Genomic DNA, 52,540 nt, shown 5'->3' on the forward strand with positions numbered 1-52,540 from the left:
ATATGGCCCTAAAGGTTCTAGCCCATATAGATTTTTTATCAATGAGAGCTTTCCAAGAAAGCTTAGCTAGCATGGCTTGATTCATATCTTTTGCTCTTCTCAATCCTAAGCCACCACTAGCTTTAGATTTGCATATGATATCCCACCCAATGGTGTGGATGCTTTTACTATCTTCTGTACCATGCCACCAGAAGTTCCTGCATGCTTTATCTATCTTCTCATAACAGCCTGAAGATAAGTAGACATAGCAAAAAGGGGGTGGCTTGAACAACAACCTGAATCAGAGTAGTTCTGCCAGCGAGAGACAAGACTTTAGCCCTCTACCCTTTAATCTTACCATGAACTTTATCCACCAGATAATCAAAATCCTCACTTTTTTTCCTAGAAACAACAATAGGAACGCCTAAATATTTATCCCGATAGTCAAAAAACCTCATTTTCCAAAACTTTTTTAAAATCTTTTTGTGTTTTTATGCACATTTTTACTACAAAAAATACTAGACTTATCATAATTTATCATTTAACCAGAGATATTGCATTACTCATCTAAGATATTTTTTAACTTACCGCTTTCTACTGAATCAACTTTAGTAAACAAAATCAAATCATCTGCATAAAGTAAATGAGTGATAGCTGGTGCATCCCTTCTAATCTTTATACCATGCACATCTTTAGAGTGTTCCGCATATGCTATCATCCTTGATAAGGCCTCAGAAACAAGAATAAAAAGATAGGGGGAGAGAGGATCTCCCTGTCTGAGGCATCGACTAGGAGTAACAGGCTCTAGAGGGGCACCATTAAGCAAAACTTTAAAAGAGACCGTAGATAAACATTCAGAGATAAGCAATCTCCATTTTTTTTTTATTAAAACCTAGTTTTTGAAAAATACTATCAATAAAGGACCATTCCACCCTATCATACGCTTTAGACATATCCATCTTCAAAGCAACAAACCCTTTTTTCTTTTTCATCTTTTTCATCGTGTTAAAAATCTCAGAAGCCAAACCGATATTATCCCATATGTTTCTCCCTTTTATAAAAGCCCCTTGAAAAGGAGAAACAATCTTATTTATTTATAGCAAGAATCTTAAGCGATAATCTTGTAAAAAAATTGCATAAACTTATAGGTCTTAAAAACATGTAATTGGAAAAATTGAAAAGTTTCATTTAATCTAGGTTCATCTAACCATTAATAAAAAATCCTTAACACAAGCTATAATACTATTTTTACCACATCCCAACATTGTTGATAAAAGATACATTTAATCTAGGGTTCGGAGATTCTTACCATTAATAAAGAAATATTAAACCACAGAGACATAGCATTTTAATGATTATGTGTTTAATAATCATGTAATAATTATATTTTTGTTGGGTTTAATTAAAATGAATATAGTGATAAAACATGCATCGAAGTCTGAGGAATACGGGAATATTTGGAATTCCCACTCAACGTGAAGCCCAACAAAGCGACTAGAGCCGAAGTTTCCAAAAACGAGAACCGGTCTGCGAAGCGGGCCCACATATAAAGAAGCGAGGAGAAACTTCCGAAGCTCAAATCGGATAAATCTAGGTGCCGGCGTTGGCTAGTGAATTTGCCATAGCGACCGAGGCGAGAACTTCTGCGCAAAGGACAAAAATCGTAAAACATGCCAACTAATCCCACTCTCGGCCCGGAAGGCATGATGATGGACATAGGCGGTGGCAAAGGATGGTTTCAAATTGAAGAGAAAAAGCGGTGCCAATTCAAAGGATGGTTTGAAATTAAGGTTGGCAAAGGATGGTTTCAAATTGATACCACGCGGCGCAGACGTACCAATTCAAAACCGTGGTTTGGTTTGAAATGAAACAAACAAAACATAAAATCGGCAAAAAGACAAAAATTTAATACGGTTAAAACAAAACTTTGATTCTCAAAATTTTGAACTTTTCAATTAGCTAAAAAACCAAACCTGATTCGATATTAAGATTTCACGTGAAGGGTCCCCAGCCTATATATATGTGAGGGGTCTTCATATATCCTCCTTCAAACATATTAATGCTTCATTTACATTTCCGCCAATTTTAATCAAGGTAAGTTATTTTACCCTTAATATAGGTCATTTCTTTTCTAGTTTAATTTATGCATTTATTTACTTAATGTATACAGTGAGTTTTATTATTCCTTCTATGATGATGAGCTAATCCCCCTCGGGGAGGGTTATCTTTGCTTCGTGTAAAATCGGATTGATTTCGTTAATATTCTAGAATCACTACTTAGGAATTAGGCATAGAATTAACATCCGGTCCCAAAATGATCGAGACTGTACAAAGTTGAATGCTGATGCTCGGGGCAGTCTCTCGTAGCGTGAAAAAACCTTGTGCCATCTCAGTGTGTCGGCGACTCTCCCAGTCGTCGGTGATGTGAAATCGAGCCAGAGCGGAAATAATATACCGGAGATGCGGTATTATTAAAACTCCTTATGCTAGTGAAAATGCGACCGAGATGTGGGCATGCATGAAATCGAGCCGATGCGGAAATAATATAGGGATCAATTATTAAAACTCCTTATGCTAGTGAAATCACGACCTAGAGATAGGGATCGAAGAGGCGAATTAGAGATGTAGTGATTTGGTAATAAAACTTTTAAGAAATGATTCTTGCATGAGCATGATTAACTCTCTCCCTGTTTCTCTACATTTTGTTTACCTACATATAATCGTAAGTAGTAATTTATTTTATTTGCATTACCGTTATTTTAATTAAAACCAACTAAAAGAAACCTAAAAAATCCTTCTCACTTAAAGTTGTAACTCCTTGTGAACCTATCCGAGCCCTAAGGTTTGGACGATCCCTTACTTCGACCTATCCTACCAATCCCCGTGAGTAAAGGTAACTTGACTAAAACGTCTACTATCACGGACGTTGGACTTTGGACTTTGGACTTGGATTTTGTGGACCTCGGACTTTGGACTGTGGACCTCGGACTTAAGAAAATAAGTAACTGAAATCCAATAAACGTGTGTAAAGATCGTTCTATCAAGACCCGAGCTTTTTAACAACATGCCAAATATCCTCATCAGATGGACAAGCAGTAAGAATCTGATTCTCCCTATCCGTAATACAAGGCTTAAATAAATCAAGAATATGCTCATTATTCTGAGGATGAACAGAATCAAAAATATTATCAAAATAAGCATTCACAGCAGCTCCTACATTATTCCTACCTTCTTGCCATACACCATTATCATCCTTAATCTTATCAATATTATTTTTCCTTCTACGATAAACAGTAGAAAGGTGAAAAAACTTAGTGTTCCTACCATCTTCTTTAATCTAGTGTTGACTAGATTTCTGTTTCCAAAAAGCCTCTTCTTTCTCATACCAATCAAAGAGCACATTTTTTAACATCTTAGCTTTTTCATGATTAACCGGATTAAAAGGCTTTTGAAGCACCCTATCTAGTTCTTTTTGAGTTTGCTTGATATTAGAGAAAATGTTCCCAAACACTTTCTTATTCCAGATCTTGAGACTTTGGGCGGTTTTATTTAACTTAAGAATCACATTCCAATCAGGCAAATCATGAGTTATAGAGTTCCAAGCTTTATCTATCTTAGGTTTACAAGAATCATCTTTCAACCACATATTATATAAACGAAAAGGTCTATCTTCATATTCCTCGGACTCTTTAAGACTAATAATCAGAGATAAATGATCAGAAGTAACATTAACAACATTTTTAACTAGCATATTAGGGAATAAATCTATCCAATCATGTGAAGCCATAGCACGATCAAGTCTTTCTAAAATATTATCTTTTATTCTCATGTTGTTATTCCAGGTGAACTTTGGGCCTTTGTAGCCTAAGTCCACTAACCCAAGATCATCAATCACCGAATTAAAATCCATCATGCATTTAGAGAATTTTGACCTTCCCCCTATTTTCTCATCCAACATTCTAATAGCATTTAAGTCACCAAAAACTAACCACGGCCTTGGTATATAGGGGGCACATTCTCTCAACTCAGTCCAAAACCTATGTCTCATACTAGCATTAGGTTCGCCATATACAAAAGTAAAGTACCATGGATTTAAACTATGAAAATTAATAAGTTTACCTGAGATTTGGTTAGCTGTGGCTCCCAGCACTTCCAGGTTAACTCTAGCCCCCCATAGAATAGCTAGCCCTCCAGGAAAACCCACAGCAGGAACACAAAACACATTATCATACTTAAGAGCTTTTCCTAACTTACTTATCTTATCCTCCTTTACTTTTGTTTCTGACAAACATATAATGTCTGGTTGGTGTTGACGGACTAGATCTTTTATGTTTTGAATTGTCGTGGAGAAACCCATTCCCCGGCAATTCTAGGCGTGTATCATTTCTGTCGAGGCAGCTGTTTGGGGACAGCCGCCGTGAACCCTGGAGGAGGACCTCACAGACCTCCACTGCTTCCTGACCCAGCACTGACACTTGTACTCTTATCACCACAATACCCACTGTTCAAACCCCTAGGGTCTTTTGAACTGTTCCCTTTGTTTTTTATATTGGACTTGAGATGTCCACTGCCTTTCACAGACGAACCATCCTTAGCCAATGGCAACGGTTGTGAGATGCTATCCTCTGATTCATATCCAGTCCCTACTAGATTACCTTGAAACAAATCCCCCGGCACAATCCCCACCGACACCTCATCATGGCAATTGTACAGCACCGCATCTTGGTCAGAATCTTCAAAGGTTCTTCATCAGTAAACGCATTTGATGGTATCTCTTCTTCTGGAATATCACCCCCTGAAACCTCAGATGGGACACTTGAATCCATAGAGTGATTTGAGAAAGAAGGCTCACTTGACTCCATAGTATCACTTGACACCGAGATGATGGGGGCATCCTTAGGGATCAGTAAGTGTCCTAACCCCCTTGCTCGCATATCATCTGCCTCTCTTTTAGCCTTCTTTGAGTTTTTTTCAGCTTTCCTGATACTCTTACTAATCCCATCATTATCCATATCTCCTTTTACTGATAGAGGACTAGAATACAGCTTCCTCTTAGAACCCACACAAACTTCTTTCCACTTCCTAGAACCTTTTTTAACTCCACTCTTTCTCAAACCCCGAGAAGCCAGGGTCTTAAAACCCCTTCCACGCGTAGGCAGTCCTAAGAATCTGAAGCTAGCATGAGATGTACATGTGGGGAGTAAAGGCGAACCATACCCCTCTACAACCAAATTCTCAAGATAAGGAGTAGAGACTTTGGAACTTGAAGAAACCAGTAGCCTGGGATTCTCTTCCATATTATTTTCACTTGTTCGCAAAAAGGAATCCCCAGGAGCTATAAAGCCTACCTCCCCAAGTTCACTGCCCCAAACCATCGCATCCTTAAACTTTCCAGATACAGCTGTGGACGCTTGGTCAAAACTATCACCTACCTTTCCATCTGCTACCTCCAAATCCAAACCCAAACCCATACAAGTCTTAGGCCCCCACATAACTAAAGCCCGATCAAGGGAACCCGACTCTAAACAAGGTCCATCATCAAACCTTTTATACCCTTGGACTTGGAAATGGATAACCGTTCTACAACCCGACCCACCTTGCCACTCCATCTCCATATCCTTTCGGCCCAGAGGGTGTACCACTTGGACTGGACTATCTTGTCGAAACTCTCCCTCAGGCCCAACAAGACCAACAACACTAATATCCCCTCTACTTGAAACCTCAATAGCTAGATCCGTCCCAGTAGGCCTCAAGCCCAAGCACCCACTATTATCCAACCTATTGCCTTCCAGACCATCCACACCAACCTTTTCAGCAGACCCTGACCCCAGCCCATCCAAACTCAAAATCTTTGGCTCAAGGAGGTCCTTAGTCACCTCTGAACCACCCGGACTGAATGTTTTGTCCTTAGATTCATACCTCTACTTAGGGGGTGTATCAAAGAACCCCCCCCCCCCCTGACCAGAACCTTCTTCTCTGCACAGATTTGTCCCTGGCCAAAATCTGGTCAAATCTAGGTTTCAGAGGTGTTCCAAAGAAAGAGACCGATGTATGTAGGGTTAGTGTTCACCACTCCATTAAAGAAAATAGTAGCCCTCATCATAAAGGAGAAAGTATGTTTGACGTCTCGTGGGGAACCCCCACACCTCAGCATACTAGCTCGATACTTCTCCTTTTGCTGACAAAAGTGCATATCGTGACCAATCCTACCACAGAAATAACAGAAAATATCTAACTTTTCATACTTGAAGGTCATCGAAAAAACTTCCCCTTCTTCTGTTCTCAATTCTATACCTTTAATCAGTCTCTCCTTTATATCCAGCTTTATCCTGACTCTAGCCACCGGTACTTTGAATTCAGTCAAGCATGTCAAGTCTGTGTACTTAACCTTGCCCAAACTTTGCCCCACCCTTTCTACATTTTCCTCATTCAATCTATCAGCTGGGATCCCATATATTTGCACCCAAAACTTTACAAAATCAAAAGCTGGATTTGTTTCAGTTCTTCTGCTCTCACCCATTTCCTCAGCACTATCACAAGCCCCTGGACTAGCCAAGGTCCATTCTTTCTGACATGGTTATATTCCTCCAGGTCTTCAAAAATGAACTTATAGAACCCCCTGGTAAGAAGAACCACTTTTGTTCCTTTTCTAGTTTGCCAGCATCGATGGAGCTCTTCAGCTATCACTTGAACATCCAACACTCTATCTCCAATAAGTTTCCCCACTAAAGAATACAACCCTTCTTCCACTTCCACTAGATTTTTTTTTTCTTTATATCCACTACCTTTTTCTCTTTAGAGCAAAATAGTTGTTGCATCTCTGCTTGAAGCTGTTCAATCTTAGATAAAGATCTTGGTTTAGAAGTTTCACCTCTGACCAGAACACTAGTACCTTTTTCCATTTCTTTCCCACCAAAGTGAACTTTCCCTTGTTACAGAGAATACAAGGGGGTGATGGGTGACAATTACAAGGGGGATGTATCCTTGAAGAGAAGGGCGGAAAAGGACTCAAGAATTGATCTCTCCTTCAGACCCTCAGAACCCGCAAGATGTTAAGAGAAGAAAACTATCCTAAGAATTCAGCACTTGCAGAGTTGTAGATCTAAAATAAAATGTACTCTCTTATAGAGACCATATACACTTAAACTCTTAGCTTCTTGATTAGAGACAAAAAGATTAAGAACGAGATTCTAAATTGAAATTCAAAAAAATCTTGGGGGGAAGAAGAAAACAAGCTGCTTTTGGCCGCAGTATAGCCGTTAAAATCATAGTACAAAATATCAGGATATGGATATTTATCGATATTCAATTTCTGGATATGTATCGTGGATATATCCCTCTCTTTGGGGATATTTGACATTGTTCCACATGCAAATATCGTAGATATATCCAAAATATCGATAAATATCATAGATATTGTGAATATTTCTTAATATATCATGATACATTATTTATATTTATTTGAAATTTAATGGTAAATATTAAATAAAATTGTTATATACATAAAATATCTCCAAAATATCTCAAAATATCCCCAAATATCACAAATATCATCGAAATATCACCGATATTTGCAGTCGTATATATCTCTATACATATCGTGATATTTATATATCTTTTTCTGAAATCTGGATAAATATCCCCAAATATCGCGATATATCTGGATATTTTGTACTATGGTTAAAATCACACTCGATAGATGCAAGTATGGATCGTTAATTCGTTATTGGAGGCTGTTCATTTGATTGTGGGGCATTGTGCACACCATGCCACAAAGCTTGGACTGAAAAATTGGACCAAACAATTGCCGTCTTGTGTCTTGGACTCTTGGAGCTTCTAGATGGGCCTAACGGTAATAAAATGGACCCAAGCAGACATGTTACCTTATTTGGGTTGTCACATATAAAGCTGGGCTACAACTAAGAATGTTTCCAGGCCCAAGTGAGGAGTTGAATACTTGAATTAAATCCATTTCGTTGACCAATTGGTGACATCCATCCTCAATACCTTAACTAGCTGTCAAATCTCACATCATTTTGTTATGGTTCAACCTCATGATTTTTTTTTCGAAGTGAGCTAACCTGTGTAAGTTTGTATTAGAAAAGAAAAAAGAAAAAAGAAAAAAGAAAGAAGAAAAAAGAAAAAGAAAAGGAATGGGAGGGGGTGTTGGGGAATAACGATACCAATCGATCCCACTACACAGATAATTTGTAATATGAACCAATTACTATTTCAGGCAAAAATTCTAAATATTCATTACAACCAACTTAACATGCCTAACTTTCTAAATAATTATTAACAATAAATAATAATGCAAAGAAGTAAAAACATACCACAACACAAAGATATATCGTGGTTCAGCCAATGATGTCTACTTCCACAAGAGCTAATCATTTTATAACGAGAGAAGGAATATTACAATCACTCATTTTAGTTTCTCACCTTACTAGATCACTCCTCTCTCTTTACAGGTTTTTCTCTCTGCAAAGGTTATCTCTCAATTTTGATAGCTCTCAAAATTGGATTTTTTTCTCTCTTGTGTTGCTTAGTTCGTTTCTTAGGTTTTGCCAAAAACCCATTTCTTATACTGCAAACTCGCGGTTCTCAAAATAGAAATTCTGATGAAAATAGACTTGAGCGCGGTCGTGCCCTCAGACAGGCCATTTCAAGTGCACACGCGCCCTCTTTGAATTTCAGAAAAAATAAATAAATAAAAATAAAAAATCCAATAGACTTGTTTCGGAAAAAGCTGAGAAAAAAACTTTCTTTTTCTCCAAGGCTCCTTGGGCAAGACTAGTTTCGAGCGTTCGCTCGCTCAAACTTTTTTACGCAAACATCATCGGATTCTCTCCTTCTTCCTCATGTGAAGGATAACTCCAACGGGGGGTTCGAAAGAAATAGATGCAACACTCATCAAATCTTAATGCAAACAAAATGAGGAATGCGTCTTACATTACCACCTTGAAAACAAGTTAATCCGCAACTAAGGGTTCAATGAAGACCACCCTTCATACACCATTAGGTTTTATTAAACGTATAGTTACTAACACTAGTTAGTTTGTAACTTAGATCTAGTATTTGGTGGAGAAACATAGGCTTGTTTCCACCCACTAGTTTATTTGCTTGGCCTGTTTAACTTTTTTTTCTTTGCTCTCACTGGGGTGAATTCTTTTTGGTCTTCTTTCCTTGTGCCCCCGGGGTGAATTCTTTTTGGTCTTCTTTCCCTGTGCCCTCCACCCATGATAGCACTTGTCGAGCTTCATCAGCAACCCACCCTCTGTTGAGATGCTGATAAAATTGTTGGGATGGGCCTAATGGGCCATGATATTTTGGCAACTATTTACCGAAATCAACCCACCGACATTTAAGCTACACTTTAAAACAAAATTAGGGTTTAGAAGAGAGAAAGAGTTAGAGTGAGACAAAATTGGTTGCTAGGGTTTGGGATTTGGTGTCTCTTGAGAGAGTTGTGGAAGAAGAAATACTTGAGTCTTCTCTTCATTTGTTTATGTCCAAACTCTTTGATAGTTGTCTATACTATTAAAAGTTGTAGAGTTGATAGAACATTGTTGTGAGGAGAGACAAAGAGAGATTTGTGAGTTTCTTCTTGAAAAACTTTGGAGATTCTTTGAAATCAAGATGAAAGTTTATTGTACTCTTTTGAATATTCTCTCTATTGTAAATTTTTCTATTTTGTTGTGGATTAGGCACAAGTTAAACCACGTAAATTTTTGTCTCTTTTCTCTTGGTTGTTTGTTTGAATTGGTGAGTAGTTTACATTGTTTATGAGTTATTTAGTTGATTTCATACATTGTAGTTGCTGGTTGTTGCTTCTACCGCGTTTGATATTGGTTGTTCACTTCCGTTGCATTGGGTTGGTGTGGTTAATAGTTTTTAGGGCCCAACAAAAACTGTTACCGATTGATCGAAGTTTCAGGCTCCACTTGAGCAAACGAGTCTTAATTCATCGATTGAGGTTCTGGTTTCACTTGTACAATCTAGTCCAGATTAATGCCTTCTTGCAGCACTACTTCTGCTTCAAGCAACAATCAAATCTGATAAAATGGCCCTCATGCTGTCCACCTCTATGTCCTGATCCACGTTATTGTGGACACCATACTGACTCCTCCATAACTAAACCTCATGATCAGTTTCAAAAAAAAAAACCTCATGATCAGTTGCATACGGATTTTCAGAAAGTTTCATAGCTAGAGGGCCCACTGGTAATCGTGATATCATTTATTCTCTTCCGAAAATTGTAAATGAGAAGTCAGAAACTTGAATAACGGATTCTACTTTCTACAAATGTTGAGCCTACCACATCCCACATCGGTGAGCGAGAAACGTTTGTTTTCCACGAATGTAAATCTTAACAAAATTTTTTTTTCTCAATAATATTTGCTGATAGAGAAACAATACAATGATAGTTGTGTTTACCCTGCTTGTTCTATACGTGCTGGAAATGGAAGTTCTTACTTAACCAGGATCCTAACACGCGCCCATTTCCATACACAATTAAATCAAAGTAATTGACAACTAGTGTTAGTTGTTGAAAGTAAAAGTGTAAAACCACTTAAATCAAAATCACGGATTGGCAAAACAGGATTATTCAACTTATTGCTTGTCATATTCAAGATATGGCTACTCCCAATTTCCCAGCAAGAATAACTCCATTGAATTGATGATGCCAGTTTAGTTATAAATTAAATAGTGATACTGGTGCCTTAATGTAGTCATGGACACAAGATAACCAAAGCAGGGCCCATCTCTGTATGCTAATGCATTGACAAGAGTCTGAAACTCATCTGAATATGGTGGGCATACTTGTAGTATTGAAAACCAACGCTCGAACCATTACTACCTATAAATACATTAGTACGATGACAACAGGAACAACCGCAACAATAAGAATGCTTTATGGGAACAACATATGCATGGATCTTCTTTGAATCCATAAAAACAACAACATCCTTAAAAACATAAACAATGGAAAAAGAACCTGGAGTCCTGGACTAATACAATATTGCTTCTAATCTAGATATGTTACACTATATAAGGCTAACTAATCCTACTCTAAAAGTACTTCCAAGTGATTTAGAAACACTTGTTGACATGATCAATTAACCGTTTGCATTCATCGTCGTGACCAGATGACTGGGAATAGGAAATTGAACCAGCACCATACACTGAGTTATAGCCAAACACCTCGTCGTAAATCCAAGAATTCAATAGAGAAGAGAATACATCCTCGCCGGTGCAATAAGCACTATGTTCATTTCCTTCATTGGCTCTTTGTAGAGCCGTTAATCCGTTAAAATTCTGCCAATTGTAATGTTGATCATTAAGGTCAGTAGTCCCTGCGGGGTACTCATGATCCTTCTTGACAACATCTTCATTGCCAACATTACAACTTTCTTCTACAGCTGGAGAACTAAGGCAAGGATTAATAGTGTTATTAGAAATGAATTGGGGTGCTAGGGGCCGAAAACAAGAGGAAGAATTAGGGTTATCGGTGTTTAAGGGTTTGTGAGTTCTTGGATCAATTCCCTGGCTTATCAATTTCTTGCTTAGGTGAGTATTCCAATAGTTCTTGATATCGTTGTCTGTACGTCCAGGGATTCTTCCTGCGATCAAAGCCCACCTACAATTGGATGGAAAAGTAAGAACATGATAAATTGGAAGTAAATTTTTAAGCAAAAACGGAAATGATGATGCATGTGTAAGGTCGGAACACGGCGCATTTAGCATTTTTAACATTCAAAAATGTTGCCATGAATTTGAATTGATTTCTTTTTAGCACCAGTTATTCAAAGGTTCACGTCGATAGCAGACATAAGAAAACTTGTCCATGGTCGTAAAAAAAATTCTTCAAGAGAACTAGAAAATAAATGTTGAAATGATTTGAACTTGTACAACCAAACCATCATCAAGGGGGTAGTGAACACTGAGTACATAAAACCAAAATACCAAATTGTAATGAATTAATGATCACTGCATGCCCAAACCTCAAGCTAGTACGTAGTATATAGTAGTGAACATAAAACTGTCCATGTAGGGGAAAATGTGAACGAACACAGGCACACTTTAGAATCTTGTATTGTGTATACGATGTCCTAGTGTATATGAACCATACCGTGAGTGTGGCAGTTGTACGTTTGATTGTAAACATTCGATTTTTTGTTAAAATTTGCGATGTTTGTATGTTTAAATCAAAGGGATCAAAATGCGCCACCCCTTTGTCCGAAGATTGTCCTGGGATTCATTAGTGGTAAATCCATAGTATGTACCTGTTACCAAGAAGGCGATGAAGGCGAAGAATGAGATCTTCTTCATCAGGTGCAATTTGTCCACGCTTGAGTGAAGGACGAAGATAATTCATCCATCTTAGACGACAGCTCTTGCCACAACGAAGTAGCCCTGCCCGCTTAGGGAGTGTCCTCCACCGCCCTTCACCTTCTCTTCGAATATAATCAGATAAAAGCTCGTCTTCTTCTGGTGTCCATGGTCCTCTCTTCAATCCTTGTTTACTACAACAAGGTGTAATCTTACTAGCACCTGAAACTGAAGAAGATGTCCCTTTTGACACCACACTTGGATTTCTCATTTCTCTCTTTTCTCTTTCTCTAACTATTTTTCTTCTTTTTTGGTTGAACCACCTTTAGTTCAGGTTTTACTCTTTTGTGGTTCAGTCTATGTTATATAATAAAAGTTTGGAGGAACCTGTAAATTGTTTCTAGTATTGAAATAGTGAAAGAAAGCAATATATCGCACCTGTACGCTGCACCTAGAGAATTTGGTGGTTAAATGAGAATTCAATAGGCAACGGTACTGCAACCTTCAAAATATCCTTGCGATATGTGTTGATGACACGATCGACTAATTCGTCCACTGTAGCAAACACGACCTATGCTACGAGTGGAATTATTTCACGCGCAAAACTTGTCGAAAACGTGCATTTACATGAAAACTGTCGACAGGACAATTTCTGTTCTCCAACAAGAATCTATAACTAGCTTATTTTTGTAGCTACACATGTAGCAAAGTTTAATTACAGGAGTTTTGCAAATATCTTCGTGAGAGAAGAAGCCTGTAATCGTGTATATTAGTATATATATACGGAGGACATATTCTTAAGTTTTAACACCCTAAAACTTTTAGGGAAAAGTTTTTGTAGGAATTTGACTAGCGATTAGAGAAGGTGTGGAAGAATATTTAGGCTGGGGTGGTAAAATTCTCCTTGTATAGGAATTTTGTACACAGAAATTAGTAATGTGGCGAGGCGCGACTATTTTAGGAATTGCTTCCATGGCATTTTCTCTAATTTGCTAGGCCTTAAAGTGCACAGTGCACAAATGTTGGTCCTACTGCTCGTCATTAGCAGTTGAGTACTTGGGTATGATTATGTGACCAGCAGATAATGAATCTTAACTTTTTCAAGTACTGTAAAATTCTAAGATATTAGACTAATATGTATGCCTAAGATGAATAATTAAGTTGCGGCTTGAGAGTTGAGACAATGAGACTTAATGTTATTTGAGAGCTGAGATCATACATTCATCGGTTATTTTATAATTTGGTACAGCCGCGTGTACAGCGTTTGGGTATAGCAGCACCGCTTTTACTTGATTAGAGTCTTCCAACAATTTATTTACTTTAATCTCAAGGACTTAAGAGAAGATCTGGACTTTTTCAGTGAGAAGTGTTTTGGTGGTTCTATCATACGTACAAAGCCAGAAAATGCTGAAAGCCAAGCCAAGGGATGCTCCTAGTAATCAGATGGAGTAGGCGTTTCAAGCACCCGCAGCTAGAAATTGAGACCGACAGCAAAAATGTCAGCAGTTTTTTGGAGAAGGAATAACAAGCAAACATCTCATGGACTTCTCAACTGTACCTAAATGATGCATTATCTATATTGTTTTTGATAGACAAAGTTTATATTAAGTGGTCAACAAAGTTGCCCACGCTGTAATTTTGGTAAATCGAACTTAAACTCTGCAGAATTAATACTAAATCCTCCTGTATGATGATGGCTATCAAAATATATGAGTATATACGAGTCAGTGACATAAAACTGTTCTTTTTTTACCGAAAAGACATTGAACTGTATCGAGTACTAAACTACTAATCATTGATCTACCAGAAGCTGAAAGCTATTGAATATAATTGGTTTTGATGCAAAATATTGTGGTGGCGTTTGAGAGGGCAGTAAGTGCAAGTAAATGAGCAAAGAGAAAAAGACTGATGGTTGGACATAACTCTTGAGAATTGCGTAATCTTAAAAGTTCATTCGTACCTCTCTTTTGCTTACCTATGATTTTTTGATACTTCATATTACTGGTGCCAGAAATTCTAACAGCGAGCATTCTATTTATTGCAACTTATCCTAGCTACCAAACCCATTTTCGACGTGGTCACCCCACATCCTTTAGTCTGATTTTAAGAGAAAAATGTAATAGAACTATAGAAGAATGCATAATTAATATGATCAAGTGAAAACCGAGTCTTAATACGATTGATTTGTATTCTGTAGGTGGGTCATTTCATTGAACAATAACATGAGCCATGCGGCCAGCTATCAAATGGATCCGCATGTTCGTTGTGCTTGTCAGTGATATCCATATTGTAGTTGGGTACGTTCACTTCATTGTTACTCTTATAAACTCTCAAGACATACAAGCATACAGGATAAATTTGTTATTATGCTACTAGAGACTACGACAGAAGTATGAACTATAATGCCTGCCTCAAACAATAGCCAGTGTATGCAAATTTTCTACAATATCTTATTTACGAAGGATTACCAATAATTATACATTACTTAAAAATAATTCAAACAATTTGTAAATGCAGCAAATACTTTACATTGTCATGACAAAAAGATCATTTAATAACTAAGGAGTGCCGCCAGATGAATGAGCTAGCTCGTAAAGTGTCTAAACTGAATGAAGGTACGACCATAAGACCAATGGTTGTTCTTTCTTGAAGAAAACAGTTAGTGAAATAGGATGTATGAACTGCTCAATCTTTTGACCATGGGTAAACCGCACATGATTAGCATGTGTATGGTCGTGGATATTCCTCTGGCACGAGGCACGGCATCATGTTCCTAATCAGTCAAGTTTCAAGTGTTTGCACTCTTATATGCTTGTACTTTTGCTCTTTGTTGAAGCATCTAGCACTTTCTGTCAAGCCTCTGGATGCAAGGAGCTTCAGTGCTCCAACCCCTTCTTGCAAACCAACGTCAATCTAGAACAAGCAAGAAAACCATTTTCATTTCAGAGGATAAATATATTTTAGCACAAAGGAAGGTGGGTTGCTCAGAGAGTAGAGGCAATAGATTTTGTACCCTAGAGAACACCAAATCGCTACTGGTAAAGAGCATTAAAAAGGATCTCCATACAGCGTACTATAAAATCCCATATTGAGTGGATTGATAAAGCATTCGGTGGATGGATAATGCAGTTTTGTGGGTGTTGTGGAAAACTAGGAATGACACAGTTTTTTGTGAGAAGATCATCCCTCCAGCGTGTGCCTACATAGGAGCCAAAGCTTTTGTTTGGTATTGGCTATGCACTTCACCAACAAGAAGGCACTATCACTTCCAGGATTTGGTCCTTCACTAGGACACTATCATTTCTGGATTCTAAATAATTCTCCCCTCTCATGTTTTCTAGGTTGTATGTTTTTATGACCTTTGTCAGGCATTGCAATCTTGTCTTTGATATAGTTGAGGATCTCCCTCACTATACTCCAATTGTAGTGGCCTTTCTGGTCATGCCCTACATTAATAAATTTTACTTACAAAAAAAAAAAAAAAAAAAGATAAAGCATTCGGTGGATAGATAATGCGTCATTTGTGTTTGTAACATTTAGCGGAAGTGGGTATCACTGATGAGAGCAAAATGAAAACATTTGATTTCACATTTACAGAATGCACTGTGCTGGTTCATAATATGATGCGTGGTCAACTCCAACCATTTTCAAGATGTTGTCGAACTTCGACACTTTCACTTTGGGTAGCAAAAATACAACAGTGTCATCTTAAGTTCAGTAGAAAATTGAACTTTGCATAACAGTTGTGTCCAACTTTGCACAAAAGGCACTCTAGTTAACCACAAGGTTTTGGACAGACACTTCAAAACATCATGTTAAACGCAATATGATCTAGTATTGAATTTGGGAGGAAGTTTCAAGGTCATAGAGATTATCATGCGTGAACATGATGTTGCATAGGACTACTCTAAATCCACCTTATCACCTCCACAATGCAAGATTTTGCATGTTGAAAAATGAAGTCAATATATCTAAATAATTCCATACCTTCTCTACATATTTTGGAATCTCTACAACATCTACGATACTGTACATGGAACATCTTAGTCAATGTATCTAGAATCAGAGTCTTCTGAGATATTGCACAATATTGACTATACTACTATCTTCTATATACTTCTTGCACTCTCTGGAACTCTCGTTATTCCAGATGTTTTGGGCTCCAAAACCTTTTTATGTTCATCTAAATACTTGTGATGGAGGATGATCGATCCAAGGATAAACTCACGTGAGAATGCGCTACCCATCCCCTCTTGATTAGTAACAGCCAAGAAGCTGACCATCCAACCATACAAAATCCAGCATTCACCTTCCACACTGTATGCTGGCGCGTCCTTACTGCCCCACATCCTAATATTAAGCTTTAATTTACCCCATCAATCGTACTATTGTTTTTTCAACCTTGTTTGCCACGTGCCAACAGATTCTGAAGTGGGGAAGCGCTCAGTACCAATTTTCTCAACGTGCAAAACTTGCTTTAATAAAGTAAAGGGTCCCTCCAGCATAGATCTTGTGAGATGGACAAGAGGGCAAGCCTTTATTCTCCAATGAAAGCACCTGCAGCCACATAATTTATCTTCTACCCGGGCCACTTCAAAAACTCATGTTTTTCAACAAATTACTAGCCCTATAAATTTACACAAAACAGTTGTAATACACATCCACACTCCAAGAAGTTTAGTGTATTTCTGATGGGAAACAAGGTTTTAGATTTAGAAGAAAGGATACAGAAATCCTTGGTTGACGAATAGAACGAAGGAGATTGAAGAGTTTAGACGAATAAGAAATTAAGATTTAAGAAGATGAAAAACAATTGGAGAAGGATAATATTAGGTTTTGAGATAATTGATAATTTGTTTGATTGAATAATTGGGTTCCTGAAACAACTAACATCAACCTCCTTATAAAGATAAGCCAAACTTGATAACCAAGAAACCTAGACTTCTAAATCTAATTAAACTCAATAAAAGAAACTACTACATCAACTTAATAATTATCCTAATGAAAATACCTAAAAGTGGACCTTCTCATCCTACATCCTTCTCCCCTTCTTTCAAACAACTCCACCTCGAGTTGATGATAGGAAAAAACTAATCCTATTTGCTAAAAACATATTCTCTATGATTTTTCCAACGTTTTTTTGTCTACTTCTTGGATGACAGTTTTTTAGTTTTCTGCTTGAAGTAAACACATGTCCAAAAGAAGCTTCAAACACTAATGAACTTTCAACGAACTTCTTGTGACGACACTTCGTACAACATTTCTTGTGCTTCTTCCAATAATAAATAATCATTGGGGAAGAAAACGATACAAAAAGATCTTCATAAGTCGGAAAGATAAAAGTTGGTGTGCATTCCCCTTCTTTAAAGAATTTCATATGTTGAAAGATCTCACATTTGGTAATAAACAATGATGAAATATGTAAAGGCTTGATCTTTTCGATAAGTTGAGCCTCGTCTGAAATTGGTAAAAGAGATGTAATACAAACACTAACATCTTTTTTCACAGTTTCAACTTCTTAAGGAGCAGAGGTGGGAATTGGTAGAGGTGGGATTAATGGAGGTGTGATTGAGGAAATCTTTCGGTGTGGATTTAGGGTTGATGGTCTCATGGTTTGCTAGAGATGCTAGGATTTGTATGTGTGGTGGTGGAAGTTGTGGAAGTGGTGGTGTTAGGGTTTGTGATGGCGCTAGGGTTGGGTTTTGTGGAAGCGGGTTTGTGGGGTAATTTTTTGTTCGGCAGAAACAAAAAAAATGTCTTTTTGGGTTGGAATGGAGATCACTGTTTGGTGATCCAATGGTTGGTTGTTGTGGACACAGATGGAACTAGAAGGTGTGGGGCAGTCACACCCCCTGAGCTTTGAAAAGCTCCACTACCACATAAGTCATTGCCGAGAAAAATATCCAAACTATAAGGATTCGCACCCCCAAGATTTTGTCCAAACTTCTACTACCGCACCCCCCAAAATTTTCATAACTATAGTGAGATTATAATCGACAAAAAAGTAATTATAAAAAATAAAATAAAATCTAAAGCCTTTTTTCCACTTCTCTTTTTTCCCTTACAAAAGTAGCTCTTATTTTGAGGCCAAAATGATTAGAAGGGGACAATAGTGTCTTCGAATGTTTGATGGGCTTCACTATACTAAAACAAATAGAAAAAACCCAACAATTGGTTCCAATTCTAATCTCCCCAATAAATCAATAACAAACCCATACTCTCTCTCTGTCTTCTTTCACTCTCAAACTGAAACAGGCAAAACTCCATGACCAAAAACAAGAAAAAAATATATATATATATATATATATATATATATATATATATATATATATATATATATATATATATATATATATATTTTCTCCACATTACCAGATGAATACATGATATGTGGACTAGCCGACTAGGATGTGTAGATAGTATCAATTTATGGCTTAACTTCATTATATATATATTTGCATTCCATTATTTTCTCTCTTTCTTGACCTTTTGCGATAAATTTTTAGCAATTTTAGGTTTTTCATTGAATTGGTTTATTTTTGGGGTTCTAATTTGGTGAATTGGTGCCAAGTTTTCATAAATGTTGTTATATGGAATTGTTGAATGGTGGTGTTAATCACTTAAATTTGGTTTTGATAAATGGAATTAGGGAAACAAAAGTTTCTTTGTTCTTGGTTTGATAAATTGATCTCGTTTTTTTTTTTTTTTTTTTTTTTTTTTTGTCTAGAAATAAGAAGTGGTTAATCATGGTGACAACACTTTTCTCATTCTATAAGAAAAGTGAATCTCGGAAGTGGAATCACCAAGTACTCCTACAATGCCTCCACCCCATAGTGTTGAAGCATCTACTAGTCATGAACGCCGTCCTTCCAAAACTCCAAGATGAGGTTGAAGTTGAACATCATCCTTCCAAACTTCCAAGAATTGATGCAGAAGAAAATGAAATTGAACAACATATTCCGAATTCTCTTGGAGTTGAGTCAGAGGAAGAACACCATAATCTTCCAGAAGTTGCTACTGTCAAAAATATTGATACAACTTTGGTACAAGATCCGGGGTTAAGACAACAAATGTTGAGTTACCCGCCATCTAAACAAGACGAGATCAGGCGTGCTTATATCAAATGTGGTCCTTATCAGCCCAAGCCTCCAAAATCCAAACCTTATCCTTCAGACAACTTTGGTCGACATTTTCTAACTGATTAGTACAAGTTCCTGACTGGCTTGAATACTCTCCACAAAAGAATTGTGTGTTTTGTTTTCCCTGTTTTTTATTTGCAAAGTCATTTGGACGACAAGGACCTATTGCTTTCACAGTTGATGGGTTTTCTACTTGGAGGAAAGTCAACGAAGGAAAGAAGTGTGCTTTCCTATCTCATATAGGAAAATATCCTAATTCACATCACAGGGCTGCTCTTAGTTGCTACCACAATTTAACAAATAAATTGCAACACATCGAGAATGTTATTCAGAAACAAGTTTCTAAGCAGGTTGCAAGAAACCGTTTGCGGGTGATGACAACGACACAAGTAATTAAATTTTTTACACTCCAAGGATGTGCTCTTAGAGGTCGTGATGAAAGAAAAGGTTCTAATAACAGAGGGAATGTTATTGAAATGGTAAGCTTATTGGCTTCTTACAATGCGGATGTGGATGCAACCGTGTTAGGGAATGCTCCTAAAAATGCAACATATGTTTCTCCTCTTATTCAAAAACAGGTTCTTAGCATTCTTGCACACAAGACATAGAAATATATTCGTGAGGAGATTGGTGATGGAAAATTTTGCATTCTTGTAGATGAAGCTCGAGATGAATAAAAAAAAGAGAGCAGATGGCAATTGTTTTAAGATTTGTTCACAAAGATGGTTTTATACAAGAACGTTTTTTTGACATAGTCCATGTCAAGGATACTGCGTCAGCAACATTGAAAGATGAAATATGTAAGGTTATTTCTCGTCGTGATCTCAATGTGCATAATATTCGTGGTCAGGGGTACGATGATGCTAGTAACATGAGAGGAGAATGGGCCGGGTTGCAAGCCTTGTTTTCAAAGGAGTGCCCTTTTGCATACTATGTCTCCACAGGCTGGGCCGAGCCGAGAATGGGCCGGGCCGAGAATGCTTCGCTCACAGGCTCCAGTTACCATTGGTTACAGTTGCCAAAGATGTTAAGGATGTTTGGCAATTTTTTTCTAACTTGACTCTTATAGTTAATATTGTTGGAGCTTCTTGCAAAAGAAGTGATCAATTGAGAGATGCTAAGGCTACATAAATTGTAGAAAAACTTGCCATTATTGATGAGTTGGAATTTGGTACAGAGAATGATGGGTTGGACTCGAAAGTTAGTACAAAAAAAAATCATATTAAAACATTGAAACAAGCTGAAGATACTCGATGGGGTTCTCACTTGGGATCCATTTCTATGTATAGCGCAACACTTACGGTCCTTACATATATAATAGAGGATGGAGCCACTAGTAATGTGCGTGCAGAGGCAAATGGAGCTTATGATACTATGACGACTTTTGAGTTTGTGTTCGTCTTGCATCTTATGAGGGAAATCATGGAGATTACAGATGATCTTTGTCAAGCTTTGCAGCGCAAGTCTCAAGACATATTGAATGCAATGTATTTAGTGTCTACAACAAAAACATTTATTCAGAATTTGAGGGAAGATGGATGGGTTCCTTTACTAGAGAAAGTTAAGTTATTCTGTGGAGATCATGGCATAGATATTATTGATATGAATAGTGTTTATACAAGAAGTCAAGGGTGCTCCCGTTCTCCAAAAGGCACTAGTAATGAGCATCACTTTTGGGTTCAAATTTTTATAGGTACGATCAATTCACAGTTGCAAGAATTAGACCACCGATTTCAAGAGGATGTGATCGAGTTACTTATTCTCAACTCAGCTCTAAATCCTAGGGATGGTTTTAAATCATTCAAAGCTGATGAGATTTGCAAGCTTGCAAATAAATTTTATCCTATGGATTTTACTGAGCAAGAGAAGATACATTTGGGATTTCAATTGCAAAACTATAAGCTTGATGTTCTTATACACCCTGAATTCTAAAAGTTGTCAACCGTTTCTAAGTTGTGTCAAATGTTAGCAAAAACGGAAAAATCAATAATATATCCTCTTATCGACAGGTTGGTTCGTCTTGTATTAACTTTGCCAGTTTCAACTGCTACCTCGGAACGTGCTTTTTCAGCTATGAAGATTATCAAGACTAGACTGCATAATAGGATGGAAAATGATTTTCTTGCACATTCTATGATTGTGTACATTGAGAAAGACATTGCTCGGAGTTTTGATATGGATTATATTGTGGATGTTTTTGATAATATGGTGGAAGGGTGGCGAGTCCAACTTCAGATGTCGAACTCAAGTAGTATATCTTTTAAGGAAGAAGCATAACACGTAAGTTACTCTCTTTAGTAAGTTTGTGTGGATTGAAACGAAATACATGCATAATTTTGGTGATCTTTAATGTTTAGACACTCTACAAAAAAAAAATTGTGTATTGTTTATTTTTTTTTTTTGGGAGGGTATACAATCTCACACCCCCTCTGGCCTAGAATCCTGGTTCCGTCCCTGGTTGTGGGAAGGGGCAAAGATGGTAGTTTTCCCGTCATAGCTTCTATAACATATATATGATTCTCATCTCAAAAAATTCAAACCTTCAATCTAACTTTGCAATAAACTTATCTACCTTTGAATCAAATTCAGCCATTGATGAAGTTTGGTGGTTTGGTGTTACAGAAGCAGTTTATAGTGACGTACGAAATCGGTGGTGGTGGGGCGGTGGTGGATCGTTTTTGAGATAAGAATCTAAAAAGTTAGGCTCTTGATACCAATTGATGAAGAACAAGGGTTTAGATTTAGAATAAAGGATACAAAAATCCTTGGTTGAAGAATAGAACGAAAGAGATTGAAGAGTTTCGACGAATAAAAAATTATGATTTAAGAAGATGAAGAATAATTGGAGAAGGATAATATTAGGTTTTGAGATAATTGATAATTTGTTTGACTGAATAATTGGATTCCTAAAACAACTAACATGGCCCTCCTTATTAGGGGTGTGCAAAAAACCGAGTCAACCGATTGAACTAACCGACCCGATCCGAACCGAGCGGTTTTTGGTCGGTTTTTCATAATAAATGGTTCGGTTCAGTTTGAAAAGATTAGTAACCGACTGGGTCGGTTCGGTGGTCAGTTTATATCTGTGATAACCGAAAATATCCGACCCAACCCGCCTATTAGAATATATACATATTTAATTCAAAGTAAAGGGTAAAACTGTAAGTAACATACTAAACAACAAAAGAAGCTAACGTACTAACTCCTAACCTAATAAGTAATGTCATTATCACTTTATCAGTGAGTTTCTAGGGCATAGCCACCACAACCCCTCTTCTCATTTTCTCCTTCATTTTCCACAACTACTCCACCATACCACTCATCAACCACTGCACGAGCCATCACCATGTCATTAACAAAGCTATGCGTATAGATTTAATCAGTCATCACCATGAATTTTCTCTCATTTTGTATACTATATTCCATTGAAGAATAATATTTTAATGTTGGAGGGTTAAATGGGGAATCTAATGGAGTTTGTTGGTAGTTTTAGTGAGTAAAAGTTTAACAATTTCATATGATTTTTAACTTTTGTTGTAGGATTTTTTTTTTACCTACTTGATGGATAACCGAAAATCCGACACAGTAGATCCTTTGCAGATCGGTTTCTGAAATATATTGGTTCGGTTCGGATGACCATTTTTGCTAACCGAACAGGTCGGTTCGGTCATCGGTTTGAGCCTAAACCCAACCCAAACCGACCCGTGCACACCCCACTCCTTATATAGATAAGCCAAACTTGATAACCAAAAAACCTAAACTTCTAAATCTAATTAAACTCAATAAAAGAAACTACTAAATCAACTTAATAATTATACTAATGAAAATGCCTAAAAGTGAACCTTCTCATCCTACATCAATTTCACTGATGATTATCAATGTTCACATTGATGTGTGAGATGCTTTTTTCATGGTGTTGTTGACGTTGTTGAAAGCTAATTTTTAAGTAGGCCTAGCTTTTCGGAGCTGCTCCCAGCTCACACTATGGTGGAGGAGGTGCCGTGAAGATCTAGGAGTGTGAGCAGTATGAGCTGAAAGGCTCCAATACTGTTTGGAGAGCAGGCAGGGGAATAGATGCCAAACCTGACCCCTATCTATCATCGTAGAAGCTGTTCCTAGGACACTACCAATGGCTCAATGCAACAAGCTCAACTAATCATGTTTCCTTACGGTTAGATGCCTGTTGTTTTCTTGTAATAAGAGTACCAGTGTGTTCTTACTTCTCACACATTCTTCACATCCTTCTGAATAATAGAATGTTTTCTTATGTGTTTGCTGCCATAACTTCCCTATCATTTATGTATATTTTATCTTATTTAGTTAAACCATTTCCTTTGTGCAGGAACAAGCACATACTGATCTATGTTACATGTAAACGCCATATTTTAAAAAACATTGTACCCACGTGTCCGTGTCAGACACAACACACATTGTGATATATGAAAATTTTGGTATTCAGCCGTGTCGGGCACTTCGTATCCATGTCGGATGCGGACACATTTATCCATGTCAATGTAACTGATTAATTGATTTTAATTGTTTACAAACAGGTGACTTTCATTCAGGTCAAGTTGGGCTTTACTACAGAACAACTTACCCGTTCACGAGCTGTTGCATTGAACTTCTGAAGCAAAAATGCCTTCGGATCCATTTGACCTGGTGGCCTTCCAATACCTGAAAAAGGATACTACTTAAAAACACTAGCCAGACCATTGTTATGTATTTTATTTTGATGACATTAAAATTAATAAAATCTGGACTTAACCAACCAATTCTTAGGCGAGCAAACTCACTGTTCCCTCGAAAATGATGAATTAAGCTCCTGACCCTTCAACAAGAGCAGCGAGTAAGTGGAGCAGCACTACAGATATAAATACAAAAATGAAAAGAGCATCAAGGGGAAAACCATATAAAGACAGAAAAACAGATATACATTTATCACCAAAAAAAAACAGATATACTTTGGCTTTTAAGTTTTATCAGGCACTTAAGAAAAATAAGAGTTCTTCCTTCATTACAATGAGAAACTACAGTGTTTGGTAAACGACCCATCTGAACTTGTTTGGGGTGGTATGTACATGAAGTGACCCTAGGTGGACCCACCCAGTTGGGACGTCCTCAGGGCAAATAGATGCTATTAGTACACTCACCGTTTGCTACATTAGTTCCATATTACTTCCATTTCAAATTATTGAAAGAAGCTCAACTTAAAGCAAAACAATAGTTTATAAAAATATGAAAAGCTACTAATATGGTATCAAAATTCAATACCCTTTGTGGCGTCCATTTCCTCCTTTGTCTTGTAAACGAAGCACCCCACATGGCAAGTTCATGTCATCAAAAAACTACAGTGGCAGTATATCATATATGAAATGCATCCAAAAAACTTTTGTTAGTTCAGAAAATTATAATACGACATACAGAAACTCAGAAAACAGCAGCATTTGTAAGAGAGAAGTACCGCAACAATGCGACTGAGTGGTAACTTATAGTATGCTGCAAGAGGTCCAGCCTACAATAATTTTAAACGAAAACAACTAAAAACTCTTTCCATGGTAATAGAAACATTTATTCAAACAGTTCAAGTGCTTACAGATTCACCACTCAAGTTCATATAAGTCTGCGGCTTTGCGAGAAAAACCGGAACATCAGAAATAAGACCTGATCAAACAAAATAATAACACTCAGTTAGTCAGTCCGCATTCTTAAGTATCAAATAAAGAGTTCGGAACAAAAATGGACCTTGACCAAATATAGCTTTGCAGTGGACTCTATCCATTGAAATCCCATGTGACTTTGCCAATACGTCAATCATATCAAACCCAACCTGATTTTAACAAAAATAATATAAATATATTAACAGATGGAAAGATTCAAACGTCGGGGAAGTAGAATAGGGATAGAAATGTTGTACATTGTGTCTGGTGCCTTGGTATTTTTCCCCAGGGTTGCCTAAACCAACAAAGAGCCATGGGAGAGGAGAAGTAGTTGTTGTTGTATAGAAACAACGCCTTGAAATATTAATCGATAAAACCTGTAAAGCTGAAATGTCTTGTAAGATTTTACAGGTTTGCATCACTGATATGTGATGGTGTTTGGAGAAAAAATAAAATGTGTTTGTGGTGAAGCGGACGGAAGGACGGACGGACAAGTGTGTTGTTTAAGCGGTCCCTTGGGTACAAGACTCAAGTCTTGTGTTGGAAGGTTGCCGCCACATTATAAAGTTCTTAGGAAATTTGAGGTAAACGAAATTTCGACACGTAAAACACCGACCAACTTTCTCTAAAACTAGTATACTGCTATGCAGTGGGGGTGTGAACGGATAATAGAGAGTGGAGAGGGAGAGGGAGAGGGAGAGGGAGAGGGGAGAGAGGGAGAGATTGAGAAAGCGTGAAGAGGGAGAGGGACGAAGATGAGAGACGAAGAATGAGGACAGATAGAAACCAACCAAATGACTTTTTGTCCGCATAGCCCCCGGCCAGAACGTTCGTTCCGCTCACTTAATTAATATGTAATATCGTGAAATTTTGCAAGCATATGTGCATTTCACTGATTTTTTTAATAAATGATTTCAGTACTCAATTTTGAATTTTTGATGCTCATTGTTTTTAGCATCCCAAATGACTGTGTTATAATCTATATTTGACACATCCAATTTGAGAGAGTGCCCCAATGGTAGTATGAGCTATACTAATAAATCTATAGTATATTTTATGGGATGTGTAAGTACTCTCCGTTCTACACTAGAGAGCACGTGTCCACATGGAAGGACGTCTTATTTCAACTCGTCCCACAACATCATATCGTACCAACGACCCAACACCCAGGTCGTCACCAGCAACAGTTACAGTCATTCATGGAAAGATATCAACTAGCATAATCTTGGAGCTCAATCAACGTCACAATCAATAAAACATTAACTTTGTAACAACACATTAATGACGAATCATCAAGATAGCACACAAGGTGGATCTGCAATCCATAACGGTTCAAGCACGTCCGTACTTCTTGACCCCTTGCCCTGCTCAGCAACAGGCTCAGCCTCACCAACTTTATTCTTTCCACGGGCCTCAGCCACCCCAGCATCAACAGCCAAATCAATCAGGTTCATCTTCTTCAGATGAACCCGACCTGAAGACGAACAACCTTCAACAGTACCAGGTCGGTCTTCAGACTCAATTCGGGCCTTCTTAGCCCCCTCCAACTCAACCACTTCGAAATGCCTTTTCAGATTAGGCTTCCAGAACGAAGTGGGAGCATCACCCACTCCACCAACATTGCCACTCCCAACACCCACATCTTCTAAGGAGAAGTAGTTGGATGCAGAACAATCTGCATCACCAGAGGAGAAGCGGTTGGACGCAGAGCGCCCTCCATCCCCCAGCTCAAAATGTTGGGGTGTCAAACCATTTGCATCACCCAACTCATAACGTTGGGATAACAAACGATTTGCGTCACCTAACTCAGGATGTCTGGAAGGCGTCACCCCTCCGGCCCGCCCCTCACGGCGCCCGGAAGCGGTGTTGTGACCGACGCCCTAGCTCCACCGTGAGCGGTCATCCACAAGCACCTCCACTCCTTTTCATTCCAGAAACAGGTGCCTTCTTTTGACTCTCCCTCTCCATGGCAGATTCCGAGCTATAATCAGAAAGTTCAACCACTACCTTGTGAGCCCTAGCTTTTTGCTTCAACCTTTTACGGTTGATTTTCTTCCCTCCATGCCTTTTAAAATAATGCGCAACCTCCCCAACAAAGCTTGTTTCTCCTCCAAGCTCAAACAAGCAAACCTTTTAATAACACCGTTCTTCGTACGAAAACGGATTGTAATCTCTGCAAAAACAAACCAAATAAATCAAAACGTCCAAATTATAATTTACCATACATATTATGACCTACAACCAACGACCTACCAGGAAATTGTACAACACGTTTATCAATCTCCAAACCAGGCGGGAAATATCTATCTACAACCAACAACGGCTTACGCCCTCATTCCTCCTTACTCACCCCGACAATAACAGGAGACTTCCCCTTATAAACATGAAAACTAAAGTTCATAGCACCCGACCTCCTCACAACAAAGTGCTCTGTCACATCATTTAAACAGTTGTTGTAGCCCCTGTCATTCAACAAATCCAACACATGGAGAATCCTCCAACTGTTCCCCACGAGTTGACAAGGGGCTTTCCCCAAAAAATTCAAAACCTCCACAAGAAGGCGGGAAAAAGTTTCATCCCATCCCTTCCTTCATTTGCCCATAACAAATAACTACTCCTCCACCCTAAGGAACGTAGTCGTTAATATACAAATTCTTCTCCCCAGCCAGATCGTACACAAACAGATCGGATTCCACTCAACCAAACTCCTCCTTCAAAGCGGCATAACAATCCACCGACTTAGGCTTCCTCTCATCCACCGTCTCCAACAAGGAAGACGATGAAGCCTCATCACCACTACGAATCCTCTCCTCAACTTCTTCGTCATTTACCGTTCTTTCTCTCCATTTACCAACTTCAACCTCACCACTCAAGCTATCACTAGTCATAGACATTGCACAATCAAAGAAAGAAAGAAAGCTCAAATTTCTAAGTTGAAAACACGAACCTTATGGCAAGGGATGAGAAGTTTTTCTTTGCTTTCTTTGCTTTCTTTCCTTTTCTTTCGTTTTGGATTTTTCCTTTTTTTCTCTTTGGTTGAAAAGTGAACAAACAAAAAGCTTTTACAAGTCAAAAACCCATCAACTGCCCAGACACCTCGAGACAATCAAAACATTTCGTATTCCTAAAACCTAAATCATTACTCGCCCACAAATCGTCGTAACTCCGGGCCCACGAATTAATCCAAGCCGGTACAACAGCTCAAAACATTCGCAGACATTCCCATCAAACCTAAATTCAAAACAAAACAGCTGTCAGACACGTGCTTTCAAACTTTACTTTTTAACAGTTCTCCTTCCACGCAACAGCTGTCTAATGAACGAATAAAAAATAAAGGGGGATGTGTAAGTACCCTCCGTTCTACACTACAAAGCACGTGTCCACATGGCGGATCGCCTTCTTCGCCCATTTCGCCCCACAACATCAGATCGTACCAACGACCCAACACCCAGGTCGTCACCAGCAGCAGTTACAGCCATTTATGAAAAGATATCAACTAGCACAATCTTGGAGCTCAATCAACGTCACAATCAAAGAAACATTAACTTTGTAACAACACATTAATGGCGAATCATCAAGATAGCACACAAGGTGGATCTGTAATCCATAACGGTTCAAGCACACATCTATAAATAGAGAGATATGAACTATGTAAGACTTGATTCAAGTTTACCTCGAGAAACTTGATATGTAGGCAACTCTTATCCCAAGAAGAGTGCAGTCATTCCCTATCCAACAAATTATCAGGTCGTAGTCCCAAAATAACCAACATCTACAGGATGGATGACTTTATGTCAGTTAGTTTTCTGGGCGTGTGGCAAGACCGCATGATGACTTTGTGCAAGTGAAGTATGTTAGATTATTTACTATACAAGAAAAATGATATTAAAGCCTTTATTCTGATTCTTATAATGGTCTAGCTAGTCGCGCGTCAGATTATGAAATCGCTACCTAGTATATTGTGGACTAATTAGCATTGAATGCTCTCCTCTCTTTTATTGAAAACAGTGACAAAAATGAAAATAGGAAAAAAAATTGCTAAATCTACGGTGCGCGAGATGTACCGAAAGTTTTGGTGTGCACGATTTCTAGCCACACAATGGGAGGGTAGAACCGGAAGAACAGGAGGGTAGAACTGAAAGAAAAAGATTTTAAGAGATAGTCTCATAATTTTGTCGACGAAAAATGGGTTTCCATTTCTAAAATTGAACCTGAACGAATCAAAGAAGCTATTCCAAACTGCTTCTTCTTCTTCTTCACCTTCAAACTGGTTCTTCAATATCTAATGAGGTTTTTGGACCAAAGGGTGGTTCTTCTTCTTCTTCAAAGAATAACTCTACAACTGGGATTTCCGACTCTGTTTTCGCATACCTATCAATGGTACTCTTGAACAAATGATTCTTTTTTCTAGGGAGTTTTTGCTAGTTTTTGTCTTTGATTATACATTCTGTTACTAGGTTGTTGATTGATTATGTTATTTGATTGGTTGTTTTGATGAGAAAATAGTAACTTAGACTATATTTTACTTTTTTGGTTAGTTCTGTTATTATTTTAGTTGAACTTTACACCATGGAAACTAAAAATAACTAGAGTTGATTCCTTTTTTTTTCCTTCTATTATGTGTCTTTGGGTTTCAGTATTCACGCTCTGAGGTGATTGGGTCATGGAGAAAGCAGGATTCAGGGAATCAGGGGTGGAGCAAACAAGATTTGACAGTTTGTGAATCTTAGGCTGACTAATTGGCCTAGTAATGGCTAGTGGTAAAAAATGGTACTTAATTATATACATTCATATTTATGAAATATGATTTTTTGACAACATTTAAACAGAAGATCATGTGTATTGATTTTAATTGATGTTAATGTAGCATGAGATTGTATTTATGTTTGTCGGAATCTCGTTCTTCAAATTTCTATGTATAGAATCTATGAAAACCGAAGCTAAGTACAGACAATAATAATCATAAGAGGAATTAAAAGAATTATTAGAGTAAGTGCTTGTGGTGCTAGAAAAAACTCTTGCTCAAGCTCCCCCAATGATTTATTCTGTTTCTCAATGCTACAATATGGCATGATGTTATTGTCAAAAATCTCATCTTCTTTTACCTGACCTGAAAATAATATCTACAATTGAAGTAAATATATCGAATTACCGAAATGATATATTATATATACTAGACAACATAAGAAATTAACCTTGTTGTTGCTCAGTGGCTTTAGGGGAAATAATGAAAACCTGATGCTGAGGTGATAGTTTGTGATTAATAAGTTGGACAAATGGATTGAAGTGAATATTTGAACAAGTTGGTGAATAATAAGATGATGATGAAAGGGAGAAGAAGGATTTGGAGGGAGGAGAAAAGAGTAAACGAGGAGAAGTAAGTGCAACCCCGAACTGGGTCACCATGTTTGAGTGAAGTAATTAGACAAGGGTTTGAAGGAGAATTAATTGGTGCAAACATTATAGAAGTGAGAGAAGAGTGAGACGGAAACAAGAGGAAAGATAAGGCAATGAGAATGTGCAGAGGGAAGGAATTCAATAACTTGGATTGGACTGTTTTGCTTGACAAGATATCACTAAGAATTTGCCAAGTTGACTTGCTCTCCTATAAAAGAAATTAGGACACTGGAGCGGTCTTTATGACTTCTTCAAAGTGATATTTCGTAGCATTTCTCAATCATCATTTTGTTTTTTTTTTTGCTACTTCATTGATATGCACACCGTATTGAAACTTTAGTTGAAGAATAATGTGTTCAATTGTCTACTTTCCACTTTTTGTAAATCTCGGCTTATTTTGCTTTGAAGTATTCACATCGAAAATCCGGAAGAACCGAAAGATCCATTACCATAATTTTAGCTTCTTCTCTTCTTTCCATAGCTTCAATTTTTTTGTTCTTCAACTCTTGGTCACGATCCTAGCTTAGATTGAAGTTGTGTTTCCAAGAGTTTGTCTTGCTTTTCCATTCTCAACTCAACACGGCTAACAAACCCCTCAACCACTTTTGCTGCTTCACTAGCTCCCCTTTTTCTCTCTTTTTGCTTCTTCACGCCATCCGGTCGTATAAGATCACTAGTTGTCATAGTAGATGCATTAACATCTTCATCTAAAATCATTAACATTCGATGACCCCTCACCTTGAATTTTCTTTGAAGTTTTTGGTTTTGTCTTTGTTTCCATTGACCTATGCCACTTGGGGGTATTTTTAAGCATAAGATAGCAATGGTCAAAAGGAAAAGGGCTACCTTCTTGATCTTGGTAAGCTACTCTTGATCTAACCATCTAAAAAAAAAGTTATAAAAGTAAAAAGAAAAAATAATAATTAAGAGGAATAATTAAAAATAAATTAGAGTTAATCAATCATTAACCAACAAAATAGAGTTACCATATCTTGTATACTAGTCCCACTAGGACGATTGTTCTCCAATTGTGTTATATAGCAAACAAATTTGCTCACACCTTGTTAATTATTTGTCAATGCGCTTTGATTGATTCTAAGGTGCGTGGAGTGCCGGGATTGCGCAATTTAAACTCATTTGTTATTCGTTGCCAATAATTACCCGAAGTTTGCCCCACACCTACAATCCCATCTTCTCCAATTGTTAACCAACTTCCACAAAGTTTCACACCTTCACTAATGGTGAAATTCGATAGGTTTCTTTTTTTTCCATTGGCGGGTGTTGGAGAAATTTCATCTTGAGGTAGAGAATCCATTGACTAGATAAAAAAAAAAAAATGTATGTGATGCATTTTGGAGTATCGGGTACAAGTGAAGAAGGAAGCTCCCCGTGAATTTTCTCACCGATCCGAATGAGGGAAGATCCACACCGACCTGCGGATATATTGATATCTGATTTGGTCCGAGGGGAGACATGCATGTGTTGATGTAACTGGAGCCTCTCCGTTGGTAGGGCTTGGGAATGGAGTCTTTGAGGCGGGGAGCAGCTAAAGAGCAGTGGCGGGGAAGATGGAGAAGCATGAGGAAGCTTGCGACGGCTAACCGGCATTGTTTCATTCCGTTTAGTTTCGGACACTTTTCGGGTTTCTTGGAACAAATCTGTTGAGCTTCTCAAGAGACTTGAGAAAGTTATGGGAAAATAATGTTATGACAATTTGGTTCTAACGAGTTTGTTTTTAGAAGAATAGGATTTGCTATTGAGAAAGGACTTCTTGGGCTTGACTTGTTGCAGACGATGTCCTAATTATTTGTAAAATTCTTTATCATTATCAATAAAATTTTTAAATAAAAAAAAAAAAAAAAAAAAAAAAAAGCTTGGGAGAGAATTATAATGGAAAATAATAGAAACAAAACTAACCAGTGTTTATGCACTTGAAATTGGGAAAAAAATCATTTTTTGCCCGTTACAGCAGGAACGTCACTTGAAGTAACGTTTGAGTTGCAATAGTTGAAACATCACTCCAAATGACGTCCGAAAATTATTTTACTCAGACGTTAGTTCGAGTGTCGCCGGGCTTTTTATTAGTTGATAGCGAGAGGGGGATTCTCCACCCTCTATATCAACTAATACTCTATTACCTACGGTATAACACCCCATTGGAAAGAGTTTTCTAATATTTGGGGTGTAAAATTTCCACTATATATGGTTTACACCCCATTGTAGATGCCCTAACTGAAAAATGCAATATTACATCAATAAGTTGCCATTTATTTATTTATTTTATTTTGTTGTACAAAATCAAGATAAATTAGATATCCGGGACCTTCTTATGTCATCAAAACTCCTTCCACGTCTAGATGTCTCATTACCTGGAAAAACCAGTGTTCTAAAAAACGCTAGGCGGTAGTCGGGCAGTGGAAGAGCGCCTAGCACCTAAGCCTTCTAGGCGGTGCCTAGACGGGCTAGGCGCTAGGTGGTTTTTTTTAATTATTATTATTATTATTATTATTATTATTGTTATATATATATATATAATAATAGTAATCCAACCATGAAAGTTAAGTAAAATCATAGCATGTCTCCTAATGGTCATAATTCAAACAAAATGATATAAGATCAAAATAATCCAAATAAATATACAAAAAGATAACATTATGACTTCTGAACTACTCCAATAGGTCTACAATTCTTCCTCTCCATATCTTTCCATCACTCTCTCTCCATCAGATTCAAACTCATACTCTTCATCTCTCTCATCCTCGCTCTCCTCATCCGACACAAAATCTTCTTCATGAAGCTCTCTAACATTATTCGCTCTTGATGATTCTCCAACCATACCACCTGTAAATCCCGAACCGGGATCAACTTCTTCATCATCCCCACCATGAACAATCCATCCTTGTGCCTTACTAGCTTCACTAGCAAGTAATACATCTACCTCTTCTTCTTTTTCTTTCCTATTCTTGTCGATGAGTTTGGCATTAAATTGGACATAGACTAGATGTTCCAACCTTGCTGCATCAAGTCTATTTCTTTTCTTTGTATGTATCTACATAAAAGAAAATGGAAGTTAAAATACTATTAATACTCTGACTCTCTTAGTTTTATTTATTTAACTACTTACTACAAACTTTCTAGTTAGTACTTACCCCCTCAAAAGCGCTTCAATTTCTCTCGCATCCCGATGAACTTGTAGTCAGTGAGAGGATCCTTGAAGCCATTATTTGCAAGTTTGGAGTATGATTGTCATAGTTAGACCACCATCCAACTAGTCAATAGATAAGGCAATAAACATAAATATAAATAGTGTTAGTGTGTTACTTAGTATTAAATAATATCAGACGGAATGGAAATGAGTAACTAAGTAATGAATATCTTACCTGGATCATACTTATCATCATTATTGGCACATCTCACCGCGGCCAAGGGTCTACCAAATGTACCTTCTTTTTTCTTATACACCAATAACTCATCATTTGTGACTTTATTTTGCATATCAAAGTCACCATGGAAGAAGTGCTCCTCTATACAAAGAAAAATCCCGTTCATGACAATTGGATCCTTTCCTATATCTTGATCTTTAAAGTAGTAATAAGGATTCAAACGGTAGGCAGCCAAATGCAATGGACTGTCAAGTCGACCAACACCTTTTTCTTCGATAATATCTATGACTGGATTATAGTTAGCCGCCACATTTTTGAATGTCTCTTTGATATCTTTCTCTGCTTGTTTTAGTTCACCATGTAAAAAGCCCATAGATGGCTTATCTCCGTCAGCAATGCGAAACACTTTCACTAAAGGAGCAAATACTTTCAAGCATAGTGTTACCCCATTCCAAAAAGCCATACTTAACACGGTGGAATATGTCATTTTCCCCTTTGCACTCTCCCCATTCATCACTAGTAAACATAGTTTTCAACTTCTCTTTTTTATCCATCAAACTTTGCAAAGTCAGGAAAGAAGTTGCAAATCTAGTAACTCCCGGCCTCACTATGTCTTTTTTTTTTTTTTGTAGCTTTCCTCATCATCGACAATGTTTTATGATGTGAATAAATGAAGATAGTGAACGCCTTTGCCTTATCAATCACTTCTTTGAACCTTGGTAGCTTTCCAATCCCTTCAAGCATAAGGTTCAATGTGTGAGTGGCACATGAACTCCAAAACAAGTGTGGTCTCTTGTTCCTCAATAAAACCGCCGCGGCCATATTGTTAGAAGCATTGTCGGTCACAACTTGAACTACATTTTCTGCCCCAATTTCTTCAATACACTTATCAACATAAGAAAAAATAAATTCTCCAGACAATGGCTCCCTCAACTGGTATTGGCTTGGAGGTAGGTAACCTGGGCCAAATTGACCAACCGCTTCAACAAATCTTTTGAAGCTATCATTGTCAATAGCATGAAAAACAATACCGGTTTCATACACCCATCGAGACAAATATTGATGCACGCTATGAGTTCTTTCCTTCCAAAGTGCATCATTAATATTTTGTTGGCGCATCTTTTTTCTTGAATCAATTGAGGAATCATGAGTGATAGCGGATGCAAACTTATCCATAGGCCCTAGAGTATGTGGCCTCTTTCTCGACACTACCTCGTCATCTTTTTCATCAATAATTTGAACTTCTGCAATGTGCTGGTCTTTCTTACCCTTCTTAACTTTTGCTCCTTCTAGTGCAGCTTTACATTTGGCTTTATCTTCATCGTTAGACTTTGGACATGCTGTTACTTGTCCCTTAATGTTCGCAATGTTACAAATCAGGCTTTTGGTTTTTAAAATTGATAGAGTCGTGGTCTATTCCAAAGTTCAAACAAGTCCTTTCATGAAACATAACAAAAAACAACCACACGCACAAAAATTGATAATAAAGACTGAGTAATAAGAACCTTAAAAAAATGGATTGCTTATTGGTTTCATTTATTTTGGTTCAAGTTCTTTAGAAAAGCCATATTCAGTTAATCACTTCTTTAGAGTTTGCAGTTTAATAATTCAATCGCCAGGAGGGATAATAAAGCCTGAATTGTTTCATGAAAATTCTTTTAAAGCACAAAATTATTTTGTTAAAACCAATAAATGTATGTATTTTCTAAATTTGTATTTTAAAAGAATTTTCATGAAGCACTTCAGGCTTTATTATATCCTGACGATTAAACTATTAAACTGCAAACTCAAAAAAAGTGAATAACTGAATATGACTTTTCTAAAGAATTTGAACCAAAGTAAGTGAAGCCAATAATCAATCCTTTTTTTTTAAGGTTCTTAGTCAGTCTTTATTATCAGTTTTTGTGTGTGGTTGTTTTTGGTTTGTTTTCTTTTTGCCAACCTCTTTTGCAATTGTTCTGTTATGTTTCATAAAAGGACTTGTTTGAAGTAGACCACGGCTCGATCAAACTTAAAAACCAAAAGCCTATCTTGTGACAAGTTTTGTTATGAGCAATTGTGTTTCCTATATTTGTGTTTGTTGAAACTTGAAAGAGCTGAGCTAAATGACTACTCATCACAGTTGTACGATAGATTCGATGTAATTCACCAATTCTACTACTTTAGTTTCATATACGACCATCTCAAATTCCTAAGACTAAACTTGATCAAGCATTTCGACTTCAAACATGAATATGTATGAGCTACTATATTGTTTGTGAAAAATATAGACACTCTGCACGGGTCGTATCTAATTGTTTCTTATATATTTAGGGTGCGTTTGTTAACGTACTTAGTTAAGAAAAGGAAAATAAAACTATAGAATAGTCACTTTGGAATAGAATAGAATGGAAACTAAATTTTGGTATTTTATGTTTGGTAAAATGGATGAAATAAACCATGTTTGTTATGCAAATACTAAAGAAAGGAAAGGAAAATGGGAATGAAATGTGTTTATTAATGTTGTTCTTTTTCACTTTCCTATTTCCTTTTCCATTTCATGTTTGTTATTCGAAAACTAAATAAAGGAAAATAAAACAACCATTTTCTTTTTCCTTTCCTCTCGAATCCGTGGGTTGACCATTGGAATCAAAAGTTTTTCCATTCTATAGTTTTGTTTCCACATGAGAAAAACTATTTTTTTTCCATAGCAAACAAACACATAAAACTTATGGAAAAAGTAGACTACCTCATACTTTTTTTCCTTTCCTTTCCTTTCCATTAGTTTTCGCTATTTGGGCATGTTTTTCTTGAGGAAAGGCTAGGAAAAGGAAAGGAAAAGAGGTGTGGTCTACTTTTCCGTAGTTTTTTAGTTGTTTGTTTGCCCATGGAAAGGAAAGGCTGTTTTCCGTACGGAAACAAAACTATGGAAATGGTTTTGAGTTCATGGTCCAGGCCTAAAAATTTTGAGGAAAGGAAAGGAAAAAAAAACATGTATAAATTTTAAAAGCTGTTTAATAATTTTCTGTTTCCATTTTTTTCCTTTCCATAGTTAAAATTTAACAAACAGGCCCTTAAAACAAACGCAACCTTACTATTGACAAAAAAAAAAAGAAGTGGCTAAAGTGGAATCGTATGTTTCATGTTCAATGTATGCCCCTTCAAAACTAATTTTCACCTAAGACTGAGTCTAATGTTTTCCCATAACAAACTACGCCACTTCATCTGGCGCAAAATGAAAAAGTAAAATTTTAAACCGACGGAACTGCCCCTGAGCCATTGGACTCGGCCTAAAACCTCACTTTGTTCTTGACAGTGAAAAAAAAGATGGGAGAAACATCAAAAGAAGGAGAAACCTCAAAAGTAATGGACTCAGTACACTCAACAGTGTTCAAAGAATCAGAAACACTCGAAGGAAAATATCAAAAGATACAAGGTTATGATTTCAACAAAGGGGTTAACTACTCTCAGCTTCTCAAATCAATGGTGTCAACTGGTTTCCAAGCTTCTATTCTTGGTGATGCAATTGAAGTAGTCAATGAAATGGTATTTTTCTTTAATGGGTATTTTTTGTTTTTTGTTTTTAGTGTAAAGTTATAATCTTTTTTTTTTGTGTTTGTTTAGATTAGTTGGAGACTTTCAGATGAAGCTTTGGTGGAAGGTTGTAGTGAAGAAGAGAGAGATACGAAGTTTAGAGAGTCTACAAAGTGTAAAATATTCTTGGGCTTTACTTCAAATCTTATTTCTTCTGGTGTTCGTGATATCGTTCGTTATCTTGTTCAGCATCGTATGGTAAGTTCAAAATACAACAAGCTATTTATGTACAATTTAATTTATAGTTTCGAGTTGTCGTTGGGTGATTTTTAACAAAACATTTGGCAAATATAAGAAAATGTTGTTGTTAAAACATTGGAAAGAGTTTATGGTAAACATTACTGTGTGATAAGTTAACATGTGAGATGTAAAAGAATAAATTTGGATGTGCAAATGTATAATAGAAGTTGGTATAATGGAGCTAATAACACGTGATAGCTAGGAAACATAAATGGTTCTTGAAGCTTGAAGAGCATGTGCAGCTATAACCGTTTAAATATGATCTTAGTGATATTTTATATTCATATTGCTCATGTTTTTTCACAAATCAAGAGCTTACAAAAAATTTATTCTGTTCCTTGTTTTACTTTTATCACCAAAGACGAGGAAGCTGAATTACTTTGGACTTTGGTTTTAGGTGGAAGTAGTGGTTACAACCGCTGGTGGTATTGAGGAGGACCTTATTAAATGTCTTGCTCACACATATAAGGGTGATTTTAATCTAGATGGAGCTCATTTACGTTCAAAAGGATTAAATCGTATTGGGAACTTGTTGGTGCCAAATGACAACTACTGCAAATTTGAGGATTGGATTATCCCAATTTTTTGATCAGATGTTAGAAGAGCAAAAAACAGAGGTAAGTGTTACTTAATTTCTAGCTGACTTCTTTCTACAACTAATGGATGTTGAGTTGTTAGTATTGTCATCAATTCAGCCTTATGCTCTCTCTCAATACCATCCTTATTATATGTACACTGCACGACACTTTATTATACTACATAAATTTGTTTTGTAATAACACGACTTCGTTTCTTTTCTCTACAGAAACTACTTTGGACCCCCTCCAAGGTCATCGCTCGTTTGGGGAAAGAAATAAATGATGAAAGTTCATATCTCTACTGGGCGTACAAGGTAAATATACCACTTGGGGAAGCTTCATAACAATTATGTGAAACAAATTTAATTGGAAGTTTGGGATTTACAGAATAAAATTTTCTTTTTGAACATTAGATTTTTTCTTAAAATGTAATACTTTTGTCATGGTGTTATGTAGAAGTGTGCATATCTATACTAATTAAAGTGAGAAGTTGAGTTTGCTACTCATGATTAAGTTTAGTCTTTTCCTCTACTGAATTGCTAAGTTACATTGACACGGATACGCGTGTCCGTATCTGACACGGATACAGAGTGCCTGACATAGCGAAATATTAAAAACTGAGGTATATCACACGCAATATGTGTCCGTATGTCTCCGACACGGACCGTGGAAACGTATCCGACACAGATTATTTTTGAAATATGGCGTGTCCATTTAACATAGTTGAATTGTCTCATTCATACCTCAACATTCTATTTTATGTATCACCAGCTTCATCTAATATGATATGTATGTCGTTTTTTTTTGTTGTTGTTTGGTAATTTGACTTCTAATTAACTAGTGATATCCCCTCTTGTTTAGATAACTTTTTGCTTTTTTCAAAAGCTAAGTTGGCGTTTGTGTTTTTCCCCTAATGTCCACTCATTTATTGAAATTTTTTGCTGGAGATTGATTTTCTTATTTACTTATCGTTTTATAATAATATTCCATGTTGAAACTTCACCAGAATGGTATTCCAGTTTTCTGCCCGAGCTTGATAGACGGTTCGTTGGGGGATATGTTATACTTCCATTCCTTCCGCAATCCTGGTTTGGTTATTGACATTGTGCAAGGTAAGTACATTGGTTCCCACTGTAATCAAATACGTTTTCTGAAATCTTACACATAACTTTTTGACAGATATAAGAGCCATGAATGGGGAAGCGGTCCATGCAAATCATAGGAAGACAGGCATGATCATTCTTGGTGGAGGATTACCTAAGCATCATATATGTAATGCCAATATGATGCGCAACGGTGCAGATTATGCTGTCTTCATAAACACAGCACAAGAGTTTGATGGGAGTGATTCTGGAGCGCAACCTGATGAGGCTGTATCATGGGGAAAACTACGAGGATCTGCCAAGACAGTTAAAGTACACCTTCTGTTGGTCTAAGCTCATTTTTATATATAAAATTCTTAATTGTTTGAATACTTAGTTTACATGTTGGTTTCACTCACACACATTTGTTTGCTGTTCTGTTTCTTTGGAGAAAATTATGCATGTGCATTGTTACGAAACATGGCCCAACACCTCATTGAAACTGCTCTAAATTTTTCCACAACTCTATCGAATGTTAAAGATTATTCCTTTTTGGGGAAGTTCTTAGCTGGTTGTCAACGTGCTGGTTGTGATATCTTCTGTGGTGTTGAGCAGGTACATTGTGATGCAACTATTGCCTTCCCTTTACTGGTTGCAGAAACATTTGCTCAAAAATGCATTTAACCTTGAAGCCTAATTATGACATTCATCTTGTAAAGAAAACAGCTGACCCTGAAGTATAAAAAAGGTAAATTTTATCTGGCTGATGTATAGCAACATGGTAATGTAGGTAGGTGTCATTATAATATCTAGAAAGTTGTTTCAAAGATAATCTTGGTTGATACTTTCTTGCAGAGTAGTCCTTAGCAACTGGGATTGACGGGAAGAAAAGACTTGACTTAAATCAGTTAAATGATGGGATTGTCATCCTTCCTGACCTCAACAATTTCAGACGGAACAAGAGTGAAATTTTTAGATCACTGGTTCCAAGACAAAATTTTCGAGTGATGTCGAGTTGCTATTATTACTGATTCTATTTAGCAGGGTCCAAAGGAAATTATTTGACATCCTTTAACTGCATTAGAGCACATGTCATACTAAGTTCACCAAGTTCCTGTCGTATTTATTTAGCCATTTACTATTTTGTTGTCCGTTGTTTGAATATATTGAGCTCCTGCTTTGTTTTTATGGTGCTTTGGTTCTAGATCTCCTGTTTAGTAGGACTAGTAACTTTTAACTCTTGGACAATTCATGTAAGTTGGTTATTCTAATTGGTAAGAGGAAATTTGACTGAGCAGAAATATTTCCAAAATTTTGACACTGCAAAGTGCCAACCGTGCGTCCATACTGTGTATGATAAGGAATCTAAATATTTTAAACTAAACAAAAGGATTTTGAGTTTGCCCCATGAAGGAGATGATCCGTGTCTCTTAAAAGGAATATCATCAACCGAAATCCTAATAAAGTGAGAAGGAATTATTCTCATTTCTCCAAAACAACCAATCTCTTAGAAGTCCAAAACGGAGCAAGTCCTCATTGAGTCATTGAAAGGAAAGATATCAAATTGTAGTTTTGCTTGCTTATGTATGTACCCGCCAGTGGCCTCTCCCTATCATACTAAAACAAATTCACATAAACTTAACTATTTGAAGGGGACTATTTTCTGTCATGGACTCAAAGGCACAATATACTCATCCACGTTCATATGAAAATTTCCAACCCATTGCTAATTGGGTGACAGAGCAAATACTCTTGAAATACAACTTCCTGGTAATATTTCCATATTTCTTAAAACATTTTATTGAATTTTTTCTTGTTATCTTCTAATTTGTTTCGGGTGAGTCACAAACTTTCGCCTGTTTTCTAAGTCGGATCTGCGGCACAAATGATTGCAAAACTGAGTTCATGTTATTGTTATGACAAGTTATTAACAAGTTCTTAAATCTTAACAGCAACAGTAACAAGTCAAATGCTTCATAACATTTTAGCAAAATCATCGCGATTAAATTTGAATCCCCCATTTAATTTTTTGTTTTAATACCATGGTGAATACCATTTTACATTTCAAAATGTATATATATTTTCTCTTTTCCTCCCGTATATATATTTGACTGGGATGTTTTCGTTTTTGATATACTTTGTGTGATTCGTTCATTTGAATTGAGAATTTTGTTCTGCATAAATGATGATAATCAAGTGAACAGAGCAAATGATCTAGGCTGAGAGGGGCAGGTGGCCCAAAATTCTATTTGGTAGGTTTCTGTCAGTCATTCTCTGTTCTTATCTGCTTCGCCAAACATTTTTTCTTCTCTCCAATATCTCTCTCTCCTTCTTTACCCACCCAAAGCCGGCGGTCTCTCTCTCACTCTGCAGCTCCGTTCACTCCCACTCCCACTGTTTTGCAGTATAATAGGGGGAGGGGGGCATGTGGCCCAAAATTCTATTTGGTAGGTTTCTATTTGTCTTCATATTCTCCTCATCTTCTTTGCAAACACTCTTTCTTTTCTCCAATATCTCTCTCTCCGCCCAGAATCTATCTTTCTCTCCTTCTTCTTCGCCCACCCAAAACTGCACTCTCTCTCTCTCTCCTGCAGCTCCGTTCGCTTTCACTGCTTTGCAATATACTAGTTGTTAGTGGTATATCTACATTGAGTAAATTTATAGTTCCAATAACTTACTGAAGATTATGTTTCTTGGACTTCTACAGACTGTACTATGTATCTATTCTTGTTGGAAATCCTCCAAGGCCTTATCATCTTGACATGGACACTGGAAGTGACTTAACTTGGATTCAATGTGACGCTCCGTGCACCAGCTGTGCAAAGGTAATTTATCAGTTTTGTTATTAATCAAGCTTTTCAACAAAAGATGTGTTTAGGTTTAGTGTCAGTCAAATGAAGTGATGAACATGTGTTCTATACACCAAATGATCAGTAAATTGCCGTATTGCGAATTGCACAAGTCTTTTTGTATAAATGTATATTTTGAATGAACGTATACGTCTCTAGTTTCTCTTAATGTATTATATTTGATGCTCCCATTATGAATATTGTACAATCCTTTGTCTAATTTATCAAATCCTAGTATTATAAGCTGACAAGTATAACTAATGTAGGGACCACATCCTCTATACAAGCCCACTAAAAAGGGTATTGTCACTTCAAAGGATTCGCTATGTAAAGAGCTGGATAGTAGTCAAAAGCACGGCTACTGTGAGTCTTGCCAACAATGCGACTATGAGATAGAGTATGCAGATCATAGCTCGTCCATGGGTATTCTCGCTACGGATGAGCTTCAGCTAATGATTGCAAATGGAACATTCTCAAAGCCAAAGTTTGTTTTCGGGAATGGTCGTATGGACCATAATAAAGTGTCCGTCTTATACCTTCAGTGCCAAGTTTCGTTTGTTTCACATCTCATAAAATATTTTTTAAGCGATAACTTTGTAATGCTTCTTTAGGTGATCAAGGCCAATTATCAGTCTCTCCTGCTAGGACAGATGGAATTCTTGGACTTAATGAATTGGCTAGTCAAGGGATTATTCGCAATGTGGTAGGCCATTGTATTGCCCGTGATGAAGATAATAATGGATATATGTTCCTTGGCGATGATTTCTTACCTCAATGGGGCATGACATGGGTACCCATGTTGAGCAGCACTGACATGTGGGTTTTTCTTTTCTTTTTGTTTAAACTTTTCTTTTTGATTTTTGTTAGTTAAAGCACATTTAAGTTTTGCGTCTTGTAAGACATAATTAAGGATTGGCACAACTAAGTATCAGGATGTGAAAAAACACAACCTAGCACATGATGTACACGGACTCTTACGTAAAAGAAGCTTAAAACCTAAGTTACATTGACACGTTCGACACGGATATGAAGTGTCCGACATGGCGAAATATCAAAAATTGAAGTATGTTACATAAAATATGTGTCCGACACAGACACGTGGATACCTAGATTATATGGACATAGCAATATCTCAAAAAAATGTGTGTCAACACAGTTAAATGCTGGGAAATTTGGCAGACCACGAGTAAAGAAAATTTTGTCTCCAATTAAATCGGGAGGAAAACAAAAGAAGCCAACTTTTTAGGTAATAGCACCATGAAATGCTGCCAAAAATATAGCACCAATATTCTCTTTTGCAAAAAAAATCGGACATGAATTAGAAAAAAGTCACAAACAAAATAAAAAACAAACCCCTGAATTTCGCTAAGAAGAAAGAATGAGGGGAAAGAAAAAGAAAAAAAATTCCATATCTGAGACTTTAAGACTCCAACTCTTGCTTCCAGGGTCTGATCTTTTTCAAGTTGTGCATCTTCCCTTCGTCTCTCTCTCTCCCTCCCCTTTCATCTTTTTATTTCCCTTTCAGAGAATTAAGAAGCAACATATTGTTTTAAGCATCAGCCATGAAAAGAAAATGAGAATAATCTAGAGAAACATATTTAAAGAAGTCTTTACAATTCTCCGTGTTAATGTTAATAAGATGAGATGGGAAGATTTTTTTTTTTTCCCGCTAATAAGAGATGGAAAGAAAGGTGGGTGCTTTTGAGGTTTGGGGAAAAGGGACACGCGTTTGGCAATGAGAACCCAAATTTGACTTTTTTTTTTTTTTTTTTAGCAAAACGGATTATTTTGGGTACACATTTTTACTGCTTGTTTCTACCAAGGCCCAAAATATCGATATCGACGAATATATCGGTGTACCCAAAAACCGATATATATCGGATATATCGGATATTTCGGATATATCCATTTTTTTTGGTAACCAGTCCAAACTATTTAAAATATCGGAAATATCGGATATATCGGAAATATAATATCGGAAATATCGGAAATATATTGGAAATATCGAATTTATATTTTAAAATGGTCAAAAAGTCAACCGATATATATATCGATTATATCGAAATATCGATTATATCGGCGATATAAAGTTTCATATCGGAAATTCGATATATATCGGAAAAAAAAGAGTTCTATATTCGGTGGATATATGTCGGAAATATCGATGTCGGTGTACCAAAATACCGATATATATCGGCGATATATCGGATATATCGTCGATATTTTGGTCCATGGTTTCTACTTTGTATGCTCATTTTATATTTCTATCACTTTAATATTTGTGTAGCATGCAATACTTTTTTCCCCTATTTATCACTGTTTTTCTCATTTTTTGAAAAAACTTCTAATTTATAAATTTTATATCTATTAAAAAATTAATTAATTATTTCTATCCGTGTTCTCGTGTCGAACTCCCACAGCTCGTCGTATCCGACACCCGTATCCGTGTCGGACACCGACACGCATGCCCATGTCAATGTAACATTGTAACCTAGGAAATATAAAATGAGCATACAAAGTTGACAAGTTGAGGAACTTACAAAGTTGCAAAATATCCAAGCAAAGAGAATTACAAGTTGTAAATAATCTGTAACCTAATCTGCTAATCTTGTAGCCCAAAATGTGTCACACATCCAAAAAAAATAGACAGAGAGCTCATATCTTTCATGACCAAAGTGTAGTTTGTCAAAGAATTCTCCTACACAAAAATTTGCTCTGCAACAGTTCAAAAAAGTTGTTTTAGATACTAAAACATTTAATATTATCATTATTATCATTCTAATATTCTACAAAAAATCAAAATATATACCTCAGACAAAAAAGTTCTAAAAAAGGAGAAGGAATTTCTCATTGAGTCGATGTCTCCTCCTCATCTTGAGGAGGAACCATCTCAAAGAAATTCAGATTAGCCATCTCCAATTCAGTAGGTCCTTCCATGCTTGATTCATCACCATTATTTCTTGATAACAGTTGGAGACTACTATGGACAAAAACCAAATCCTCCGTACGCTTTGGGTCCAATCGGTTGTGCCTTATACTTTTAATGATACCGTATGTTGACCAATTCCGCTCACAACAAGAAGAACAAGGTTGATTCAACAACGTAGTTTATGTATGACTAGTATCGAACACTATAATGTTGATCTCTTTTTCTTTCTAATTTTTCTCATACCATTTTAATGTTGACCTGTACCATTATTCTGCTTTGTGACAGTAAATGGTAGGCACATGTGCTGTGCACGCCCAGCCTCTGCCTATGCAAGTTTTATATATCGAGGCCTGGGTGATGTACAAGTATTTCTCTCATCAGGATATGATTAGGTGGCTCCTAAGTATTTGTACTCTACTTGTATAATTGTATACATTACGAGTGCCCAATGAGGCTGAACACAAGTGCGTTTCGAACTCTGGATCAGCTCCTTCCACTAAAAAGGTCCTGAATTTTGAGGATCATCTTGTTCATGAATTTTGTCATTCCAAAAAAATTAAAAAAAATAAATAATAAATAAAATTAATTTCCCAATGAAATGGCGTTCTGTAACTATTGTATGAGAAGAAATTGGGCAGAAAGCCCAATTTTGTTTCAAAACAATTCTAGAGGACAGAGTTTTGTAACAATAACTCACAAACCCAATTCCCACATTTAAATAGCCCACCAACCCAGTCCCAATTTATATTGCTAATGCTAAGGTGACAGACACCATTGCTTTAATCTTTACTCTCGATGTAACATTTTTTTATTCTTACTAATAATATCTCTATTTGTGTGCGAAAAAAAAGACAGACACCATTGCACCATTGATAGTGCCTAGTGTTATATTGGTTCTGTTAACACCACTTATCATAATTTGTTTTGATGGTCTCTCTCTCACACACACTACACGAGCGAGTATACAACTATACTACAAAGAAAGAAATCTGGAATCTATTATGTTAAAACCTTAATCAAAATGAATGATTGGCATCTGTTACTAACTTGATAACTACGTTTATTTGTGTTTACAGTTTACTCACACCTAAAAAAAAATGTGAAACCAATAACTAAAGACAAAATGTAAAGATGGAGTACAATAATATATTTCAAGTAACTTAAAGATCGAGCTATACAGCCTTCATTTCAGATTTTCAGAACCATAGACTTTATTTCAGCAAAGAACTTCCAAAGACGATATAATTTTATTCAATAATTGGAAGTAGATGATACATTAAAAAGGCAATTTCTTATTTCCGACTCATTTTGCAGAATATGAATATGCTGCATTAGGGGGTGAAAGTATAGTAAAGAAAAATTATGACATGAGGAGATGATTTAGTTCTAGCACTTTGTTAGTGAGATTGGAATCAAGCCACATGTAGTTCTTAGAGGGTGGCTTTTATAGTCATTGAGAGTGTACATCAGATGTGACACATGTACTGACGAGTACAGATGTGTGGTCGAGATGGACGACATGTGTCTGTGAAAGACATGCAAATAGCAGTTGTAGGTGTTTAGGTCTATCTGAGTTGGCATAGGCTGTTAATAGTAGAAAATGCCTTAGGGACGGTCTATATTAGATTGTAATTTCCTGATTAGTTCCTAACCCCATATCACTTTTTGAAAACAAAACAGAACATATAAACAAACAAATAAACCGATCCTCTAAAATATTCAAATAAAATTAAAGAAACAATTCCCAAATCAGTAAAATACTACTTAGTACAACCTGTGACATCTTTAGAAGGATGATTGAAGGTGGCTGGGAGAGCTGCAAACTGTCAAGGTTCCGTCAGATGCACCATATGCAAGTAAATCCGAACTCATGCGCCCAAACTTCAAGACCGTCACTGAAAATAACACCATATTAGTTTGCATTGTTTGAAACAATAACTTGCTCGTCACATATGATCCAACCTTAAGAAAAATCGACAATGAAAGAATTAACAGTTTCCAAATCAATCAGAAAAACACCTGAAGATTTACAGGTGTCAAAAATATAGTGCATTCCCACAAAGGAATAAGCTGGTTCAACCTTCCGAAGTAGATGATCAAAATCACTTAAACTCGAGCTGAAACTTGTACGGTGACTAGAAGCTTGGTTGAAGCCACATAGATCTTGCATTGAGTGGCACAAAATTATTATATACATGACAAAGGAAAATACAACTTCTATCCACAAATTCAAGGAAGGCTAAAACAACATGTTAGTCAAAGTCTTGTCAATGGAAGGATTCTAATGAAAACACACGTACACGTAACAATGCATACATACCCTGCTAGAGCTCCAACTTTCTCACCCCAAATTTGTGTCGTGCTGGAGCATGTGAGAAGCATTGTTTACACTTTATTAATAATAATCAAAATAACATGCATAATATCTAATAATTACATGTGAGAAGCATTGTTTACACTTTACCTGTGTGCATGTGTCAAAGAAACAAGGGAGATTGTCGTACTAGCATTTCTCCCTCTAATGGGGCTTCAATAACTTTAAACTCAACACCTTTATAGCTTACCTTTAAACTCCACTGTTTTCTCTTTTTTCCTTTTCATTCACTTGTTATTGATTTCTCCTTTTTAGGGCATTGGGGTTTAGATGAGCGGCTAGAGCAAAAAAAATCCCACTTAAATTTTCGTTATTTCCCGCTTAAATTTTCGTTATATTTTTAGCAAAGTGATTTTTGTTTTTGACAATTTAATTATTTTCCCTTTTTGTTTATCAACTCTGTAACATATACACAAGCGTTAGAAAATATAGAAGAAACGTTACATAATATTTACCAACGGATACTTGTATTGCTAACGGTTACTAAATGTTGGTCCATTAACTAACGGATGTATATGTGTTGGTAATGAAAAAATCCCAATGGTTGCAAAATAGCCCAAATGGTGGGGGTTGGTCCTCCTGGTCCTTAGCAAGATGCTAAGGTAGGATTGCATAAGCCCATTACTAACCAAATCAATCAATTCAAAGGCCTGCAACAACCGTGGGCACAAAAATTATCACTACTTTCCTTTACATCATGTAACTTAACGAACACTCCAGAGTGAGCATTTACAAACAATGCGCAACCAATAATATGTATTGATTAAGGAAGATAAGTATTGAGGAAAACACAATTTAGTATTAAATAGATCTAGAATATAAGAAACTTTAACAAGTTTCAATCGTGCAACACCTACACAGAATGGACCCCTGCTAAGTTTGCCCCTACATATGAATTTCTAATTGAATTATTTAGCAACCAAGGAAGCAATAAGCTCAAGTGCAAGACAAGTATATGTGGATATATACCATGTCAGGCCATGATACATTGTAAATAATAAACAAACACATCTCCGGCCAATTGAACCCCAAACAATAAGTGAGTTTTGAAAACACCAGGCTTCATGGAGCAAAAGACAACAAGGACTTAGAAGTTGTTATAGAAACTCAAGTGCACTTGGCTTGGCTTGAGCTGAATTAGAAAGCAAAGAATTCACCATTTTTACTTGAATAGTGGCAATCTTTCAGCCTTTAAACTTTCAAGATCCTGTGGTTGTCCGGATGAGTGATTTTGTATGTCAAACATATATGTCCCTAGAACCCATTAAAGTGTAAAAAATCCTCGGTAAATAGATATAATTTTGAGTTATCAATTAATCAAAAGTTTTGTATGCATGTAATATTTTCTAACAAGCAAACACACCTAACATGTAGAGTTTGGTAAAAAAATAAAAAAAAAATATATAAATAAAAATGAAAAATGAAAAATGAAAGGGCAAAAGGGACTGCAAATGATGCAACTTTCATCTGAACCATGCATATGGTAATAACTAAACTAGTGCACGGGGAAGCTCATGAGCAGGAAATGAGAATCTCTAGTAGCATTGCTGAATCAGATAACAATTTAACAATTCTTTTCAGACTTTCCAAAACATATCAATTGTCTTCCATGACAATAACTTAGGCAGTAAAATGCTGAATGTAAAACATACATTGGTTATACCTTTTGGAAAGCTTTGCGGCTTCTTCACATTTAAGTAACTCTGCATACAAGCCATCGATAGCTAACAGTTCCTCATGGGTACCCATTTCAACAAGTTGTCCTTGTTGGATTTTTATCGATATCTCATGCATGATTCCTATGATATATACAATTACGTTATACCACATGCATAAAATAGCGCAGCGGAAACAGAAGATCGTACCTTGGTCACGGACTTTCAATTTGAAGTTCCAAGCTTTGATCTACGGAGAAGATGTTCTTGACACACTCAAGATCTTCTTCTTCTTAACTTTGCTTGAGTCAAGTTCAACCACCTAGCGGGAAGCAACCTTTTTTCACGAACCAAGAACCAAGAACTCGACAATGGCTAGGGGAGGATACCACCTATGGAATCTCCACAAATTCTGGCTTCTACTTTAGAAAACGTTGGAGGCTGCCATTAAAAGAGAGAGCTTTTCTTGTTGTTCGGATGATTAATATGTGAGAGGTGGGGGGGTCTATTTATAGAGGTTCCCACCTCCTCAATATTGGATAGGATAGAGTCCTATACTCATCTAATATCAGATAGGATAGAGTTATATACTCATCTAATATCGATGGGGATAGAGTCCTATACTCATCTAATATCGGATAGGATAGAGTTATATACTCATCTAATATCGATAGGATAGAGTCCTATACTCATCTAATATCGGATAGGATAGAGTCATATACTCATCTAATATCGATAGGATAGAATCTTATACTCATCTAATATCGATAGGATAGAGTCCTATACTCGATGGTTTATCCTTATCTTGGGTGGCGTCTATCCAACCTTATTTCCAACATCTCCCACTCGCCCACAACGGCGAAGAAGGTTTCTAAGAGAAGCATTTAAGTAGAATGCTTAGCCATTTGTGTGTCTCCACACGGCAAATGGTTCGTGTGACTAGCACACGCGTATCATGATATCTGTGAAGTAGCAAGTCGCAATGAAAAGCGCGGCACGATGATCTACCATGAAAGTGATCTTAAAGAAGATGAATCCGAAAACCTAATATCAGGGGAGTGTGTGTATACCCCAAGATCTGTTTGTTTCATCACTTTGACAAATAGCACTCATCCCTATGAGTCCACACCATAAAGTCAAAAACGTATCACATGATTCACAATTATCATCAATTGTCCTGGCCAGGTAGAATCCCAGTGATTGTGTGATAAACCTTCAGTTCTTTTACCTTTTGCACGCAAGTCATTGTCGCCGAGTTCTACCAACTTCCCAAGATGCATCCGGCCTTTTTAGTAAGAGCTTGTGGGGAGCAAACCAAAGTTACTGAGTAGTCCTCTTATTTTCTTGACAAGGTCAAAAGTTCAAGGAGGGTACCATTCGATATGTTTTAAACAAAAATATATCAATAGAGCTCACATAGCAAGAATTTTAGGGATATTTCTTTTCTTGCTCTCGGTGGTCAACTATACACATGTTGTGTGAAAACATGTCATGGCAAGAGTATCTAATTTGTTTACTCAACAATAGATATCTGTATGTCCACTCATACCATGCAAGTGTTGTCATCCCTAATGACAATTCCAAGGATACTATGCTCCCACTTGGCAACAACCGTTTGTAGGTTTAGACGAATCTTCCCTATGAAGCTCCTGTTTCTTCTTATCCAATTATAAGAAGGGGCATGACTCGACACTAGGTCCACCCTTCCTATAAGGTTTAGTGACTTGTCAAGCTAAACTCCCACTTTGTTTAAAATGGAAGTGACTGTTCATGTGAGTGAAACCGGTCCAACCCTATCGACATACATATGAGATGATAAGCGATTATAATGAGAATGCAATCGATCCGGAAAGAATGCACTTTTATTCATTAAACCATCAAAGTGTTCTTAACATAATCACATCCTCTTTAACCCAAGCATTTTTACATGTGCAAGGAAGAGTTCCTTTGGAATAGGTTTGGTCGGTGGATCCCATGAACCATCGATCGGTGGATATATGTTGTAGAACCACTTTCTTTTTCGATATCATTTGTCGATGCGTAGTGGTATTTTAACTCTATATGCTTGGTTCTTCCATGGTACTTTGGATCTTTAGCATATGCAAGAGCAGCCATCTTTGTCGATCCGGATGTGAACTGGTTCAAAGTGACTCTTGAGAACACCGACAAGTGTTTGATGAATCGTCGAGCCACCACGGCCTCTGTGTGGCGAGCAACATGCAATATACTTTCGGCTTCCATAGTTGAAAGTGCTATGGAAGTTTGCTTCTTCTTTGCTCGGGGATATAGCACCTCCATTCATTATGTAGGTATATCCCGAAGTTGACTTCCTCTCATCAAGGTCTCCCCGATTCGGCATCGGAGTACCCAATCGCCTTTAAGATCTTTCCCTTGGTAGACAAGTGAGTAGTCCACGGTGCCTTTTAGATACCTCATTATCTTCTTGGATGACCTTCGATTAATGCGACCCGGGATTTGTTTGGAACCTTGATACTAACCTTGACTGCATAGCGGATGTCGGCCTTGTACCAACATTGCATACATAAGGCTTCCGGATGGCGGCTTGAGTATGGTACATTTTTCATAGCCACGAGTTTGTGGGATTCTTGGGAGACATTTTAGAACTCAAAGACTCTCCTAGACTTCTTGGGAGATCCACTTGCTTGTCGGTCATGTTGAATCTTTCCAAAACCTTCTTGATATATGTCTCCCCGAGACAAAGATAACAAGCGTTTGGGCGATCACGAAGTTATTTTAACTCCTAAGACATAACTTGCTTCACCCATGTCCTTCATTTCAAGTTTAATGACAACCACTCCTTAGTGGAATTTATCAATGCCTTATTGTTACTGCTAACAAAATGTCATCCACATATAGAGATAGAATCACAAAACCATTTTTAGATGTCTTGACATATCTTGATGGTCCTCATTTACCATTTCGAATTTGTCTTGAAGCATTGCTTCATGGAATCTCAGATTCCACTGTCTAGAGGCTTTTTTTAAACCATATATGGATCATTTAGGTTTACACACTTTTTGTGTTCGACCCTTGATTGAAAAACCGGTGGGTTGATCCATATAGATTTCCTCTTGTAATTCTCCATTGAGAAAAGCGGTTTTGACATCCATCCGGTAAAGCTCTAAATCTAAATGGGCAACCATTGACAAGAGGAGGCGTATGGAGGCAAATCTCACTCTTGGTGAGAAGGTGTCCTCATAGTCTATTCCTTCTTTTGGGTGTAACCTTTTGCAACAAGCCTAGCTTTGAATTTGTCTATGTTCCTTCCGCATTTTTCTTGATCTTGAGAACCCACTTGTTCCCAATAGATCTCTGTTTGGAGGTAGATCAACTAAGTCCCATACTTTGTTT

The 52,540-nt window shown here is 37.0% G+C and overlaps 3 protein-coding genes, 1 long non-coding RNA gene and 2 pseudogenes across 6 annotated transcripts; 3 read left to right on the forward strand and 3 right to left on the reverse strand.

Annotated features, from left to right (window-relative positions):
* Positions 1–10,874: 10,874 nt before the first annotated feature.
* Positions 10,875–12,767, reverse strand: LOC147485712 (transcription repressor MYB4-like). The gene is made up of 2 exons (XM_086571304.1): positions 12,267–12,767; positions 10,875–11,620 (listed from the first exon to the last, which is right to left on the reverse strand). The coding sequence occupies exons 1-2, from the start codon at positions 12,581–12,583 to the stop codon at positions 11,074–11,076; spliced, it is 864 nt and encodes a 287-aa protein (XP_086427430.1). The 5' UTR covers positions 12,584–12,767; the 3' UTR covers positions 10,875–11,073.
* Positions 12,768–14,738: 1,971 nt separating this feature from the next.
* LOC147485713 (Peptidyl-tRNA hydrolase family protein) lies at positions 14,739–25,927 on the reverse strand. 2 transcript variants are annotated; one of them, XM_086572747.1, is made up of 8 exons: positions 25,366–25,927; positions 25,194–25,278; positions 25,045–25,112; positions 24,913–24,963; positions 24,723–24,796; positions 24,221–24,279; positions 24,049–24,125; positions 14,739–15,225 (listed from the first exon to the last, which is right to left on the reverse strand). In XM_086572747.1, the coding sequence occupies exons 1-8, from the start codon at positions 25,525–25,527 to the stop codon at positions 15,094–15,096; spliced, it is 708 nt and encodes a 235-aa protein (XP_086428873.1). In that variant the 5' UTR covers positions 25,528–25,927; the 3' UTR covers positions 14,739–15,093. The 2 variants fall into 2 exon arrangements, with proteins under 2 accessions (XP_086428873.1, XP_086428874.1); XM_086572748.1 differs by having other exon boundaries at positions 14,954–15,225; positions 24,245–24,279; positions 25,366–25,665.
* Positions 19,167–20,543, forward strand: LOC147485714 (uncharacterized; annotated as a pseudogene).
* A 7,258-nt stretch (positions 25,928–33,185) lies between the features above and the next one.
* Positions 33,186–34,725, reverse strand: LOC147485715 (uncharacterized; annotated as a pseudogene).
* Positions 34,726–37,043: 2,318 nt separating this feature from the next.
* Positions 37,044–40,662, forward strand: DHS (deoxyhypusine synthase). Its single transcript, XM_086572176.1, has 8 exons — positions 37,044–37,413; positions 37,492–37,659; positions 38,099–38,318; positions 38,507–38,593; positions 39,286–39,391; positions 39,459–39,694; positions 39,977–40,109; positions 40,217–40,662. Exons 3-7 carry the CDS (start codon positions 38,244–38,246, stop codon positions 40,043–40,045), a joined length of 573 nt encoding a protein of 190 aa, XP_086428302.1. The 5' UTR covers positions 37,044–37,413; positions 37,492–37,659; positions 38,099–38,243; the 3' UTR covers positions 40,046–40,109; positions 40,217–40,662.
* A 228-nt stretch (positions 40,663–40,890) lies between these two features.
* LOC147485717 (uncharacterized) lies at positions 40,891–42,615 on the forward strand. Of its 2 annotated transcripts, none has more exons than XR_015201786.1 (3): positions 40,891–41,131; positions 42,069–42,186; positions 42,477–42,615. It is a non-coding gene; the product is annotated as an uncharacterized LOC147485717 (long non-coding RNA). The 2 variants fall into 2 exon arrangements; XR_015201787.1 differs by lacking the exon at positions 40,891–41,131 and adding an exon at positions 41,161–41,613.
* The last annotated feature ends 9,925 nt before the right edge of the window (positions 42,616–52,540 follow it).

Source organism: Coptis chinensis, chromosome 7, assembly GCF_015680905.1.
Source record: "Coptis chinensis isolate HL-2020 chromosome 7, ASM1568090v1, whole genome shotgun sequence".
Taxonomy (NCBI): domain Eukaryota; kingdom Viridiplantae; phylum Streptophyta; class Magnoliopsida; order Ranunculales; family Ranunculaceae; genus Coptis; species Coptis chinensis.

Coding starts and splice junctions, on each gene's coding strand:
- LOC147485713 (XM_086572747.1), bottom strand. CDS start 25,527: ATGCAAACCTGTAAAATCTTACAAGACATTTCAGCTTTACAGGTTTTA. Junction 25,113..25,193: donor CAAAGCTATATTTGGTCAAG/GTCCATTTTTGT, acceptor TTGTTTGATCAG/GTCTTATTTCTGATGTTCCG. Junction 24,126..24,220: donor GTTTGCTCGCCTAAGAATTG/GTTGGTTAAGTC, acceptor ATCCTTTTTCAG/GTATTGGAAGGCCACCAGGT.
- LOC147485712 (XM_086571304.1), bottom strand. CDS start 12,583: ATGAGAAATCCAAGTGTGGTGTCAAAAGGGACATCTTCTTCAGTTTCA. Junction 11,621..12,266: donor CATCGCCTTCTTGGTAACAG/GTACATACTATG, acceptor ATCCAATTGTAG/GTGGGCTTTGATCGCAGGAA.
- DHS (XM_086572176.1), top strand. CDS start 38,244: ATGACAACTACTGCAAATTTGAGGATTGGATTATCCCAATTTTTTGAT. Junction 38,594..39,285: donor ATCTCTACTGGGCGTACAAG/GTAAATATACCA, acceptor AAACTTCACCAG/AATGGTATTCCAGTTTTCTG. Junction 39,695..39,976: donor GATCTGCCAAGACAGTTAAA/GTACACCTTCTG, acceptor GGTGTTGAGCAG/GTACATTGTGATGCAACTAT.